A 72,089-nucleotide genomic window follows, 5' to 3' on the forward strand; every position below is an offset into this window, starting at 1 on the left:
GCTTAAAAATACGGGGTAGACCATTTAGGGCAGAGATGAGGAGAAACTTCTTCTCGCAGAGAGTGGTGGCTGTGTGGAATGCTCTGCCCCAGAGGGCAGTGGAGGCCCAGTCTCTGGATTCATTTAAGAAAGAGTTGGATAGAGCTCTCAAGGATAGTGGGATCAAGGGCTATGGAGGTAAGGCAGGAAGAGGATACTGATTAGGAATGATCAGCCATGATCATATTGAATGGTGGTGCAGGCTCGAAGGACTGAATGGCCTACTCCTGCACCTATTGTCTGTTGTCTATTGACTCTAACAAACAGCTCTGCCAAGCATCTAACCCAAACTTTTGGTCCGCTATGTGGATTACACCTTTGTCATCACTAAACAAAACAAATTAGGAGAAATTTCAAGACCATCAATAATATCCTCACTGGCATAAAATTCAATAAAGAAGAGGAAAACAACAACAAACTGTCATTCCTAGGTGTTGCAGTAGAGCAAACAGTCAATGTCAAACTTCAAGCCAGCGTCTAAAGGAAAACAGCACCTATGGACCAAATAGTGAACTACAGAAGCAATCATTCCAACATCCACAAACGAAGCTGCATTAGAACATTATTTCTACGAGCCAACACACACTGCAGACAGAGGAACTACACAGAGCAGAGGAAAATCACCTATATCATGTGTTCAAAAAGAATGGGTACCCAATGAACACTCCGCCAATTTCTCAGCAACAAACCCAAACAGACAAAACACGTCCAGAAACCCTTGCTTACATCTCTCCTAAATCAAAGACATCTCGGAAATGACTGCCAGACTACACAGACACCTTGGCATCATAGTAGACCACAAACCCACCAACACACTAAAATAGCAGCTAATGAACTAGAACGACCCTCTACAGGCAACAAGCAAAACTAATGTCATTTACAAAATGCCTTGCAAAACTGTAACAAACGCTACATTGGACAAACAGGCAGAAAATTAGCCACCAGGATACATGAACATCAACTAGACACAAAACGACATGATCCTCTCTCACTATTATCCTTACACACAGATAAGGAAGTATACCTCTTCGACTGAGGCAATACATCCATCCTAGGACAAGCCAAACAGAGGCATGCACGAGAATTCCTAGAAGCATGACATTCCAACTGGAATGCTATCAACAAACACATTGACTTGGACCCCATTTACCACCACGTGAGAAAAAGAGCAGGAAATGACATTACCATAGAAAATGATGTGACCGAAGGAAATGACATCACCAACCCAAGGAAATCCAAACATATAAATAGAAAATGGGCTGCACCACCAGTTCTTCATCCGAAGGCTCATTGAAGATGTTATCTAGTATGGTGATGAAACGTCTGAAAATGAACCTTCCCGTTCAGCGAGCAAACCTACATTGAGACCCTGCAGCTTTCTGACAATTCGCAATACAGTCCATGCGTTTGACTCTGGATCTTTAAATCTAAGTGTATGCGAGTATGATTATCTGTGTATTTTCTGTTTGTTCATGTGTTGCAAAGCGTTGCTGTTTAAACCAGCATTTAGATTTAGATTTTGTTGTCACGTGTACTGAAGTACAGTTTAAGAAAATGGCTTAGTGAAAAGTATACAAAGTTGCCACGCACGGTGCCCACTTCGGTACAAAATCTTGTTTACAGAATTGGAAGAATAAAGAAATATGTTAAAAAGTTCAGTATTACAATCTGTTGTGTGAGCTGTCTCCTTTCAGAGTCCTGCTCTGGTACCAAACTGGACATTGATGAAGCCATGATGCTGCTAAGCACCAGAATTCTACCCGGACACCAGCAGCCTCATGGCTGACTGTCAATGCTCCCCAGCTGCTAACGTTGCCTTGACCAATTTCCCTCCAGAAGGTAAGTAGAGAAAGAAAAATCTAAAGAACTAAAATGAAGAAAGAAAAGAGAAGAAAATAAAAATGAAAGAGGAAGAAAAGAAAGCATTTACTTCCCAGCTCGAATACTCAGAGGTCAGCCACAGTCTGGAGTGAGCCAGACCGTGTAAATGACGGCAGATTTCCTTTCCCTAAAGTAGGACTGAGTGACCAAGCTGGAATTTCCATTGAACAGAGTTTTTCTGAAGTCACAGATTGTAATGAATTCAGAATTCCCAACCTGCTATGATGTAACGCGATGTCATAAACTTATGTGTAGGTTTGGGTGTGTAGGGGTGTCTGTGTAGGTTGTGTGTAGGTGTGTGTGTAAATGTATGTAGGTTAGTGTTTGCAGTTGTGTGTGTAGTGGTTTGTGCATCTGCGTGTAGTGTGTGTATGTGCATGTGTGTGTATATGATGTGTGTGTGGGCTTTTATGTATAGGTGTGTGTGGAGGGGTATGTGTTTATGTGTAGGTGTGTGTATTTGTGACTGTGTGTATGTGCATGTAGGTATATGTGTAGGATATATGTATGTAGAGTGGGTGTATGTGTGTGTCTGTGTGTGTAGAGGGTCTGTGTACACGGTGTGTGTATGAGAGAGAGTTTGTGTGTGTGTGTGTGTGTGTGTGTGTTTGTGTGTGTAGATGCCTGCGTGTCTGGGTGTATGTCATGGAATCATAGAGAAACACTGAAAAACGATCTTCAGTACATCGTGTCTGCACCATCTAACTATCTTAATCCACCTCCATCCAGCACTTGGCCATAAGCCCTGTATACCTTAGCATCACAAATGTGCACCTAAACAATTATTTAATGTATTGAGCATTTCTCCCTTTTCCATCTTTACAAGCAGTGAAATCCAGACTCTCACTACCATCTGGATCAGATTTGTTTCCTCACATCTCTTGGTTAAGCTCAGTGACTCTTGAATAGGTATAACGACTCTTGGCTGGTCACATTGATGATACTAAAATGAAGGGTACGTAGGTTAGTTCGATCTTAGAGTAGGATAAAAGGTCGATACAACATCGAGGGTCCGTACTCTGCTGTACTGTTCCATGTTCTATGTTCTATCTCCTCTAAAATCCCTGTTCTTTAAATTAAATTGATGTCACCTGCTCATTGAGCCTCCATCAAGGGATGAACTTGCTTCTTGTCTACCCAATCTGTGCCCCTCCTAAGTTTATCTATCACAATCATGTTTCCTCTGATGAAAATAATTCCAGTCTGTCCCATCTTTCATAATAACTGTAAGTCTATAACCCGGGAAGCATGTAGGTAAACCGCCTCTGCATGCTATACAATGTGATCAGATTCCACCTGTAATGCGAATTCCAGACTGAATACAACACACTGGTTGTTGGCTAACCAGCTTTTTATACAGTTTCAGCATAAACCTAACCCCTAATAAACAAGAGTATACCAAATGCCTTCTTATACACTTTATCCACCTTTCCTGGTACCTTCAGGGTCTAGCGTCTTTCCATAAGAATATCTCTCTGCTCGTCAATACCCTCCGAGGATCCTACTGATCATCATGTATTACCTTATTTTTTTCTGCCTAAGAGCGTCAACTCACATTCATTCAGATTGAATTCCATTTGCCACAAATCAGTCTAATTGACCAGTGTGTCTATGTCCTCTCATAATTGAGGCCATTGTAGCCTCTGTCTCGATTCAGACCATTTCAGTTTCCTTGATGTCATTATATTCATAAATATATCAATTTATGTCCCGAAAACATTCATAATCGAACTTACAAAGTAATCTGGATGTTGATAATGAGGCACATGCATTTTGAATGACGGATAAGGGATGCCGGGCCTGATGAAAATAATTTGCTCCTGCGTACTATCCCATGAGATGACAAATCACAGGATACGCTGTCCCAGTCACTATGGATTGAAATAACCTTATCACTGAAGCTAAATGGCATCAGAATAGACTCTTTAAGAAAACCCATGTTGAGCAAACATGGTTCCATCGAATTGTAACAGATCCCATTTTGCCCTATTACCAGATATGTTCTGCACACAGTCCCTCGAAGGAGCAGTCCACTTTTCCTGAAATGAATAAGAACACATGAGCAGAAAAATGACCTTGCACTGTCACCAGAATGAATCGACCATTCCACCAGAAATGTAAGACAAATCCATGTGTTTAAAAATCCTTGAGACATAAAGCACAAAGAACAATTTATAAGGTTTATTAATACAATACATCGAGCCAGTGATTGCAGTCCACATCTTTGTCACGGAGGGGGCTATTAAGTTACAAAATAGTGCGAAAGAATTGTATTTTCTAAAATTTGTGATAGAAGCTGTGATAGGCGAGGGTCATCTTTCAGAGGTGAAGGGTAAAGTGATGTCCATCATTCAAACAGAATGATGAAATACGTGGAAATGCTTGATAATGCAGACAGAGAAGGGTCAGATGTTATGATCCTTCTGCACACAGTAAGGTAAATCTGGCAATAGTGCATGGAACAGTCAAGTCGATGTGACTGGCCTGTATGTTTGGTTTCTGTCCAATGTCAACAAGTTTATATTTGCATTTTCAGCATATTTGCACTGAAGTATGGAGGTAGAACTTGCATCATGTTATGCCAGTTCCAGCATAAGTCCGTTGCTGTTTTAACATATCTCCTGTTCCGATATGCACTGTTGGAGATACATCTCATAAAGACGTTCCTGCAAACATAGAGATTGATAAAAGTAATGATATAAGACCACAAGACCATAAAACATAGCCAATATGGGACGACATTTAGCCACTTGAGTCTGCTCTGCCATTCAACGGGATGACGTTGAGTGATCTGAAATTCCTGGCAATCGTTTTCCTGCCCTATTCCCCACAAAACTTGCTTTCCCCAGCTGATCAAGAATCTCACTTTCTCAACCTTAAAATGCGAAAGGAGTCTGCGTCCAAATCCCCCATCTTCTCCAACACCCACCCCCTCCCCCCACCCCGGCCACCCCTCGACCCCGTCCCTCAACATCTCTGTGTGGCAAAGGAGTTCCAAATACACACAACCCCAACAGAACAAACTCCACCTCATTTCCATCATAAATTTCATCCTTGTTTAACATGATATATGTGGAAAATACGGTGACATGGATTGTTGAGAGACATATAAGTGCACGCCTACTGCTTTGGGATTTGATGGAGGTAAGACACAGGGAAAACATCCATAATTTTAGAATCGCTGAAGTAAAACAATAAAAGGCAAAAGTTACCTTTCTCTCAACCACAACATGTTGAACATAATTGCATTTTGCTCGAAGTTGCTTTCTCTCCTTCCTTGATAGGGTCAGTTTTGTGCTGAAGATACAGAGATAGAAGTTGAAAAATGAGCTGGATAACCTCCATGGATCAGACATTTCCTATTGACCTCGGACATAATCTAACATTATTGAACACCCATAAGCTGGCTACTGCAGAACATTTACAGAGGAAGTGCCTGCCATGTCACTATTTCTAAATAACTTCTAAAACAGGCTTGCATTTGTAGATGCTTGTCTGAGTGAATGAGTGAGTGAAAGTGAGTGCGTGAGTGAGGGAGTGTGTAAAAGTAAGTTTTGTTTTGGGAGAGTGAGCGAGGGTGTGTGTGAGGGGATGATGGAGTGAGTGAATGACTGTGTTAGAGCACGTGAATAAGTGGGTGATTCCTTGAAAGCGTAAGTTTGTGAAAGTGAATGCGTGAGAAAGTGAGTGAGGGGTTCACAGAGTGAGAGAGTGAGTTTGCGTGAAAATATAGGAAACAGAAGAAAAGGAGGTCATTCAGCCCCTTCCACTTGCACTGCCATTCAATAAAATCACGATTGATTGGTGATCTCTCATTTAATTAGCATAAACGTTATTGGAGGAAGAGAGTTCCAAACCTACCCTACTCTTTCTGCTTCGACCTTTTTTTTTAATATCTCTCATGAATGGTCTGGCAGTAATTCTTCGACTACATCCCCGATTCAAGAATCTCCAGGCAAGTGGAATTAGTTTATCTTTACCGACTCTGTCTTTCCCTGTCAATATCCTGAAGAACCCAATTACATTCCACTTCACCTTCTAAATTCTAGAGACTAAAGGAATAATTTTATCTAATCTCGCCTCATAACATGACTACTGAAATCCAGGTGCCATCCTTGTCAACTTGCCTTGAACTCCCTCCAGGGTCAGAACACCCAGACACTTCTCTGTGTTGATATAAGATGTCAGATGAGTGAAAAAACAAATATTATGTTGTCTTATACATTAAATTCGGAAAGGCATGTGGCTGTAAACATAAAGACAGAGGACATCCTTTTCTGTGTAGCATGACAAATATTCATAATATGTTGGAATTTGACAGCAGTAATAGTAGTTGCAGAGTGAGACTACTACCATTCAAAATGGGCAAAAATAGAATGGGTCTCAAAATAGCAGTGAGAAAAGGAATATAACAGATAGATACAGGAGTTTTGAGACTATGCAGCTACCTTTGAATTCAACCAATTAATTTTAAAGGTTGATAATCGATTTCAAAAAAAAACGACAGCCAGGATTGAGGGACTTGTCAATGAGTTCACTTGAAGTCACAAACTGGTATGAATAAAATACCGATGTTACTAGGCGAGTTAAATCTGAGTGGCGTTGGAAGTTGATCTGATGCTCAAATGAAGGGTCATTTCTTTTGTTTGCTTCAAAACTTGAGAATGGAGTGCACAAAGAAAATAAACAGAATGCAACTATTTTTCTTTTAATGATTTAGCAAGTAGTTAACATCTTGTAAGACCATTGTATTTCATAATGTGTAGAATCATATTGCCTGGCTCCTATTTATTTTATGACTATATAAACGAGAAATTCGATGGTTCTTGAAATGGTACTCTTCATTGCTCCCCCCACTGATCCAAAAAACATGAACTATCACAGCCAGCATAATAAATGGAGCACTGTGCATATAATATAATTAAAAAAAAACTTCCATGTTGCAAATCATCACAGCTCCCTAGCAACACTTCCCAAAGTCATCATAATTGCCAGCTCAAAGACGATGAAGGAAGATGGATGGGAGAACCATTACATGCATGTTCCTCTCCAACGAACACTATATCCTGAATATTGGTATCTTTGAACCAAACTCAGTTTCTGTCTGCACTGTGGATGGAGCAACGCGCCACAGTGAGAAGCAGCCTGAGAATTTAGCTCTCTCTAACGTTTTCAATGTAGTTATGGACTTGCAATAAATGTTGGCCAAGGAAAATGTCAGTAAATATCTTATTATCTTAAACATCTTATCTTATATATCTTATCTTATACATCTTAAATCGTCTTATACGTGTACTCATAACAGGATTGGATCATTAGGTTTCTCTCTCTCTCTCTCTCTCTCTTTCTCTCTGTCTCTCTCTCTCTCTCTCTCTCTCTCTCTGTCTCTCTCTCTCTCTGTCTCTCTCTCTCTCGCTCGCTCTCTCTCTCTCTCTCTCCAGATCTCTTCTTCCCCATTTAAATTCTGTTAATGAAGTCTCTCTTGCACACTTTATCAATTTACTTTCATAACCCTCCAGATTCCTGTCACGGATTGATGGAATGTTTCCTAAATATCTTGTCAGAAATGCTCTGGATGTCAAAATAAATCCCAAGAACGTGTCTGTTTATTTTCAATTTGCCACCTCCCCAAATCGAAAATGTAATATTTACCAGTTGCAACACTTTGCAAGCAACATTGAGACAAACATGAAACCGATCATCATGATGGTAGCCAGGAGGTAACTTCCTCCAGTTAGCCAGTTCCAGATCGTAGAAACGCACCACTGCGGATAAGAAAAGAAGGACCAAAATATCACAGTGAGAAAGAGAGCAGCAAAAAGAGGGACACGTCTCGTACATTTCCTTATTTGTGTAACTCACGTGCCGTCTATCATGATATATTGTCGTTCATTCTGGACGTTTCTTAACAAAACAACACGTTGGATCATCATAAGGGAGAAGTGTTGCGGAAGACACTGAACTTGGAAGAATTGTAAACTGTGGAGCAGGGCCGCCTGTAAATCCAAAAGTGCATTGATTGGTTGGTGGAGTGGGCAGATAGACGGCAGATGATGCTTAATGTAGAGGTGTGTGAGGTGAAGCTTTTTGGTCAGAAGAACATTGGAAGAACAATTAAGACATAGGGTACAATTCTAAAGTGGGTGCAGGGACAGAGAGACCGGAGGGTGTATGTGCACAGATCGTCAAAGTTGGCAGGACAGTGGGAGAGAAACGTAAATAAAACAGATATTTTCTTCATTTTAATTTTGTAGGAGCAGATAGAACAAGAGCAAGGAGGTGATGTTGAAGCTAGAGAAGATATTTCTTAGACCTCAGCTGGGGCATTGTGGACAGTTGTCAGTACCACACCTTCAGAAAAATGTGAATGCATTGGGGAGAGAGAAAAAAGAATCTGAGATTCACCGGTGAAATATTTTTTAAAAACACGTCAGAGAGATTCTTCCTTTTCTCTCAACGAAACACAAAACTAAATACAATAACTTGCACGTGTGGCAGGATCGCCCGGAAAAGTGACTCGAGAAAAGAGAAGATAAGGTATTTTAATGATGAACGGGGCATGTCAAATGACGGTTGAGAGAGCCGAGGCACCCCTTGCATTGTCGTGTATACTATTCGGGAACCGTTCCCCGGAAAGAGACAAACCAACATTACCAAAAGCGAAGTGAATAGTCAGAAGCAGGTCATGTGGATGAAAACATTTCTATCGAAGAAGTAAACTCCATGTCTTTACCCAGGAGCATGTTTGACCTAATGAGCACATTGTGAATATTCTGTTTGTTCATTCATTTCAGATTTCCAGCATTTGCAGCTGTCCCCCTTATTTTACAATCTACTTTCGATAAGGATATAGAGCACAAATCTACATTTTAGCCACTTACGCATATTCCACCGTTCAGCACAAACATTGATGACCTTTAAACCTCATTCCACATTCCTACCTATTAACATCTGCCTTGGTTTCATTTAAATAGTTTTTTAAAAATCTATCAGTTTTAAGCAGGACTACATCCACCAACACTGAGCAGGCTGTGCCAGAGATTTTACACAACATCTGAGTGAATAAATTTCGGTTCATTTCAGTCTTACGTGATCATCAATGTATAATGTGGCTTTAGACCAAATTTCTGTTAACCCACAGGGGGTTAACAGCCTCTTGCAGTTTCTCTTATCAATGTTTACCACAATTTCTCTTATCAATGTATATCACAATTTCTATACTGTCTCATTCTTCTAAACTTCATATGTTCAATCCCAATTTACTCAGGCACCCCATGGGATTTATATCCAACACTGCCATGACAATTGCCTTTTCAAACACAAGAGCCATACCGCCCAGATGAGTAAAATTTTTGCCGCGTCATCGCCGATGATATCTGCGAGATTTTCTCTTGATGTTTCTGAGATGATGAAATATGTCAGCAGTGATAATGGAGCCAGGTAAACCAAGGCACTGAAAAACATATATTTGATCCATGCCCTCCTGTTCCTGGAAGCCTGCTCACTGAAATGACAGCGAGAAACATTGTCTCAGTTAACTCAAAATTTCCTTGGCTCAATCCCTGCCCCAGTGTTCTCTTTAAATGACAGTGCCAACTTTCTGTACCCAAAGCCTAAAGCCTGGAATCAGAATGATAATACAGGCCAAAGCCTCACCTGCTCTCCCGCAGTTTACACTCGGCTGTGTTGATGATCAATTCACAGTCTTTCCCGAGTTGGTTCAAAGTATTCTGGACTGTTTTGTTGATGGTTTTTTCGATTGTTGTACAGACTTCTTGGATTCGATTCATGCAAGGAGCCGGCTGCCGGTGCAGACAATATGAACAGAGATGGGAAACGCACAGTCATAAGTTAGTGCTGGTTTTATCCAGGGAACATATTGACCATTCTTTTCTTCACATCAAGGAGTAAATGGACATTTCTATTACACGCTCTCCTCTCCCACGAACCCTCCATGAGCCCGAGACCTCTGAAAATATTTGATATCGGAGAACTTTGCTCAGGAAATATAAACCAAAGATTCTTTGAAACTGTTCGCCGAGCTGGGAGTTTTTCTTGCAAACGTTTCGCCCCCTTTCTAGGTGACATCTTCAGTGCTTGGGAGCCTCCTGTGAAGCGCTTCTGTGCTGATTCCTCCGGCATTTATGCTGATTAGAATCTGCCGCTTCTGGTTGTCAGTAGTTGTCCGCTGCAGTGGCCGGTATATAGGTGGTTTACAAAATCCCATGCAAGGACTGCACAAAACACTACATAGGACAAACAGGAAGACAGCTAACAACCCGCATCCATGAACACCAACTAGCCACGAAACGACACGACCAGCTATCCCTAGTAGCCATACACTCAGATGGCAAACAACATGAATTCGATTGGGACAACACCACTATTATATGGCAGGCCAAACAGAGAACAGCCAGGGAATTTCTAGAAGCATGGCACTCATCCACGACCTAGACCCTATATACCGGCCACTGCAGCGAACAGCTACTGACAACCGGAAGCGGCAGATTCAAACCAGTATAAATGCCGGAGGAATCAGCACAGAAGCGCTTCACAGGAGGCTCCAAAGCACTGCAGATGTCACCTAGAAAGGGGACGAAACGTTTACAAGAAAAACTCCCAGCTCGGCGAACAGAACCACAACAACGAGCACCCGAGCTACAAATCTTCTCACAAACTTTGAATTCTTTGAAACCTAATTTTGCAGATTGCAAGTCGGCTTTAGAATTCTGTGTTCAATATCCACAATCCTGACAGTTCCTTCAAGAAATTTGTCAATTTATTCTTCCAATTTCCTTAACAAGGAAGTATAAGTCCTACCTGTGTCATTTTGGCCATGTTCCTGATTCGGAACACTCGTTGTTTTGGTTCACCATTCTGTGCCTCCCAAAACTGACTGGTTTGAATTCTAGATGCTGGATCGGAGAAAATCGTGGGGCTCTAAGGGCTGCTCCTTTATTAAAGTTTTTATTTCAATGCTGGAGGTCATTTGCTCGCTTCCATGAAAAGGCGATTACTGTTTCCGATGTAGGTTTTTTTTTATCGCTGAGCTGGAAGGTTCATTTTCAGACATTTCGTCACCAGACGAGGTAATGTCATCAGTGAGCCTCCGGATGAGGCGCTGCTGGTGTTTTCTGCTTTCTATTTATATGTTTGGGTTTCCTTGGATTGGTGACGTCATTTCCTGTGGTTGATGAAACCTCTGAAAATGAAGCTTCCAGCTCAGCTAGCAAATCTACATCCAGAACCTCAACCTGAACTAAACATCTTCTCAATACTCGCTAATTACTGTTTTGTCAGCTCATTCTTCAAAAATTAAACCAACAGTTCTTTAAAACCGGAATAAAGAGATAGTGCAGCAGACCACGTGGCAGGTTGTTTCTGAAGGGTCCAGGAAAAGGCAGAGCAGTAAATAATTGACTGACTGTGAAGTTACAAGCATCTTTGGAGATCAGAGTTCTGTCCAAATAAAACAAACAAGTTGTGGCATTCTCAGCTGACATTAGAGAGACTTCATTATTGGATACTGCTTACAGCTGGTGATCAGTTCAGTGTTCTTTTTAAGATTCCTAAATCTTAACCTATTCATTTGAGCAAATCGACAATAGTGAATAAGGTTTTTTTTTATCTTCGATCTGCTGGGATCTTTCTCTTAATGAAACTTTTTTTAAGAATTGCAACATAGGGATTAAGTTGTCTTGTAGCAGCAGGTATTTTGAGCAGGCAGGCTGTGCTTTTTCATGGGTCTGTAGATTGTTAGAGTTCAAAGACGAACTTTACTAGAATGATGTGCTCTTCCAGTCGCATGGGGGATTTTAGGGAGAATGTCAGTGTTCCTGATGAATATGCCTGCAAGGAGTAAGTTGATTTTAAATCCTATCATATTGCATGGATCGATTGGCATAGTGGTTAGAGGCAATGCAGAATTTACAGGAGCTAAGCTCGGTGATGGATGTATCAGGAAGGTACCAAACCCGCAGATGGAGTCAGGTAGATGGGTTGCCTGTAGTAAAGGTGATGTAGGGAGGGTTGGGGGTGAATAAGCAAGTACCTAGGAGTATATTGGGGATATGCTGTACCCGATGTGGCCTCCTCTATATTGTGGAGACAGGCCGCCTACTTGTGGAATGTTTCAGGTAATGTTGGGACACCCGGACCAACCAAACCAACTACCCCGTGGCTCAACACTCCAACTCCCCCTCCCACTCTAACCCCTACATCGCCAGACCATAGCAACACGACGCCTGGAGGAAGAGCGCCTCATCTTCCGCCTAGGAACTCTCCAACCACAAGGAATGAACTCAGATTTCTCCAGTTTCCTCATTTCCCCTAACCCCACCTTGTCTCAGTCAAATCCCTCGAACTCAGCACCGCCTTCCTAACCTGCAATCTTCTTCCTGACCTCTCCGCCCCCACCCCAACTCCGGCCTATCACCCTCCCCTTGGCCTCCTTCAACCTATTGCATTTCCAACGCCCCTCCCCCAAGTCCCTCCTCCCTACTTTCTATCTTAGCCTGCTGGACACACTTTCCTCATTCCTGAAGAAGGACTCACGCCCGAAATGTCGATTCTCCTGCTCTTTGGATGCTGCCTGACCTGCTGCGCTTTTCCAGCAACACATTTTCAGCTCTGATCTCCAGCATTGGCAGTCCTCACTTTCTCCTATCTTGGGGATATCCCAAACTAAGGAAGTGTGTTCTGTCACAAGATGTGAAAGGGGGATTGATTGTTAGGGGAATGCAACACTGACAAGTAGGCTTGAAGTATAGAGACTGGCTCAACTGTAACGAGTGCAGCGTCAGATTCCAAGCAGTCGATTGTTAATAGGGGAATTTCTAGTCAGAGGCATAAACAGATGTTCCTGGTGCAGACAGAGAGACAGCATTTTCGTGTGCTGGGGTCAAGAATGAGTAAGAAACGATGCAGAATATTGTCATAGGGGATAATGACAAGCAAGAGGCCATTGCTCACATTAATACAACAATGTAAGGAGACAAAAGGACGATGATCTGAGGAGAGAATATAAGAAAATAGGCAAGAGGTTAAAAAGTAGGTCCTCGAGGGTAGTTATACCTGGGTTACTCTCGATGCCACGAGTTGAGTAGGAATAGGAGGATAGAACAGATTAATACGTGGCTGAGAAGCTGGTGCAAAGGGGAGCAGGTACATTTTCAGATCATTAGAATCTCTTCTGAGGTAGAAGTGACCTGTATAAGAAGGATGTGTTGCACCTGAGTTGGAACAGCACTAATATGTTGGCAGGGAGATTTGTTGGAGCTACTCGGGAAGGTTTAAACAAGTAATGGGAGGTGGTGGGGTCACAAGAAGGAAATTTGTCACGTCCAGACAACAGTGATCGAGTGAATCCCTAGAACTGTGTAAGGACAGGAGGAATTTGAATGGAAGGTTCGAAGTGATGTGGGCCAAATCTTGGAAAATCGAACTAGATTAATGTAGAATATCGATCAAAGGGTCTGTTTCTGTACATCTATATAACTATGATTCTATGGCAGTTAAAGGTGCTGAATTTTGAACCCAGTCTGACAGAGAGTCTGAGAAAACATTCTGAATGGAACTAATTAATTATCTTCTGGCCTTTTCACTGAAAAACTTTTCATTAAAGTTTGGTTGGCACGAATGAAAAACGAAAAAGTCCCTTCATCATATGCGGAGCATTTTTCGAGAAAAATTCAGGCAAAGAGTGTTGTGTGCAGAAATAAAGCATTAAGGTACCAAGAAATTCGGACCAAGGCATGAACACTCCCCGCTGTCGAGAGGTTGTGTTTACACATTACAACAGCCGCAAAGTTTGAACCAAAGCACGTCTCCATCCTGATGTAGGTTTACATATCAGTGTTGTTTTTGTAATAGATTGGTCATGTATATAACACTATGAAACCTGTTGATTTGGTTTCAATACTTGACTAGCACCTCTCTCTGTCTCGCGTTCACTCATTGCATATATAACATACCTATCTATCTATGTATATATAAATATGTATCCATGTATATAAGTATTAGGAATAAAGTGTTTATATATATATATATATATATATACACACACACACACACATATACATATATTCACATATAAGAAATCATAAATCTTGTATAAATTTACAGTTATCTGTATAATTTTGTGAACGGCTGAGACTGGCAACCCTACCTTGTTTGGATCTGGGATGTAAATTGTTGGCATGTCAAAGCCACATTTGTTGAGTCCGGGTCTTTTGCACAGTTCTTGCACTATTTGCATCATTACGCGCTAGAGATGAAAACAAATACATTATCCGGCAAATATAAGCACATTTCCTACTTTAGTATCGAACATACAATCAGAAAGTAACGGGTTATACCATACTGGAGGTTCGCAAACTCTCAGAATTTCTCAAAGACATTCACCACTAATAAATGGCTGTCAATTCACAACAGCTCATAACTGTCTTGCAGAAAATACAAGTGCAGTGATGAACACTTGTTTGCCATTCAGGCAAAAATGAGATAAATAAGCAACTCGTCTGCTTAATTCCAGGGTCTATTAAAATTTAAATGTGTGATGACTATTTATTTTATAAGCAGCATCAGCCTGTGTAGTTTTCATGTTTTTTTCTCAAATTAAAATAAAAAGTTTGAATTTCTCTTTGTTGTTCCAAACAAATTTGTGACAACTCGCACGTACAATTATTATGAGCAAGAGCTAGGTAACAATGCAAATTTGCCACCTGAAATATTACACTGAGGATGAATAACATTAACAGAAGGTAAATCAGCACGAGTCGCCTGGCGAACAAGTAAGACAAGACTATAGCAGTTCTGACTGTGCTCTTAGCTCCCCTTGCCTCTCTGTGACTCATAATATTCCGTTTACTTCTGCATACAAGCCTCGGTCTAACTCAGTCTTGTATATTTGAATAGTCCAACCTCCTCTGTTCGGTGAGAAAGGGAACATAACGGACTCACAACGTGGTGAGAGAAGGATTCATCCCTCATTTCTGTTTCAACTCTGAAAACATCATTGAGACAAACTATGCTAATGGTCTGTCAAACCGTCAGAACCGAAATCTGTCCGAAATACGATGATCTGTCACAAAAAAATGAAAACGGAAAGAATCCACAACCCAACAAATGGGAAGTAGGAAGTGGGAATAGACAATTGAAATGTGAGTATTTATGAATGTGAACATGTGGATAACACATCGAGTAAACAGTTTTATCATACCAATCATTTCCGCTGGCAGTGCATATTCATGTTCAATTGTGGCAAAGGATTTCATCTGATACTTTGCATGATCTGAGAAAGAAAGTGTCAGAAGGAACCACAATCCAATCTGAACATTGGTTCCTAAAAACTTCATTATTTACTCAAAATCTTTCAGTTAAAGGCGCCATTCTCAATAATGGAACGAGGGTGTTGACAGATGTATTCCTGAGCTGTGGCATTTCTGTTATAGAAACACCTTGCTAAACTAGTGTCACGGTTTTATTAGGTAAAAACAAGGATTGCAGATGCTGGAAACCTGAGTCTAGATTAGAGTGGTGGTGGAAAAGCACAGCAGGTCAGGCAGCATCTGAGGAGCAGGAAAATCGACGTTTCAGGAATAGAGCTTTTATTATTTTTCTTCTTCTGAGCTCCAGAATGTCCCGCTTAACCTCTCTGTCTCATTTTCATCCCAAAAACATTAACCAATCATGCATCGTCTATTCTAATATCGCATTCTCTGACCTGGTTTCTAATGTGGCTTGTCATTTTTCGATATTAAGTGTCACGACACAAGTGTCACAAAGTAAGGCCTACACGACAAAAAACAGTTCTGTGGTCCATCGGGTCTGTGCTGTAAAGAAATCAACCAAATAACTAATTTAACCAACTAATTTGGGCGGCACGGTGGCACAGTGGTTAGCACTGCTACCTCACAGCGCCAGAGACCCGGGTTCAATTCCCGACTCAGACTCTGGAGAACTCATGTTCTCTCCGTGTCTGTGTGGGTTTCCTCCGGGTGCTCCGGCTTCCTCCCACAGTCAGGTGAATTGCCTGTAGTATTAGGTAAGGGGTAAATGTAGGGGTATGGGTGGGTTGCACTTCGGTGGGTCAGTGTGGACTTGTTGGGCCGGAGGGCGTGTTTCCACACTGTAAGTAATCTAATCTAATTAATCCTATTTTCCAGCTCCTGTCAGCCTTGTAATTGCAAATGTGTCCCTAAATACATCTTAAATGCTATCAGGATTTCTGTATCACCCAGCCTTACAAACAGGGAAGTTTAGTGCAACCGTTGATCGATGACGACATCACCTGATGAAGGGCTTTTGCCCGAAACATCGATTGTCCTGCTCCTCGGATACTGCCTAACCTGCTGAGCCTTTCCAGCATCACTCTAATCTAGACTCACAGTTTTATTAGTCGACTTTGCATTTAACCCAACTGAATATATCTTTGATGTCAAAATAACACTGCAAAGAGTAAAGTCTCCAACAACCATCAAGTCTTAGACTGAGGTACGGTTACTAGAGTGGCAACATTGACTCGGTTTTTCTCTCTCCACACATGCTGCCAGAACTGCTGGATTTCTGCATCACTTTCTGCTTTTAGTTTTAGGGATTAGACTGTCGGACCTGAAAATGATTTTCTTATCAAGGCAAACATGACTGTGCGGGTGGTTCAGTCGAGGAGAAAGTGAAGACTGCAGATACTGGAGATCAGGGCTGAAAATGTGTTCCTAAAGAAAGGCTCATGCCCGAAACGCCGATTCTCCTGCTCGTTGGATGCTGCCTGACCTGCAGCGCTTTTCCAGCAACGGTTTCAGCAGGAGGTTCAGCCCACATGATTTAATTTTGCAATAATCCTTTACTATCAATAATTAATCTTATTTAGCCCAAGCACACGAGTATAAAATGGTAATTTTTAGACATTATTCCTGGACAGTAGAAAACCACGTGGTCGTACTTCTGTATCTTTTTATTTGCTTTACATTCTATTGGAATGCAACAGTCATAGGGGTCAGGGATTCAATTCCTCATGAAGGGAAACTTCAGTTACATGCAATGAAATACATACCTGTCTGTCACTTTCGTGCCCAGCCTCATCAGCTTTGCTAAGATAGAATCTCAGTTTCTCACCGTGTGTCTCGTTTATCTTTTCTACAACATCCAGGGTCCGTTTACACAAGGCTTGTCCCATTGGATCAAAGAAAACAAGGATCAGATCGGCCTGTTCACCTGCAGCAAATAAGCGAGTATAACTTTAGATTACCACACCGTGCTCGGAGGTCCTCCAGTGTTTAAGTTGCATTTTCCAAGTGTCACTCAAGATCTTCGATGAAGTAAGATCTCCTGAAAGTTGTCAAGTTGATGGTTTCAATTTTCACATCGAGAGATGGATGAGTTTAAAGACCTGGCTCCTACAACTTTGAACAATGCAATAGAGAATCTGATCAAGGTCCAATACAAATTCTTCATGACTGTCCTTTCAATGTGCTTGCAAGAGTGTTCTCCCAAATGAAATCTTTGGGTGACTCTTGTGCCTGAGCACAGTAATGTACTTCCAGTTGATGAAGTGATCTGCCTGAAACCTGTAGAAAACGGGTTCCTAGTCGAGAGTGTGGAGTTGAAAAAGCACCACCGGTCAGGCAGCATCCGAGGCACAGGAGACTCGATGTTTCCTGCATAAGGAGAAAGTGAGGTCTGCAAATGCTGGAGATCAGAGCTGAAAATCTGAGATTTCTCCAGTTTCCTCATTTCCCCTCCCCCCACCTTGTCTCAGTCGATTCCCTCGAACTCAGCACCGCCCTCCTAACCTGCAATCTTCTTCCTGACCTCTCCGCCCCCACCCCATTCCGGCCTATCACGCTCACCATGACCTCCTTCCACCTATCACATCTCCATCGCCCCTCCCCCAAATCCCTCCTCCCTACCTTTTATCTTAGCCTGCTGGACACACTTTCTTCATTCCTGAAGAAGGGCTTATGCCCAAAACGTCGAATTTCCTGTTCCTTCGATGCTGCCTGACCTGCTGTGCTTTTCCAGCAACATATTTTCGTTTCCTGCATAAGACCTTCATCACTTTCCTGATGAACGGCTTATGCCCGAAACATCGATTCTCCTGTTCCTCAGGTGCTGCCTGACATGTTGTCTTTTCACCCACCACACTCTCGACTCTGATCTCCAGCATCTGCAGGCCTCACTTTCTCCTAGAAAACGTTCCTGGACCGATTAGCTGGAGTCATTTCACTACTACTCACATTTCACATCTACGTCATTATCCAGAATGGAGAAGGCATTGAAAAGAAAGCATTTTTTTACCTTCTCATCAATGATTGCAAATGAAAAAATTTGCATGGGTTCAGGTTTTCCTGTGACAGAACGTCAATTTTAAGGAATATATCAGGATTTTCAAGACAGCCACAGAAATTAGGAGCAGTAGGATTCTAATCAGCCCCCGGGCCTGCTGTGCAATTACATATGATCGTGGTTGGTCTGATCTCATATTCACCACCACCTTCACAGGGACTTATATCCATTCCCGGTTGACCTTGAAAAGATTGTGGTGATGATAAAAACGGAGCGATTTGTCAGCTTGGTTTCAAGTCATGGGCAGTGTGTATAGTTTGAGTGTCGCTTAGACATTGCATATGGGTTCTAGTTGATATGATCGTATAAACTCTTACCAAAACTACAAATTCCTAACATTACAGAATGCATAATTGTTAACTTCGTAATGCAACTTGTTAGTTATATGATTTCATACTTTTTTGCAGTTCATGGTGAATTGCACTCACAACACAAGTTACATTGGCAGGTTATCCTTCTTTCCATGGCCAACTAATTTCTCCAGGGAGATTGGTTTACAAGGTTAGATCTTATGGAATAGAGAGAGAAATAGCCATTTGGATACAGAACTGACTCAAAGTTAGAGGGTGGTGGTGGAGGGTTGTTATTCATGTTGGAGGCCTGTGACCAGTGGAATTCCAAATGGATCTGTGCTGGGTCCAGTACCGTTCGTCATTAATGTCAATGATTTGGATGTGAGCATAGGATTGATCGTTAGTAAGTTTGTAGATAACACCATAATTGGAGGTGTAGTGGACAGCGAAGAGGGTTACCTCAAATTACAATGGGATCTTGATCAGATTAGCCAATGGGCTGAGAAATGGCAGCTGGTGTTTAATTTAGATAAATGCAAGGTACTGCATTTTGGGAAAGCAATTCTTAGCAGGATTTATACACATAATGATAAGGGCCTAAGGAGTGTTGCTGAACAAAGAGACCTTGGAGTGCAGGCTCATAGCTCCTTGAAAGTAGAGTTGGGGGTAGATAGGGTGAGTTCCTTAAAATGGACCAGTGGTGTTCCACAGGGATCAGTGCTGGGGCCACTGTTATTTGTGATATATATAAATGATCTGAAAGAGGGCACTGTTCGTATGATCAGCAAGTTTGCATGTGGCACGAAGATTGGTGGAGTAGCAGAAAGCATAGGGAACTGTCAAAGAATGCAGGAGAAGAGAGATATACTGGAGAATTGGGCGGAGAAGTGGTAGATGGAGTTCAATCCAGGCAAGTGTGAGGAGGTGCATTTTGGAAAGTCTAATTCGAGAACTAAATATACAGTGAATGGAAAAGCCTTGGGACAAGTTCATGAGCAGAGAGATCTGAGAGTCCAGGTCCATTGTACCCTGAAGGTTGCTGCACAGGTGGAAAGAGTGGTCAAGAAGGCATCTGGTATGCTTGCCTTCATCGGACGGGGTATTGAGTATAAGAGCTGGCAGGTCATGTTAAAATTGTACACGACATTGGTTCAGCCGCATTTAGAATACTGTGTACATTGCTGGTCGCCACATTACCAAAAAGATGTGGACGCTTTGGAGAGGGTTCAGATGATGTTGCCTGGTTTGGAAGGTGCTAGCTATGAAGAGAGATTGAGTAGGATTGTTTTCATTAGAAAAAAGGGGGGTTGAGGGAGGATCTGATTGAGGTCTATGAAATCATGAAAGATATACACAAGGTAGATAGAGATAACCTTCTTCCCTTCTTCAATAACAAGAGGTCACGCTTTCAAGGTGAGAGGTGAAAAGTTTAAGATGATACATGTGGCAAGTACTTCATACACAGGGGGTGGTAGGTACCGGTAACGCGTTGACAGCAGAGGTCATAGCGATAGGCACGGTAGATTCATTTAAGATGTGTCTAAACAAATGCATGAGTAGGTGGGGAGCAGAGGGAGACAGATGCTTTAGAATTGGGTAACAGGTTTAGACAGTGGATTTGGATCGGCTCAGGCTTGGAGGGCTGAAGAGCCTGTTCCTGGGTTGTAAACTTTCTTTGTTCTTTGCTTTTTTGTTAATTTCTGCACTGGCTGAGGCTACTATGAAGGACTCGCCTCATCAACCTTTCCCCTCACCTGAGGAGTTGTGAACCTCAGGTTAAACGGCAATTATCTCTCTCTGAGGAGATAGCAGCCCTATGGTTGAGTAGGGCGGCCGTGACTTTACCTTTCCTATGACAAGTTTCAATCATTAACCCAGAAGAAGTTTGATTAGCAGAAAGGCGATAAAGCGCAAATACCAAAAAGGGTTACCCAGCCAGATCAGCGCCTTATCCACATCAAATTCGTACGACATGTCTCCATCCACAAGGCCTGGGGTATCTATGAAAGTCACCAAGAAAAACATTTTCTGCTTTGAGGTGCTGATCTCGGTCGAAAGGTAGTCTGTCACTCCTGCAGAACACAGAAACTAGGAATGTCAAATGTCAAAAGTGACTTTCCATCTCATACCTTTTTGTTTGCTAAGTTATGTTCAGTCTACATCAAAGATCGCCATGTTAAATCAAAATATATGCATTATACTTTCGCCTTCAATATATAAGAGAGACACATCATTCGCAAAGCGTCTTCAATTTTGTCCACAATGGCAATTAGATTGTAAAAGCAGTTGGAAAAACAGGATGTTGCAATGCGGAAGGAACTCCAACTCTTCGCAGTGACTAGGCATTCTCCCTGAAATAGCAATCCACTGAACGTAACTTCCGCATTGTTACCCCCACAGACCTTTCCTTCGTATGTCCACAATAATAAATTCAAATTATTTTACGTATTTTTTTCCGTTTAAAGTCAATTCCAACATAACCTCCATGCTCCTCAACAATGTGCCTTGCCAAATACATAGAAGTCATCCATACGCCGTCTGAATCATCTTATACACCTGCTCCTTCCAATTCCAGTCAAATTCCACTCAAAACTTTCTTAATCAGGCAACCCAGACCAAAACTTTGCAATTTGTTTCGCTAAGTGTACACTGAGAATAACCCGGAGAATGTCAGCTAGCTTGACTACTAGACTTCAAAACAGACAAAGCTTTATTCACACAATTTCACAATGAAACACAAAGAACAGAATAGAGAACCCCTACAGAAATCAGTCTATCCAAACATGTCTTAATTATGCTGGTCCGAATATGCACAACAGTCCCAATGTGCAAACGCCCTTTAAAACCCAATACAAATGGAACACATGCTGACAGGTTGAAGTTGAAGAGCCGAAAGAAAGAGAGACAGAGTTTCCACACAGATCACTGTCGAACTCCTCATCAGTTCAAAACTGAACCAAACCGCTGTGCTCAGCTCGAGAGCTGATCAGTCCCCTTTTATTCTCCAGGTCGTTTCTAAAACATGACCACTTTGGCCTGAAGTCTCATCTGTTTACATAGAAACAAAAAGCCTCGCAATACCCTTTTCACCTTGGCACGAAATCAGACTGATGGGAGCCCAGTCTGGTTCATTATCCCTCTGAAAACAATCAAAACATTGTATCCTTGAGCCAAGGAATAGTTTTTTTTGAAAAAAAAGGAACTGGCTTGATGACACCAGGAATCTGTGAATCTGCACATTAACGTATGTCTGCTCTTCAGTACTTTCCAGGGTCTTACCATTCAGAGAACAATTCCTTGCCTTGTTCGAGCAGGGCAAAATCTCACACATTTCTGGGTTACGTCCATTTGACACTGCTCTACCGATGTGTCCAGGCAATTAATATCCTCCTTTAGTTGACAGCTGTCATCCTATTAACTACCTTAGCAAATATTATGACATCCACAAACTTCTTGACTATATCTATACATTTCAGTCGAAAGCATTAATGTATACCACAAAGAGCAGGTGCCTCAAAATCAAGGTCCACTGAGCACTACTCGAAACAGACTTCTGCTTCCAGAAACATCGGTCCACCATCAAACTGTGCCTCTTGTCCCTCAGCTAATTTAAAGTCCAATGCATTACTTAGTCTCCAATGGACGATCTTACCTTCATCACCAATCTGCCATGAGTGCCCTTCTCAAAAGCCTTGCTAAATCCAGAGCAAAACATCAAATGCATGACCCTCATCGACACTTCTGGTTACTTTATCAAAACGTTTTGGCGCATTTATGCAACACCACATTCCCTTGACAAATTAATGTCGACTGTACCTGATTGGTGTTAGGACATTATTACATTGAAAGATAGAAAGTTAATTTTGTGAAGCTTTATTTATTTGATGTGACGTTCATAACTACTATTAGTCCTCCTATTCTTTCCAAAATTTACATTCCCGTGAAAGTACCTTCGATTTTTTCGAGACCTTGGAATTGCGGGTAGACATGCAATGTAGCATTACCCTGTGGAAACAAGGAAAATGAATACAGGTTACAGACGTATAGTCCTGCAAACAAGTTATGGTGCTGTCGGGGTTCCAGTTACCTCGGTTGCCTCAAGAGACGTTTTACACGGTAGAATAACACCAACATGATGTCTTCAATTCCCATGCAAGTTGAGGTTGCCATGAAAGACTCGCTTCTTATACTCTCCCCTCACCTGAGACATGGTGACTGAGATCTCTCTCTGCAAAGAGAGAGTAGGATGATAGGGTCTTTAGAATTTGATATAGGAGTATTCACGGAGTATTGTTCAAAAGAATCCAAATCCTGAACCAGTCCAGAGGAGATGTTTGTAACCATATGACTAATTGCAGCATTCTGGGGACATGGTTCAAAGGTCACCAGAACAACTAATAGAGTTACTGCGTACAGAATGAAATTGGACTTAACCAACAAAATAATAATGGTCGAAATTCCTCATTTATGAAACAAGAAGTAAACGTTTGACCCAATGGGACTATTTAAGGAAGGAAATAGGTTGACCTTGTCTTATCTTGCCGACATGTGTCTCCCAACCAACAGCAGGACACCTGATTACCTAAAGCCATTTAGGCAAACATTTCTTATGTCCATATGTCGTCTGGTCCTCCATATGTCTCCAGTCCCACAGCAGACCTGCGGAGTAGCCTAGCAAACTAACCAGTTCAGTGACAACACACACAGACATCTCTCCAGAAACTCAGCACGTCTGACAGCCGGGGCAAGACCATTCGCCACAGCTGACGATTAGCCACCGCCCATTGGTCACTGAAGACGATTCGCCACTGCAAATAAGTTTAAAATGTTAGGGAACAAGCATATCCAAACTACATAAAATTGTCGTTATATTGGTTAAGGTAGTGTTTGCATTGTTTCAGTAACAATTTATTTTCGTTACAGGAGAGCTTTTTTTTTAAGCTTGTGGTTTTTTTTTCATTTACCCCCAAGTCTTCAAAATGGAAACGGAAATTATTAGTAAACGTGTATATGAGAAGTTTTACCACGATGGTTTTATATATGTTTTTGATAAACTGTCCAAGAGTGATTCAAGTATTAAGTTTTGGCGATGTGAACATTCTGCTTGTATTCTTATGTGTTCTTATTAATGAATGTGTAGCTGATGTCCCTCAGTCAGTCCTAGCATCTTTACCGATGACATGAAGAAAATAATTCGACAAAAAAGGAATGATAGGAGACGCAGACGATAGAATACAAAAAAATTGTTCTTGAATACGGTGAAAGCGATTGTTTGGAATACCTTAGAGGAATAGCGCATAACTATCAAATGAACTAAAATTTCATTGTTTAATATTAATGTGAGATTTTACTGCCATTATAAAGACTTTTAAAATATATTTTCTTTTGCTGGTTAAAGTTTGTAACTCATTTTTGTGTATAAACTAATAAAACGATGTTTATTTTACCTCTTCTTTAATCAATATGTAGGATGTATGTGTATAAATAAAGGGGACTGAGAAGTATGAAAGAACAGGCGGGAGGGAAAACAATCAGTACATGTATATATACTTCCGGTGGTGAATAGTCTCCAGAGGTCAAACAACCCCAGCGGAGAAATGCTGGTGGAGAACTGGCAGTGGCTAATCATCGGCAGCGAATCTGCCGTGGAAAATTGTCACCAACACCTGACAGCAACTGTGGAGAGAAAAAGTTGGTGGTCGGGGGGGAGGATTGTGACTGATAGGTGAAGAATGAGTCCAGAAGAGCAGGAAGACACCCAGGCAGGCAAAGTGATGGATAATAGTGAGCCAGGAGATAGAGAAGCAAATCTCCTAATGGGGACCATTGCTGGTTCATAGTGGGAAGTCTATGCTGAAAGCAGACCATGTCATTACAGGCCCTGGCGTGTGTGAGAGGGTGAAGTACATGGGAGAAGGTGGTCAGGCTCTAAAATTGCTGAACTGAACCTTGAAAGCTGCAGCGTCCCCAAGAGGAAAATGAAAATGCGGTGAGATTACTTACTCCTTTACCCCACATCCCCTGTCATATGTACCCCCTTTCCTGAGCTACCATCAGTTTTGAAGAAAGATTCGTGCACCCGAAACGTTTACTCTGTTTCGCAATGCACATATGCTGCCAGATCTTCTGCGTTTCTCAAGTAGTTTCTACTTCCGATTCAAATTTCCAGCATTCACAGATGTTAGTTTTATGTTACGGTTTAAGGGGAGTTTGGGTTGGTCAGCAAATTCTGGTATTGTCAGCAACTTATCAAAGAACAAAGTAGACTGTACCAGCGCTATTCATGTTTTTCTTCAATTGTCAGGTGATTGCAACAGCATTATGATTTGTCTTTGGCACTCACAGCTGGAAGCTGGGTCTGGTTTCTATTATTACAGGAATGGTCAATGTTCGAGCACTGCACAACTCAAACAGTTTAAATACAGAATAAATTATTATTAGTCATCTGTGATTTCCGTTCAGTGGCATTGGGAGTGAGAAAGCGGGTCAAAACCGCCAGATGTAAATGAAGAAGAGAATGATATCGAATGTGATGATGACTAAGAATTCCAGTGAAGTGCACTTGAAAGAGGCTATCAGGTTTTTGACATAAGCCATTATCTTTCAGGGATCTCGGATGAGTGAAAGCTCGAAGATCCAAGCCATTACTCACCAGGAGTGACTCCCTTTTCTTTCCACTGGTGACAAACGTAAATCCCTGTGTCTCGGTTGCAACTCCTGTTTTCTGTATATGTTCTTCAATGTACCTACAAGTTTCAATGGTTAGACACGCAAGTATCACTCTCAAAGTCCGTGGATAATACAATATTTGATTATAGCTAAGGAAAGACACATTTTGCTGAAGATGTTTGACCTGATGTCATCAGGATAATTAGCAATACACATCAAAGTAAAGGGAGAACAATACCTCACCAAGAGAGATGGGTCAGGAGTTGACAAGTGGACTGACTAATGAACAGCTGTCGTGGGAAAAGTTGTCTTCTGTTGAGTTGTATTGAAACAGGCACAATTTGTACACACTTCCTTTTGACTGATCATGGCGAAGGTTGTTCTGGAGGATAGGTTGTGTTATTCCTATTTCTACAGTCACAAGATTGGATAAGGTGAGGCTACTGAGAGACTCAGTCAGCATTACTGAGAGGAATAGAGGCAGTATGGACTCTGCAATAAACAGTCAACATCACTAAGCGGAGCAGAGGTAGTGGAGAGCATGTGCCAGGCCGTAAATGTCATTCCTGAATGGACATTGTGAGTGTTCTCACTCAGGCAGTCAGCATCAACTGGACGGCAGAGCATTTCAGGACCACTGTAGAGCAACACTGAGAGGAACAGACAAGAAAAGGAGCCGTTGGGACTCACGAACGTGTGCATTCAATTACAATGCCCTTACCTTTATCCTCTCGTCATCATTCTGCTTGTGACGGGAAACTTACACTCAGCTTTCTCCAGTTTCTCTTGCACTGTGGGCTGGACAGTCATGCCAACATTGTGGATATACTCCCACCCTGCCTGATGTGGTCATGACGTTCTCAACATCTTTGCTTGCCTGAGACTTGGTGACCCTCAAGTAAAACCACCACTAGTCATCTCTCTGTAATAAGCCCAGTGGTCTGGTGAGACTATGGCGACTTTATATTTATAGCCTTAATGCAATTGTTCCGACTTCCTATTCCCAGCTTGACTTTGGTTCTACCTCAATTGGGATTGAGTTGCAAGGAATCCTACCAGCATTTACAAATCTCCCAGCAGAAATAACCAGACCCGGCCTATTGGAAGTGTAACACGGAAATGTGCATCTCGCACAGCAGATCTCCAGCCTCAATCTGAATCCAGCAATCCTGATAATCATTGAAACATGAAACTGGCGACACTCCTGAGATTACTGATCTTGATGGACTGTATTTTTTTTCTAATTTCCTTCAGAACTCCCTGATTCTTTTCTTTCCCAACCTTACCCCCAGTGACATTGACAGAAATACAGAACGTGACTGCTGGATGATCGCCCTCCCATTTCGGCAGATGTCCTGCAGTCCTGATGTCCTTGACCCTGGCACCAGAGAGACAGCACATCACATTACTGTTAAAATGCCTATCTCTTGCTGTGATGATGGAATCGCCAATAACTATTCCTCATCCTGTCTTCCTCCACCTCCTCGCCTGTGCATCTCAATTGACGGTGCTGTCACAGTCTGGACTCTGTCCGCACTTATAAGGAGAGCCATTGGTTCCATCCATTTCCAACTGGATTACGGATTAGCAAGGTAGACCAAGGTGGGGTGGGGTGGGGGGGTGCGGGCTCGTGCACTGCTTGTGTGCTCTTATTAGATAACCTCAGAGTTAAAAAAAATCACACAACACCAGGTTATAGTCCAACAGGTTTAATTGGAAGGACACTAGCTTTTGGAGCGACGCTCCTTCATCAGGTGATTGTGGTCAGAAAATTAAAACAACTAAGACATCAATCAGTGTATCCAGTCAATGTAGTGATTGTGCGTTCAGGAGTGTTGCTGGTTACAGAATGGAAGTTTCATCTTTGAGTTCCAAATCGGTGGTCAATACTTTGCTGGAATGGATCGGCTGTGGGCTCCTTGTTAGCGCCCTCGGCTGTGTGTTCCAGCACCATCATTTGCCTTCACCCGAAAGCTAGTGTGCTTCCAATTAAACCTGTTGGACTATAACCTGGTGTTGTGTGATTTTTAACTTTGTACACGCCAGTCCAACACCGGCATCTCCAAATCATTAGATAACCTCATGCTCATTCGTTCCCCTTCTGCCCTAACACTGGTAATCTGCAGGTAAACAGTTCCCTACACGTGATCTCCAGGTAGGTACTGTTTACTGAGCGTACATCAGAGACTCGAAACTTCGCTTTGAATCCAGAATCTGGACATTAAACTTTTGCAAATGGTGAGATTGCTGCAGGTGTGTTTATCTGGGAGACTCGAAATGACCAAGAATTCATTCATATTGCAGGGTACAAACTCCACTCGGCCCTTCTGCCCTTTCATTGACTGTCTCTATAAACTAGTTATTACTATTGGAATCAGCAGGAACCTGCAATGAAATTTGAACATAATTTTGCCAAATTTGCAAATAACATAAAAATAGGTGGGAAGGCAAATGATTGTGCTGGAACATACAGCCGAAGGCGCTGCCAAGAGGACCCACAGCCGATCCATTCCAGCAAAGTATGGACCACCGGTTTGGAACTGAAAGATGAATTTCCATTCTGTAACCAGCAACACTCCTGAATCCAGAATTACTACATTGACTGGATACACTGACTGACTTCTTCGTTGTTTTAATTTTCTGACCACAATCGCCTGACCTTGCATAATTTATCAAATCGATTGTTGTTCGTGTTTTAACTTTTTGCTGTGTTTTATTTACTGCTTTGTATAAACAAAATTGACATTCTGTTCCATTTTTTAAATTTTTTTTTGCTGTGTGCCCACTCCTGTTTATTTTTTTTTCCTTCACATCAGAGGGGGGCTTTGCATTTTATTTTTTTTAATGCTGTGTGATCAAAGACTCCTGTTTATTTTTTTTTCTTTTTCCTGTTCCATTTTATACAGACCGTCCCTATTTAAGAGTATCGTTCAGAGCAACTTAGTCAAGTCATGCCAACATTTTATGAATCCGCACTTTCTGCTGGAGAATGACCCTCCTGGCTAAGGTGGATGTTCAGATCCAGTCAATATTCTTCAAGCATTTCTCATGAATGTACCCGGCCCAACCCTCCCAAATACAACAGTGAAACTGGCCTGCTTACCAATTGATGAAGGAGCTCTTCCCAGCTGAATGATTGCCCATCAGCATCACTGTGATCTTCTTCCTTGGAGCCAAGAGTCTGAGGCCCAGCTGCTTGGCGATCCCCACCAGTCCTATCGAGAGCAGATTTTTTAAAAATCAGAAATTTGATGTTATGCCCATAAAAGTTTTACTTGTGACTGAATGGCGTGAATATGATCACCTCCGTTAGAAACTAGTTGATTGGTTTCCCTTTGACATCAGAGGTAATTCACTCACATTGCACTGATTTCACGTTGCTGCTACAACATAGGGTGTAGCTTGATGAATAAAATAGCTCAAATAAACAGAGAATATATATCTGTTCCTTTTTCATCTGTTTTAATACAAAAATTAAGGAAATATATAAGCGTAATAGAGTGATGATCATATCTAGTGCTTAACACCCTGGCCAAGTTTTCAATGCATTGGACATGACATGACAAAAGAATAGAGATTCTGCAATTGTGAGACTTAATCACAGAATTACAATTGCTTCCTTAATAAAAGGAGACATTCATTTCTGCTACATCTCATTCTCTTAACGCCTGAATGCGACTTGTAGTAAATCTTTACATTTTACAGCTCGGGCAATGAGACACTACGTGACGTCCCATTGATTTAATGGTTTTCTCCAGCACTCTGTCTGTCTCTCTCTCTCTCTCTCTCTCTCTCTGTCTATCTCTCTCTCTCTCTCTCTCTCTCTCTCTCTCTCTGTCGCTCGCTCTGTCTCTTTCTCTTGAATTAGAAGTATATGAGGCTCTAAGTTATGTTCCTACATCTGTAACTTTATCTCCAATTTTTCCAATTTGTAATTGCATTATCATCACATTCACATTTCTCCACTTTATCGTGTCATTTGCATAATGAATTATTCTGAAAGCATGAACAAATTTCTTCCATGTAAGTTCATTTATAGTGATAAATATGCAATAGAGCAGCAATAGATTAAAATGTTGTCAGTTTCCTTTATTAAAATTGATCATAAGAGTAGAACTAAATAGCTGCTTGCAAACATAAGCTTTTAAGATATTGCTGCACATGAATACTTGGGCATATCGATGCAAAAGACACAAGTGAAATAAAGCAGCACACTTTTTAATAACTTAAGAGCCCATGATCAACCACGATTCCCTTGATTGGCATAACAAACTCGAGGGATTAAATGGCTTAATCTTGCACAGAAGGATGTGGAGACACTGGAACGGGTGAAGAGGAGGTTTGCCAGGATGTTGCCTGGTATGGTAGGAAGATCGTATGAGGAAAGGCTGAGGCACTTGGGGCTGTTTTCATTGGAGAAAAGAGGTTTAGGGGTGACTTGATAGAGGTGTACAAGATGATTAGGGGTTTAGATAGGGTTGACAATGAGAACGTTTTCCACGTATGGAGTCAGCTATTACCAGGGTGCATAGCTTTAAATTAAGGGGTGGTAGGTATAGGACAGATATTAGGGTTAGATTCTTTACGCAGCGAGTCGTGAGTTCATGGAATGCCCTGCCAGTAGCAGTGGTGGACTCTCCCTCTTTATGGGCATTTAAACGGGCATTGGATAGACATATGGAGGATAGTGGGCTAGTGTAGGTTAGGTGGGCTTGGATCGGCGCAACATCGAGGGCCAAAGGGCCTGTACTGTGCTGTATTTTTCTATGTTCTATGTTCTATGTTCTATGTAAGGCACATCGTTTGTTATTGCAATTTATAGGTAAGGTGAAGGTTTCATATATGACATAAGACTTTACTAAAATCTATCTTAAAACAGAATTAATGATACAACTTTGGGGTGGCGTAAAGAAGCAGAGAGACCTCCAATTTCATGCACATGATTCTCTGGTGATGGCCAGATAGCTTGACACACTCGTTAAAAAGTCTTATAGGAATTTTGGGTTCATGCAGGTAGAGAATTTAAAAGCAAGGAAGTGGTGCTATGCTTCTACAAATCATTGGTCCAATCACATTTGGAGTATTGCATTCTGTTCTGGGCACATTATATAATGAAGAATGTTGGAGTTCCGGACAGAGTGCAAAGTAGATGTACGAGAATGATCCTGGGAATAAGGGATTTTAGATAAAAGGAAATATTAGAGAGATTGGGTTTAATTTCCTTGAAGAAGAAAGATTGAGACTTGCCTTATCGAATTGTTCAAAATTATGAACAATTTTGACTGGGTAAAAACAGAGGTTCCATTTCCAACAGTTCATGTGTGAGTATTAAGTGTCAGAATTTCATGATTGTCAACAAGAGAGCGAGGAGTGAGATAATGACAAAAACCGAAATAACTGCAGATGCTGGAAATCAGAAACAAAAACTGAAATTGCTGGAACAACGCAGCAGATCTACCAGGATCTGTGGAGAGGAAGCATGTTCCTGGTCCATTGACACTCCTTCAGATGAGAAGAAATGTCTTCATTTTGGAATTCGGAATGTGCTACCTGGGAAAGTGCTGGAGGCAGTTTAGGTACAAGGTTTCAAATGTGAATGATATATATTTGAAAATGATGAATGCAAGGGCTACGTAGATAGGACTGGAGAATGGGACGAGCTGGGTAGCTTTTTCAGGAGCCTGTACAGACATAATGGGTTAAATTGTTTCATCTATGATTCTATGTGTTCAGCCCTAGCTTGCATTCAAAGGAATGATGACATTGTGCAGCAGTACGCTGCATGACAAAAGAGAGTTGAGTTCGATTCTGGAATAATAGAAAGTTCCGCCAATTGCCCAACAACTCCCTGGCATGTAGAAGGCTGGAACTTGATCAAAACGAAACGCATTAGTTCCACAGAGATTCAAAGGGTAGACACTGAGAAGTTGAATCTTAAGCTGGGGAGTTTATTATCTGGGATCATGGTCAGAGGATATGTGTTCAATCATTCACGCTTGACATTAGAAACTAAAGCCTCACATGAGTCATTGGCTGGATTGTGAATTACTGTAAATCTGAAGAAATGTGGACTATGGGGTAAAAGAATGTTTAAGGCTGAGCCAGGCAATTATTTCCATCCTTAAGGAATCAGAGAATTTGGAGTGAACGCAGATACTTAGCGATTAATCTGAACACCATCATTGGTTACATTGAAGAAGTTTGAGAAAAATCGCGATCCTCTTACTCTCACATTTCCAATGCATTCACTCTGAATCGAACCATTCTGAAAATCTCTCCATTAAAACATTTTTTAACTTTGATTTCGAAATGAATCTCCCTCTCCCGACAGGTTGTACAATCAGAAAAGTACGTGTCAGTTCACTGAGAATGCAAATTTCTCTCCTGATCCTTCATGAAAGAACCCACTGCTACCCTCTGCAGGACTCTCAATCGTTTTCCCACCCAGTGAACAGCTTTTCCATCCTCACTCTGATCAAACCAATCGATGTTGCACCATCTATAAATTTCACCCTTTTGCTCTCACTTTGTACATATCACGTCGATTATATCATTCGTTAAATCTCATTGCCATTCCTGTACTTGGTATCGACGCCCATCTTTGCTGGCAGTATGAAGATCCAGTGACTTTTAAGCAGAAATATGAAGTAAAAAGCATAGCTCAGGTTCAATATGTAACGTGTCACATAGGGAGACCTATGGATGGAATTGTATAAATTCTCCAAAAAGCCTCCACATAAGCCATGGTGCACACAGATAGATAGCCAGAGACTTTTCGCCAGGCGAGAATTGGCTGTCATGAGAGGTCATAATGTTAAGGTGATTGGAGGAAGGTATAGGAGAGATCTCAGAGACAGGGTCTTTACACAGAGAGTGGCGGGTGCGTGGCATGCACTGCCAGCAATGGTAGTAAATTCGGAGACATTAGGGACATTTAAGCGACATTTAGGGACAATTACATGGACGGCAGTAAATTGGGCGGCGTGTAGGTTAGGTTGATCTTAGATTCAGATAAATTTTCGGAACAACGTAGTGGGACATAGGGCCTGTACTTTACTGTACCGTTCTATATTCTATATTCTAAAACAGGAGGCTGTGAGTTGTTGGAGTAATTCCTGTATGTGCATGGGGTGTGGGTGTGTGTCTGTGAGACAGAGCCCATGTGTGTTTGACTGTTTGATCCTCGAGTATGTGTGAAATTATTTGTATGTGAGTGTGAGTATCTTTATGTGAGTGTGTGTGCGGATGCCTGAGTGAGTGAGTGCGTGTGAATCAGTCAATGAGTGTGGTGCTGGAAAAGCACAGCAGGTCATGCAGAATCCGGGGAGCAGGAGAATCGACGTTCGGGCAGGAGCCCTTCATCAGGAATTAGTGAATAGGTTAGTTCGTGAGTCAGTGTGTACGACTGTGAAAATATATGTGTGAGAATGCATGTGTGTGTATTGTACGTGAGAGTGAGTTAGTGAGTGCGCAAATGTGAGTGTCCGTGTGCGTGTTTGTGAGAGAGAGAGAGAGAGAGTATGAGAGAAAATCTAAGGTTGTGTATGTGTGTGACATTACTCCACAGATCTAAGTGATAGTTCTGCAAAAGTCCTGTTGAATGCTGCATTACAGAGTTCAGCTGCAGCTAATTCAAGATTCATGATACATGAGAAGCGAGTGACTCACAAACTCTGAAATAAACGCACCAGCTGCTGCCTCTCAAACACGGCAGCGAGGAACTCAGCTGTACACTGGAAGCTCGTTAAAAATATCTTTCACTCTAGGGGGTGATGGGGGTGGGGGTCCTCCTGTGATGAAGTGGTAAGTGGCCCTAAATGGGAGTCCTGCTTCAGAGAGTGCAATACCGTTTCCAAACAGATTGATTCGAAAATACTTATAACTTCACTTTTTTCCCAAAACATTCACCCCACCCCCGCCACATTATCTTACCCTGACTTGAGTCCGTGTAAAGCAAGTGGCATTCTCTGAGAATGTTCTCATTGACGGAGAGACGTAAATTCTCTGAAGAGTTTGAACTGGGCCGATGCTTCAGCAATCCTGACATGATTTTTGTGCTGAAAATGTGGCAGATTCCCTCAGACTGAGCGGGAACAGTCCTGTCTTGAGCTCACCGTCCGACTTATTGGCACAGTCCTTGGACCAACAAGGTCATGGTGAATGACAGGTCATGTCTCCAAGCCCACTCGGTACTCACTGTGTGCCCCCATCCGTCAGGATGACTACATTATAACAACAGTTCGACACTCGGGTTTCTGAGCTAAACATGCTAATTTATGCCGCTTACAATACAACGTACTCGTGAAGTTAAATCTGACATTTGTTAACTTTTCAAGACTTGGTTCATGTCTCCACATTATGGTCATCGGGACAAGAGGAGGACATTCAGCCCCTCGAACATCTTCTGGCACTCAATGCTTATCTGTGACATAGCATTATAGATTTTATAAAATGTATTTGCAGGATGTTTGCATCACCGGTTCGGTCAGCATTTATTGATCCCAGGACAGTTCAGAGTCAATCACATTGCTATGTGTCTGGTGTCACATGTCGACCAGGTGAGGATGGCAGATTTCCTTCGCTAAAGGACGTTAGAGAGTCAAATATTTGTTTGTTTTTTTTCCCCAGATGGTGATTTCGTGACAATCATTAGACTCTTAATTCCAGAATTTTTTATAGAATTCTAATCTTACCATGGTTTGATTTGAACCTGGGCTGCCAGAATATCACTGGGCTCTCTAGATAATACTGTTAATATCACTGGGCAAATGCGGTTGGCCTCTATCCCTTAATATCTTCGGTTAACAAAATATCATCTCCTTCAGATTTAAAACAAACAACTCATCTAGCACCCACTGCTGTTTGTTGAAGTGTGTTCAAAATCATAAGAAATTTAATCGAAATTAGTTGCATAAAATCGCATTTTATTCTCCCATACTTAGCGAGTTTTAACAAGCATCAAGTCTAACAGTCAACATAAGTCAATACGTAATAAAGATGTGGCTAATTTCATCATTTCCTGCCTTCTTTGATAACAGGTTGTACTTAAGTATACTGTTAACGTCTTAAAAGTATCTTCAATACAATGTTTAAAGTTTTCCTTCTATCTTCAGTTTCTCGATGTTTGATAAACCACATTTTAATATCCATAAGAACAGGTGAGAATGTGCATCTATCTAAACCGTCTGACTGATTCCTTCAGAATTATTAGTCCTGCCCCGCCGCCCAGGGCATATCTCACACTTGGTACATGATCATCTCTCCCCCTGCTGCATGCGAAATACAGTGAGATGTTAAGTGATGATTTTTGGGCGTCAGGGGGAGAAGGCATAGCATAAATTAAATAGTACAATGAAAAAGAGAGGCTTCAGCTTCAATGTAAAACACTGTCAGCACGAGTGGTGGAAACGGGCGCCTGTCACTGTCCACTATGCCACCACATTTGCTGTCATCCAAAAGCATTAACAATGCCGCCTATATTGTCATTAAAATTGCTTATATAAATGACAAACAATTGTGGTCCCAACACCAATCCTTCAGTATGTACAACAATCCCCTGTCTGAGTGAATCCAATCCAATCTTCAGTGAAGAAGACTTTATTTAAGAGTCCATCAGAATTCCTGATGAAGGGCTTATGCCCGAAACATCGAATCTCCTGCTCGTCTGATGCTGCCTGAGTGGTTGTGTTTTCCAACAGCATACTCTGGACTCTAATCTCCAGCATCTGCAGTGCTCAGTCTGAAATCTGCTGTGCTCTTATCTTGAGTCTCTCCAGCCTCGTTCCAGTGGAAACCTCCCTGCTTCGATCTCATCTATTCCCTTCATCATTTTAGATGCTTCTGTAAGATTCCTCTCTCATTCTTCTCAACTCCAATGAGTATACTCCCAGTCTACCCCATTTTTTCTTCAGAAGGCAACACTCCCAAATCCGGAATCAGCCCAGTGAAAGCCTTTGCACCTCCTCAGCTGGAACTGGGTCTATTGGAGAGTTTAACCATAGGGCGAGGCAGGCACAGAGAAACAGAGAGAGGGAGAGGTAGAGAGAGAGGGATAGAGGGGGGGAGGGAGACAAGGAGAGGGGGAGAGGGAGACAAGGAGAGAGAGAGGGACGAGGAGAAGGGGAGAGAGGGAGAGGAAGAGGGAAAAAGAGAGGGAAATAGGGAGGAAGGGAGATAAGGAGAGAGACAGAGAGAGGGAGGGAGAGATGAAGGGTGAGGGAGCAAGAGACACACAGAGAGCGAGGGAGGCAGAGAGAGAGAGAGAAAGTGAGGGGGAGCGAGAGAGGGAGAGAGGGAGGGAGGGAGAGAGAGGGAGAGAAGGAGACAGAGGGGGAGAGAGAGAGTGAGAGAGGGAGAGGGAGATAGGGACAGAATCGGGGGGAGGAGGGAGAGAGTTTAAGGGGTTAGAGAGAGGGAGTTAGAGAGGGAGAGAGAGGAAAAGAGGGAGAGGGGAGAGGGTGAGACCGAGAGAGACAGAGAGTGCGAGAGAGTGGGAGAGAGGGAATGGGAAAGAGACAGAGAGAGTAGGAGAGAAGGAAAGAGAGGGAGGGAGAGGGAGAGAGAAAGAGGGAGGGAGCAAAACAGAGTGTGAACGTGAAAGAGAGAGAGGGGATAAGAGGGAAAGAGAGAGTGAAAGTGAGAAAGGGAGACAGGGAGAGATAGAGGGAGACAGAGAGGGAGGGAGAGAATGAGAGAGGGAGAGAGAGCAAGGGAGAGAGAGGAAGAGAGAAAGAGGGATGGAGAAAGAGGGAAGAGCGAGACAGAGTGAGAGAGAGAGAGGGAATGAGAACAAGAGAGTGGGGGAGAGAGGGGGAGAGCATGAGAGAGAAGGAGACAGGGAGAGAGAGGGAAGAGAGTGAGAGCGAGGGGAAGACCGAGAGAGGGAGGGGAGACCATGAGAGGGAGAGAGAGGAAGAGATAGAGAGGGAGAAAGAGGGAATGAACGAGAGAGAGGGAGAGAAAATGAGGGAAAGAGAGTGGGAGAGAGAGAGAGAGGGGGGAGAGAGAGGGATAGAGAGAGTGAGCGAGAGATGAAGAGAAAGGACAAGAGACAGTGTGAAAGAGAGAGAGGGAGGAGAGAGAGATTGAGAGAGAGAGTGGGGGTGTGTGAGAGAGAGAGAGACAGACGAGGCGAGGGAGACTGAGAGAGGGAGGGAGAGCAATAGATAGCGGGAGAGAGAGGGGGAGAAAGAGGGAAGGAGTGAGAGAGTGGGGAGAGAGAGAGTGAGGAAGAGAGAGAGAGAGGGTGAGAGAGTGAGAGGAAGAGAGAGTGACAGAGAGTGAAAGGGAGGGAGGGAGAGAGAGAGAGACTGGGATAGAGAGAGTGAGCAAGAGACGAAGAGAAAGGAGGAGAGAGAGTGAGAGAGAAGGAGGGGGAGAGAGAATGAGAGAGAGAATGAGAGAGAGAGTGAGAGAGAGGGAGGGGAGAGAGAATGAGAGAGAGAGGGAGGGGGACAGAGAGTGAGAGAGGGAGGGAGAGCATAAGATAGTGAGGAAGAGAGAGAGGGAGGAAAAGAGGGAAGGAGAGAGAGAGAGAGAGAGAGTGAGACAGAGAGGGAGAGAGAGAGAAAGTTGGAAAGAGCCCGGGAAGGCACTGCCCCAGGCTGGGAGCTCACTGCCCCAGACTGGGAGGTCACTGTGTCAGACCAGGAGATCACTGCCACCAGGTCGGGAGGTCACTGTCATAGATCAGTAGGTCGCTGCCTCAGACTGGGAGGTCACTGTGCCAGGCTGGGAGGTCACTGTGCCAGGCTGGGAGGTCACTGCCCCGGACCAGGAGGTCACTGTCACCAGGTCAGGGCGTCACTGTTACAGACCGTGAGGTTGCTGTGCCAGGCCGGGAGATCACTGCCCCAGAACACGAGGTAACTGCCACAGACCAAGGGGTCACTGCCCCAGGCCAGGAGTTCATCACCCCAGACCGGGACGTCACTGTCCCAGACCGGGAGGTCACTGTCCCAGACCGGGAGGTCACTGTCCCAGACGGGAGGTCACTGTCCCAGACCGGGAGGTCACTGTCCCAGTCCGGGAGGTCACTGTCCCAGTCCGGGTAGTCACTGTCCCAGACCGGGAGGTCACTGTCCCAGACTGGGTGGTCACTGCCCCAGGCCGGGAGTTCATCACCCCAGACCGGGACGTCACTGTGCCAGACGGGAGGTCACTGTCCCAGACGGGAGGTCTCTGTCCCAGACCGGGCAATCACTGCCCCAGACCAGGAGGCCACTGTGTTGGACCGGGCGATCACTGCCCCAGACCGGGAGGTCACTGCCTCAGACCGGGGACGTCACTGTCCCAGACCGGGAGGTAACTGTCCCAGACCGGGAGATCACTCTACCAGACCAGGAGGTCAATGTGTGAGACCGGGGGTCGCTGCTCCAGACTGGGTGGTCACTGTACCAGACCGGGAGGCCACTGTACCAGACCGGGCGGTCACTGTCCCAGACCGGGAGGTCACTGTACCAGACCGGAAGGTAATTGTCCCAGACCGGGAGGTCGTTGTACCAGACCGGGAGATCACTCTGCCAGACCAGGAGGTCAATGTGTGAGACCGGGGTTCGATGCTCCAGACCGGGAGGTAACTGTCCCAGACCGGGAGGTCACTGTCCCAGACCGGGAGGTCACTCTCCCAGACCGGGAGGTCACTGTACCAGACCGGGAGGTAACTGTCCCAGACCGGGAGGTAATTGTCCCAGACCGGGAGGTCACTCTACCAGACCGGGAGGTAATTGTCCCAGACCGGGAGGTCACTGTCCCAAACCGGGAGGTAACTGTCCCAGACCGGGAGGTCACTGTCCCAGACCGAGAGGTCACTGTCCCAGACCGGGAGGTCACTGTCCCAGACCGGGAGGTCACTGTACCAGGCCGGGAGGTAATTGTCCCAGACCGGGAGGTCACTGTACCAGACCGGGAGGTCACTGTCCTAGACCGGGAGGTCACTGTACCAGACCGGGAGGTAACTGTCCCAGACCGGGAGGTCACTGTCCCAGACCGGGAGGTCACTGTCCCAGACCGGGAGATCACTGTCCCAGACCGGGAGGTCACTGTACCAGACCGGGAGGTAACTGTCCCAGACCGGGAGGTCACTGTCCCAGACCGGGAGGTCACTGTACCAGACTGGGAGGTCACTGTCCCAGACCGGGAGGTCACTGTGCCAGACTGCTGTACACCGGTCTGGTAAGCAGCATTGACTGTGGGGCTCTCCGTGTAACCCTGGGGAAGTCTGGTCCAAGTGTACTGGCATCCGCCAAACATAAAAATGAAAAGGGGACGACAACTTGTTGGAGGAAAAGGCTGAGCAGAGGTTGATTTCAGAAAAGCACGTGGCGGAGGCAGGGATGCTGTTGAGTATGGTGTTTGTATTCCGGGGTTGTGGGGGTGGTTGGGGACTCCGCTCTCGGGGGTTTTCTAGCAGTGGTCTTTTACCTTGGGAGCTGATGGTGTTTGGCAATGTCCCAAAACTTCGTGAGGCACTGCAACATGTCGACAGTGACACCCGAGGGATCCCTGTGCCCCCCTGTGATGGCCGTGGGCGAGTAATTTTTTTTATCAATTTTAAAGGCCCCCGCCCACTTTCCTTGGGACCCGGTGTAAAGGTCCCCTGTGAAGTGGATAATGTAACGTCTCTACCCTGTCTTTTGGACGGTGTCTGCTGGTGAACCAAGTGTAACAATAGCATCTCCTACCTTATTCTTGAAGTTCACATATTAACCAGGCCTTTTCTGTGTATTCTTGTTCATTTTCGGCCCTGAGCCATTCACACGACGTGCGTGGGCTCGCCAAGCTCCCACAGCCGGCGTCTCTCGGCAAAGGGTGGATGTCTGTACCCTCATGGCGTCCTGCACGTTCCTGGGTTGGTTTCTAAGTGCTGTGCCATGGCTTTTGAGGGAAAAACAAAGGGAGTGCTCACAGAACACACAGGCAGGGAGTGATTGACAGGTCAGGCAATACAGGTAAAAGGTCAAGATAAAAGGTAGGGAGGAGGGACTAGGGGGAGGGGCGATGGAGGTCCACCTATCCCACCTCCATCGCCCCTCCCCCTAGTCCCTCCTCCCTACCTTTTATCTTAGCCTGCTTGGCTCTCTCTCTTATTCCTGATGAAGGGCTTATGCTCGAAACGTCGAATTCTCTATTCCTGAGATGCTGCCTGGCCTGCTGTGCTTTGACCAGCAACACATTTGCAGCTGTGATCTCCAGCATCTGCAGAACTCATTTTTTACTTACAGGTAAAAGGTCATCAAGCATGGAAACGCAGACTGAAAAGTAAACAAACTATTGAGCCCTGAACAAACGCAGTCAGATGGGACACCCGATATTGATAAGTCAAGTCCTCAGTGACTGCACAACAAGCAGAGAAGGATGAGGACGTTATTATCTTAATAAAACTTATGCAGAACTTTTATTTCATAAGCACCGGTGGTTCCTTCAAAGAAAAACCGTCATAGATCAGCAAATGGAAAATAAATCAGGTCATCTCTGCATCTTGAGCTGCAGGGACTTAAACAAGCAAATGTGCGTGCAAGGCCAAACACAAAGAGACAAAGTTTCTCCAAAGTTCAGTTATGCTGGGCACTAGGACCTGTTGAGAACTAAGATGAAATCTGACAGGATGCTGGCCAGTCTCTCTCTATTAATCGATCTATCACTCTCTCTCTGTCTGCTGCCCAGTACAGTTGGGAAGCCAGTAACTGAACCAGTTCCTCCCACACCCCGGATCAAGTTCCTCAGCAACGAAGGTAAGTGTGGGGGACTGAGGGAAAGAGGCTGGGAGGGGTCCTTTTTATCAGAGTTTTTAGGACTCTGTGACTTCAGTTTAAGGGTTGGGGGTTGCTGACCACTTCCCTAAACTTATCGAAACTCAGGCCACGAAGGGTCGCCAAACCTACCTACACTATTCTGCTCCCAAACCATATTGGCTGGTGATCTGTATAAACAGGGTATTCTCGACCTTACTCTCCGAGCGTAAGTGGTTACCGTGGTGCTCGTCACTTGCTTGAGACAGTCGGCGTCCGCGCACCACTGCATCAGCAGGACAAGTTAGACTTGTCCCCGGGGCGGTCTTTCTCCCAGGGTTTGGGGACCCACACCCTGACTGACCTCTGGTTCAGGCTGGGTATAGAGAACAGACTGCAGCGCTGACAACCACAGAAACAAACAGGACAAAACAGATAAGACAAATACAGAACAAACACAAGACAGAGAAACAAGACAGCAGGGCCCCTGTCAATTTCCCATCATCTGAGGATTTCTTAAAGTGAAAATGTAATCGGCGAATCTCTCCTCCTATCTTGCCATCCTTTCTCTGCCCGACCAGCTTTCCCTTGGCTGGATCAGCATCGTGACACAAGTCCTGGCTCAAGTTGGATCACGCGTAGGCCAAATTGTTCTGTCTTTTCAAATGATAGTTCATTAATTTAGGATCCCACCTGACTACCTCGCCAGGCCAAGTCTAAGTTGCTCAATTCCGAATTGCTGCAGCAGCCAGCTGCCAATTAGTTAAAAACCTGGTGATGAATTTATTAGTTTCCTCGACTACCTCCACAGGCCAGGTCTGTGGTAGCTGAACCCAACTCGCCACAGTTGCTAGATCAGAATTGTGGCCATCCTCCACAGTCGGGAGGAGAAAGTGAGGACTGCAGATGCTGCAGATCAGAGCTGAAAAATGTGTTCCTGGAAAAGCGCAGCAGCTCAGGCAGCGTCCAAGGAGCAGGAGAATCGACGTTTCGGGCATAAGCCCTTCTTCAGTCGTCCAGCCTTTCTCTAGTCTGTCCCTGCTAGGACAGGGCTGGCAGCCAGATCCGAAATGGCCGAAATTTGAAATATCACGTTCACTTACCCTGTTGAGAGAGACAAAAGGGGCTTGCCGACTAACCCCAAACTGTCCGAGAAATTAGCCCAATAAAGCAGAGACCAGGCAAACATAGTTTATTACAAACATATCACTGGGAGAGAAGTTGACTCGGCTGGCGCAGAACTGACAGCCTGTACAGATAGATCAAGGGTTCTCTTCGTGGTAAAAACAATGACTGCAGATGCTGGAAACCAGATTCTGGATCAGTGGTGCTGGAAGAGCACAGCAGGTCAGGCAGCATCCAAAGTGCAGCGAAATCGACGTTTCGGGCAAAAGCCCTTCATCAGGAATAAAAGGGTTCTCTTCCCCGAGCTGAGGGTGAAGCCAGGTTTTCTAGGAATCTTGTAAAATGAGGTTAATTAAAATGGGGAAAGTTACAATGTATTTGGAAATTAAGTGATCCAGTTACAATGATGATAATTGAAAAAACAGTTATCAGACGAAGGTCCTGATGATCGATCCAATGTAACATCCTGACTGTATCAATGAGTTATTGATGGCTCAGGAGATTTTATTTATCTTCTCCCGGTAGGTGAGGATGTCTCCTTTGAAAAAGAAAGGTGTTTCCATTGTTCCTGTCCTGGGAGCAGGGTCCGTTGGTGCCTCTCTGTCTGACCTTTCTTTTGTATGGCTTTGATATTGCTATGTCATGAGACTGACCACAGGGCTTTGGGACAGCTGTGTTGATCTGGTATTGTTAGTGGGTTTTGGGAAGTGCATTCCCTTGTCTGCGAGTGCTGTCTGGTTTCAATTGTCAGCCCGCTTGGTCCCTGCTGGGGCATTCTGGGTATTTTTGTATAGTTTGGCCAACTCTGCTTTCCTCTGTTCTGTGTGGGTTTATTATGGGTAGGCAAGGTGCCAGATCTTTTCTCCCAACTGGACACAAAACCGAAAGAAATGCGGATGCAGGGAGTCAGAAACAAAAAAGTGTAAATTGCTGTAAAAACTTAGCAGGTCTGGCAGCATTTGTGGAGAGAAATCAGATTTGATGTTTCTGGTCCAGTGACCCTTCCTCAGAAAATCTTCGCAATTCCTTATCTACTAAGCATTTAAGGCCTTCCTCAGAAGGTTCGCTGGGCTACTGTGAGGTCTGAGGTCTGGAGGAAAACTTGAGTATATTGGGCCTGGGCTCGTTGGAGTTTCAAAGAATGAGAGGTGCCGTTATTGACAGGGGAGATATGGAAAGGGGTTTTCCCTTGTGAGTGAGTCTCGGGCCACAGGACACCATCTCAGAGTAACAGCTCACCCATTTCAAAACGAACATAGAACTTAGAACATTACAGCGCAGTACAGGCCCTTCGGCCCTCGATGTTGCGCCACCCTGTCATACCAATCTGAAGCCCACCTAACCTATACCATTCCATGTACATCCATATACTTGTCCAACGACGACTTAAATGTACTTAAAGTTGGCGAATCTACTACCGTGGCAGGCAAAGCATTCCATACCCTTATTACTCTCTGAGTAAAGAAACTACCTCTGACATCTGTCCTATATCTGTCACTCCACAATTTAAAGCAATGTCCCCCCGTGCTCGCTGTCACCATTCTTGGAAAAAGGCTCTCCCTGCCCACCCTATCTAACCCTCTGATTATCTTGTATGTCTCTGTTAAGTCACTTCTCAACCTTCTTCTCTCCAATGAAAACAGCCTCAAGTCCCTCAGCCTTTCCTCGTAAGACCTTCCCTCCAGACCAGGCAACATCCTGGTAAATCTCCTCTGCACCTTTTCCAAAGCTTCCACATTTATCTTATAATGCTCCAAGTTCGGCTGCACTAGAGTTTAGTACAGCTGTAACAAAACCTCATGGTTCCGGAACTTGATCCCTCTATTAATAAAAGCTAAAACACTATATGCCTTCTGAACAACCCTGTCAACCTGGGTGGCAACTTTCAAAGATCTGTGTACCTGGACACCGAGATCTCTCTGCTCATCTACACTACCAAGAATCTTACCATTAGCCCAGTACTTTGCATTCCGGTTACTCTCTCCACAGTGAATCACCTCACACTTGTCCACATTAAACTCCATTTGCCACCTCTCAGTCCAGCTCTGCAGCTTATCTATGTCTCTCTGTAACCTACAACATCCTTCGCCACTATCCACAACTCCACCGACCTCAGTGTCATCCGCAGATTTACTAACCCACCCTTCTACGCCCTCATCCAGGTCGTTTATAAAAATAACGAACAGCAGTGGACCCAACACCGACCCTTGCGGTACACCACCGGTAATTGGATTCCAGGATGAACATTTCCCATCAACCACCACCCTCTGTCTTCTTTCAGCAAGCTAAATACTGATCCAAACTGCTATGTCTCCCACAATCCCATTCCTCCGCATTTTGTACAATAGCCTACTGTGGGGAACATTATCGAACGCCTTGCTGAAATCCATATACAACACATCAACCTGTTTACTCTCATCTACCTGTTTGGTCACCTTCTCAAAGAACTCAATAAGGCTCAATAAGACACGACCTATCCTTCACAAAACCGTGCTGACTATCCCTAATCAAATTATTCTTTTCTAGATGATTATAAATCCTATCTCTTATAACCTTTTCCAACACTTTACAGACAACTGAAGTAAGGCTCACTGGTCTACAATTACCAGGATTGACTCTACTCCCCTTCTTGAACAGGGAATCCACATTTGCTATCCTCCAGTCTTCTGGCACTGTTCCTGTAGACAATGACGATTTAAAGATAATGCCAAAGGCTTGGCAATCTCCACCCTGGCTTCCCAGAGGATCCGAAGATTAATCCCATCTGGCCCAGGGGGCTTATCTATTTTCACGCTCTGCAGGATTTTTGATACCTCCTCCTTGTGAACCTCAATCCCACCTTGTCTAGTAGCCTGTGTCTCAGTATTCTCCTCGACAATATTGTCGCTTTCTAAAGTGAATACTGTTGAAAAATATTCATTTAGTGCTTCCCCTATCTCCTCTGACTCCACACACAACTTCCCACTACTATCCTTGATTGGCCCTAATCTTACTCTCGTCATTCTTTTATTCCTTAAATACCTGTAGAAAGCCTTCGGGTTTACCCTGATCCTATCTGCCAACAACTTCTCATGTCTCCTCCTGGCTCTTCTGAGGGTGCATTTTTTGAGCAGTGCGAATCTGTGGAGTTCATGACCACAGAGGATTGTTGAGGCTGGGTCATTGGGTGTATTCAAGGTAGAGGTCGACAGATTTTTAGTCAGGAAGTGAGTGGAGGGAAACAGTACGAAAGTAGCGCTGAGGATGATCAATTCGGCAACAGTCTCATTAATGGTGTAGCAACTTATTGGACTGAATGGTCTACATACCATCTCATGGTCTAAGCTAATGGTGCGCAAATTTCTATAGGAGGACTCACAAAGGACTGAAAGGGCAACTTTTCACGCAGAGAAAGAGACAGAGAAACAGGGAGAGGACAGAGAAGGGGGGGTGAGGGAGAGGACAGAGTGAGAGAGAGAAAGAGGGACAGGGAAAGAGAGAAAAGACAAAGAGAGAGAGCTGGGAGAAATAGATTCAGTGAGTGGTGAGTTGGATATTACAGAATGATGCATTCTTCAAAAAATCACATGCGTGTGGAGTTTTTACAGACTGCAGCTGGAGAGAGACAGAGACGGAAAGAGAGAGAGACAGACAGACAGACAGCGGGAAAAGTAACCATGAGGAACTCGAACATTCTGGCCCTAACCTTCTGCCATTGCTGTAAGTAAATAGAAACAATTTATCTCTCTCACTCTCTCTCTCTCTCTCTCTCTCTCTCTCTCTCTCTCTCTCTCTCAACAAGTCCCCCAGGCTCACTCTCTCTGTCACTCTCTCTGTCTATTGGGCCCTCTCATTTCCCATCTCATCTCCCTCTCTACCTCTCTCGTTCCCTCTTTCATTTGCCCACACACCCTCTCTACCCTCCTCTGTCTCTCTCTCTCTCTCTCTCTGTCCCCCACTCCAACCCCACCCCGCTCTCTCTCTCACTCTCTCTCTCTCTGTAGTTCTGGCACATTCGTGCTCTCTCTCTGTCTCTATCTTCCCCCGCCTCTCACTCTCTGTCACCCCCTCCACTATCTTTCACTGTCCGTCTCCCCTTTTGCCCTCGCTCCCTCTCCCCATCTCTCTCTCTCCTCTCTCTCCCCCCTCTCTGTGGCTCCTGCTCTCTCTATCTCCCCCACGCTCAGTCTCTCCCCTCTCTGCCCCACATTCTGTTTCTCTTCCCCCCTTGTGTCTCCCTCTCTATCTGTCTCTCTCTCCCCCCGTCACTTTGTCTCTGTCCCTCTCTCTCCCCTCCCTGTCTCCCCTCTCCTTGTCTGTCCCCGCCTATGTTCCCCATTCTCTGTCTTCCATCCTCTCTCTTCCCTCTCTCCCTGCCTCTCTCTCCCTCACCCCCTCTCTCTGTCTTTCCCTCTCCCTCTTTCCTATTCTCTCTGTCCTTGTGTCTCTATTCCCCACTCTCTGTCTCTCACCCTCACTGTTCCCCCTTTCTCTCTCTCTCTCTCTCTCTCTCTCCCTTTCTCTCCCAGCTCTCTGTCTCCCCCTCTCCTCCAGCCCCTACACATCCTTCCTATCTCTGTAAACGCCTCCAGCCCGTACACACCTCCCTACCTCTGTAAACTCCTCCAGCCCACTCTCCCCCTCCCCATCTCTGGAAACTCCTCCAGCCCCTACACCCCCTCGCTGTCTCTGTAACTCCCTCCAGCCCCTACACCCCCTCCTCATCTCTGTAATCTCCTCCAGTCCTTGCATCCCTCACTGCCTCTGTCACAACTTCCATTCCCTACACACCTCCATATCTCTGTAATCCACTCCAGCCCTACAGTCCCTATCTCCGTCACTTCCCCCACCACTTGAACCCCTAAAGAAACAGGGATGGGATGCAGGTGCTGGAGGAAGAGATTGAGTCATGAAACCTCCAGTCCAATTTGTCCATTCAAACCCAGATATCCCAACCTAATCTAGTCCCGTTTGCCAGCACTGGTCCCATATCCCTCTAATTTTTTCCTATTCATACACTCACCCAGATGCCCTTTAAATGTTGTCATTATACCAGCCTCTACCACTTCCTCTGGCAGCTCGTTTTATACATGCACCACCCCCTGCCTGAAAGAGTTGCTCCTTAGGTCTCATTTGCATCTTACCCCTCTCTTCCTAAACCTATCACATCTGGTTCTGGATTCCCCTAGCATTGTGAAAAAGACCTTGCTGTTGATTGCGAATCATATCAGATTGAATGGATCGGTTGGAGTGACATTTAGATACAACGAGGAATTTACAAGAGCAAGGGGATGTGATGAATGGCTGCTATAGAAAGGCAAAATAGTTGCAGATACAGTCAGGTAGATGAGTTCACTCCAGCAAAGGCAGGAGAAGTAGGCAGGTAGGGCAGTAGTCTTCTTTGGCTCTCCCCATTTCAAACAAGTATCATGTTTTTGCAAAATGTAGGGTGCAATGGATTCTCAGGGGAGTTAGACCCCACCTACCACCCCGAGTAAAAGAAAAGGAAATGACATCACAGCAGGAAGTTATGTCACCAGAGGGTATGACATCGCCAACCCAAAGAAGCCCAAACATATAATTACAAAGCAGGAATTATCAACAGTACTTCGTCTGGAGGCCCACTGAAGATGTTACCTAGTAGGACATGAACCTTCCATTCAGCGAACAAACCTACATCCAGAACCTCAATCTGAGCTACAAATCTTCTAAAAACTCGCTGGGGACTAATATACTGGCAGAGAGATTTGCTGGACGTGCTCGGGAGGAGTTAAGCTATGAGGGTGTGGGTGGTGGAATCCAGGCAGATAGTGAGGAAAGAGATCAATATGAGACTGGTACAGTAGAGAATAGAAAGGCGGGCAGGGACAAAGGACAAAACAAAGTAGGACTGATAAACGAAATTACATTTATTTCAATGCAGGAGGCCTTTAACAAGGCAGGCAGATTGACTCAGGGCATGGTTAGGAACATGGGACTGGGATATCGTAGCAATTGGAGAAACGTGGCTCAGGGATGTACAGGACTGACAGCTTAATGTTCCAGGATACAAATACGACAGGAAGGATAGAAAGAGAGGCAAGAGAGGAGGGGGAGTGGAGACTTTGATACTGGATCGCATTGCAGCTGTAATCAGGGAGAATATTCCTGGGAATACATCGAATGAATTTCATTGTGTTGAACTGAGAAATAAGAAAGGGATTGTATTACACACACCCTAATAGCCAGAGGTAAATTGATGTATTTGTATTTGGTATTTGGAAAGGCAAGGACTAATTAGTGATAGTCAACTTGGCTTTGTGTGTGGGAAATCATGTCTCACAAACTTGATTGAGTTTTTTTGAGGAAGTAACAAAGAGGATTGATGAGGGCAGAGCAATAGAAGTGATCTATATGGACTTAAGTGAGGCGTTCAAAAAGGTTCCCCATGGGAGACTGATTAGCAAGGTTAGATCTCATGGAATAGAGGAAGAACTAGCCATTTGGATACAGAACTGGCTCAAAGGTAGAAGACAGAGGGTGGTAGTGAAGGTTTGTTTCTCAGACAAGAGGCCTGTGACCAGTGGACAAGGATCAGTGCTGGATCCATTCCTTTTTAACATTTGGACAGTGAAGAAGATTACCTCAGATTTCAACAGGATCTGTACCAGATGGGCCAATTGGCTGAGAAGTGGCAGATGGAGTATAATTTAGATAAATGCGAGGTGCTGCATTTTGGGAAGCAAACCTTAGCAGAACTTATACACTTAATGGTAAGGTCCTAGGGAGTGTTGCTGAAAAACAGACCTTGGAGTGCAGGTTCATAACTCCGTGAAAGTGGAGTCATGGAAGATATGGAAGTGCAGAAGGCATTTGGTATGATTTCCTTTATTTGTCAGAGAACTGAGTGCAGGAGTTGAGAGGTCATGTTCATAGAATCCCTGCAGTGCAGGTTTCAATTTGCAGGTTGAGTCAGTAGTTAGGAAGCAAATGCAATGATGGCATTTATTTTGAGAGGACTTGAGTATAAACGCAAGGATATGCTTATGAGGCTCTATAAATCTCTGGTCAGACCACATTTAGAGTAATGCGTTCAGTTTTGGACCCCACATTTGAGGAAGGATGTACTGACCCTGGAGTATGTTCAGAAAAGGCTAACGTTTGAGGACTCTGGATCTATACTCGATGTAGTTTAGAAATATGGGGGGATCTAATTGAAACTTACAGAATATTGAATTACCTGGACAGAGTAAATGTTGGGGAGACTTTTTTTCTATTCGTAAGAGAGACTAGGACCTAAGGGCATAAGCTTAGAGTAAAGAGGACACTCTTTAGAATCGAGATAAGAAGAAACTTCTTCAGCCAGAAAGTGAGGAATCTCTGGAATTCATTGACACAGAAAGCTGTGGAGGCCAGGTCATTGAGTATATTTAAGACTGAAACAGATAGGAGTATCAAGGGTATCAAGGTTGTAGAAAGTGGGAGAATGGGATTGAGAAACATTCTAGGCATGATTGAATGGTGGAGCAGACTTGATGGGCAGAATGGCCTAATTTCTATTCCTATGTCTTATGGTAGGGATTGGAGGGAGTTGCAGAGATAGGGAGATTTCCTTTATGCTTGCTCGCATCTCTCTGTCTCTGATTCTCTCCCTCTCTCGCTCTCTCACACACACATGCAATCCACAGTGGGCACCATGCTCTCGGTCCCCCAGGGGGCTGGGGTGAAGAGGCCAAACCGTTTCTCCAGTGAGCTGATCAACCTGGGGATGATGCGCGGCTGCGAGGTGGAGGAGAGCCTGGTGGATGTGGAAGAGGCAGACGACGAGGAGATGGAGACGAAATTGAGCTCGTGGCTGACTCTGCTGGACAAGGAGAGGGAGCTGAACCCAGCCTTGAACAACGCCTGGTCTGAGGCCCGGCTGGAGTGGGCCCGGATGAAGGCGAAGGGCAGCCGAGCTCCGGGGGGTCTGAAGGACGAGCTGGTGGTGGCTGTGGTGTGCTACGCCATGGAATATCCACCCCCTCCCTCAGGACCTCTCTACCTGGTCTTTAACCAGGCTTTAAGACACTGCCTAGGGCCTGAGGAATCCCAGGAGGCATGCGAGCGATTCCAGGGCCTATGCCAGCTCCTAGGCCTGGCACTGAGGGGCCTAAGGAGGGCAGAGTGGGCCCACGATGGGAAGAGGGAAGTGGGCACCGTTTACAGGGGCTCCCCCAGGCCATTCTGGGCAAATGTTGGCGACACGGTGCAGTTTGGGAGTTTCACATCGACGTCCGCAAGCAGGGACGTGGGCGAGATCTTCGCTGGGGAGGGGGTAGGGAGCGGGGGGACGCTCTTCCACATCCGCACGGCCAGGGGGGCCTCAGTGGCGAAGCTGTCCCCCTTCCCTCAGGAAAAGGAGGTCCTCATCCCTCCATGCGAGGTCTTCCGTGTTGACAAGGTCGAGAGGTCGAAGGTCAACGGCCAACCCCGTGTAGACCTCCACCTGACCTCCCTCCAGTTGTCAGGGGTGAGCGGAACCACAGAGACCGGGCGATTCCATTTCCTCACCTTCACGCTCGCTCTCACCCTCGCTCGGGAACACTGTTAAACTGACCAGGAGGCAGGCAATAACTGACTGACCACCACATCAATGAGAGATTAACCTGCCGGTCAGTGACAAGGGAGCACCGCACTGTGGGAGGGTCAGTGCAGAAGAGTGCTGCACTGTCAGATGTTCAGTGCTGACAGAACACGATGCTGTCGGAGGGTCAGTGCTGAGGGAGTGGAAACTGTCATAGAGTCAGTAATGAGGGAGCACCACACAGTCGGAGGGTCAGTGCTGAGGGAGCTCCACACTGTCAGAGGGTCAGTGCTGAGGGGTTACTGCACTGTCGGAGGGTCAGTGCTGAGGGAGAGCTGCACTGTCAGACATTCAGCACTGAGGGAGTGCCACACTGCTGGAGAGTCAGTGCTGAGGGAGTACCGCACTGTTGGAAGGCCAGTGCTGAAGGAATGCCACACTCTTGGAGGGTCAGCGCTGAGTGTGTAGGAAGCGTGTATGAGGAACCTTGGTATTGACCCATTCTGTGATGTGGTTTCAATAATGTCTCTGGTCCTGCACCGTTCCTAATCTTGTGACACTGTTGTGCTCCCCGTTAATGTTTCTCTCTGAAATGATACACTCCCTTCACCTGGTAGTTATGTTCCTGACACCTAAAATACAGCTAATCTCCATCAGTCGTCTTTGTTGATAGATTTGTAAAAAGGATTTGGAAAAAGTGCAATAAAATGGAAATCTGAAATCAATGAGAAGTTAATTATTGTTTATATTCATAAAACCTGAACTCTGACCAAGACTTCAAACCCTCTCTGAACAGGGTCCCTATCAGAGAGAGAGAGAGAGAGAGAGAGAGAGAGAGAGAGACGGGAGGGGGGGGTAGAAATCAGCCAGGGTTCCTGCTCCTGATCACTGTCCAGTGATCCCTGGGTTAGAGAGAGAGGGGGGGGGAAATCAGCCAGGGTTCCTGCTCCTGATCACTGTCCAGTGATCCCTGGGTTAGAGAGAGAGAGAGGGGGGGGTGAAATCAGCCAGGGTTCCCGCTCCTGATCACTGCCCAGTGATCCCTGGGTTAGAGAGAGACAGAGGGGGGAAATCAGCCAGGGTTCCTACTCCTGATCACTGCCCAGTGATCTCTGGGTTAGAGAGAGGGGGGGAAATCAGCCAGGGTTCCTGCTCCTGATCACTGCCCAGTGATCTCTGGGTTAGAGAGAGAGAGAGAGGGAAATCAGCCAGGGTTCCTGCTCCTGATCACTGCCCAGTGATCCCTGGGTTAGAAAGAGAGGGGGGAAATCAGCCAGGGTCCCTGCTCCTGATCACTGTCCAGTGATCCCTGGGTTAAAGAGAGAGAGAAAGAAAGAGAGAGAGAGAAGGGGTCACAAAATCAGCCAGGATTTCTGCTCATAATCCTTCCGGGTGATCCTTGGGTTAGAGATCGGGGGGTGTGTGGTTAATAAGTGATCCCTGGGTTAGAGAGAGAGAAAAAAACAGAGGGAGAAATCAGTCAGGGTTCCTGCTACCTAGTGAATCCTGGGTTAGAGACACAGTGAGTGAGTGGTGCATGTTGTCACATGAAGTGTGTATTGGTTCCCTCACAGTTCGCCGCGAGATTGTGTGGGATTTCTTGACACCTGAAGTCACAACGTTTCCAAGTGCTGTTCCCACGCTGACAACATACAAATTGATGAAGGGCTCTGGCCCGAAACGTCGAATTTCCTGTTCCTTGGATGCTGCCTGACCTGCTGTGCTTTAACCAGCAACACATTTTCAGCTCTGATCTCCAGCATCTGCAGACCTCACTTTTTACTTTTCTGTAGAAAACCCCTAGTGAGGTGGCTGCTCCCTTGCTGTTCCTAAATTCCACCCATACTGACTCAGCAGACATACCTTCCTCAACAACCTTCTTTTCCGTAGCTGTGATGCACTCTCTGATTAGCCATGCTACGCCCTCTCCCCTTTATTCACCCTCCCTGTTTCTATTAAATGTTCTAAACCCTGGAACATTTAGAAACCATTCCTGTGAAACCCACGTCTCTGTTATGGCCACAACATCATAGCTCCAAATACTGATCCATGCTCTGAGTTAATCACTCTTATTTCTGATACTCCTTGCATTAAAGCAGACATACTTCAACTTTTGTTTCATCACGTGAGAAACCATCCCGATAGATTCACTACATCCTGTCACTGCACCATCTACAACTGCATCCCTCTCAGATATGTAGCTCTGATTCCCACCCGCTTGCCAAACCATTCCGAACGACATGAGCAAATCTCCCATCCAGGACATTTGTGCCCCTCCAGTCCAAGAACGACTCGCCCTTCATGTATGGGTGGCGGCACGGTGGCTCAGTGGTTAGCACTGCTGCCTCACAGCGCCAGAGACCCGGGTCCAATTCCCGCTTCAGGCAACTGTCTGTGTGGAGTTTGCACACTCTCCCCGTGTCTGCGTGGGTTTCCTCCGGGTGCTCCGGTTTCCTCCCACAGTCCAAAAATGTGCAGGTTAGGTGAAGTAGCCAAGCTAAATTGCCCGTAGTGTTAGGTGAAGGGGTAAACGTAGGAGAATGGGTCTGGGTGGGCTGCTCTTTGGAGGGTCGGTGTGGACTTGTTGGGCTGAAGACCCTGTTTCCACACTGTAAGTAATCTAATCTACAAAAAAGATCCAGGGCGATTGTGGTTTGCAAGTAACTGCTGACCACGGCAGCAATGCACACATTCAGTCTGTAAGAAGAATCACGTTGAATCAGTGAGTTAAATATTCTTGTTTAAAGAGGGAAGCTCCTTACCTCAAGTCCGGGAGAACAGCTCTGAACTATATTTTCACTCTTAGATTAATTTGATTCAATGCAACATCGGCTGAAATAATGTGTGATCTTGGAAATGGGCTCATGGTGTTTGAATGGACAGGATTATTGCTGGCAGATCACATCTGCTCTTGTTATTTCACGACTATGTACTGGGTAGCAACAATTGAAATTTAGTTGTTGATTCAGAGAAATTTGAAAAACACAGCAGCAACAAAGCTGAGCAATGCTGTAACCTCTATCTCCCCAAGGAGCTTCCATGGAGTATAAGGCAGCGTCTCTGCAAATGTATCAGATCAAACAAGGAGCTTGTCAGCTGTCTGAAGGCACAGATCACCTCGCACAGATAAATGCATCGGCCGATTCAACACGTGGAGAAAGCATTCTACACCACCCTTGCATTTATAGGCGTTCCTGGTATGGCGTTAAGATAACTGAACTTGTTTCAATGTGTTGCTGATCTGCTGCCTGTTTTTACTCTTTGAACAATAACGTCACAAGCTGAACAGTGATTGAAATTCACTGAGCAGCATTCTCAGTACAACTCTGCACTGACAGACTCCTAACTTCACTGCCGCTGCTCTATTTTCTGTGTTCACTTCTACGCTGTCTTTTCCAGTTTGATAACGTTTTGAAGGTGTGAGCAAATTATACCTGTTGAAATATTAACTCTGATTCCTGTTGCACAGATGCTAGGCAATTTCTGTTTTTACTATATAGATGAAGCCTTTTCTTCTCTGCAGTTTAGAGGGTTAATGGGTGCTTTCAGTGAAGTCCCACATGGAAATGACAGGGTACATAACTGCACAGTCTAAGAATTAGGTCCAGACCATTCAGGAGAGATGTTCAGAAGCACTGCAACACGCAAAACTAGGATAGCTTTGGAACTGTTTTCCAAAAACAACATTGGATATAGCACCCAGTTGTTCGTTTCAAATCTGTGATAACTTTCTCCTTTTGTTCAGCAAAATCATAAAGGTATATGCACCGCTGTTTGATTCATAAAAATTCATTTAACTTTCTTTTATTCATTTGAGGGATGTCGGCATCACTGGCTGTCCACAGTTCATTGCCTGTCCCAAGTTCCCCTTGAGAAGGTGGTGGTGAGCTGCCATCTTGAACAGATGCAGTCCACCTGTTGTGGGTTGACCCACAATGCCATTAGGGAGGGAATTCATGAGAGGAAATTCCAGAGGGTTGAGGTAATTTAACAACCATCCCTCTGGGAGTCTGTCCTCTGAACCAGCTCTGGTCAAGGGATCCAAATCTTGACAGATTATCCTCCTGATTCCAATGCGTCGAGTCTTCTATCTTCGACAACTTGAAATACATTTAAGTCGTCATTGGACAGGCATACGGACGTACATGGAATAGTATAGGTTAGATGGGTTTCAGATTGGTGTGACAGGTCGGCACAACATCAGGGGCCGAAGGACCTGTGCTGCACTGTAATGTTCTATGTTTTATGGACATATGTGTACATTGAAAACATAAATGTCACAACATTTACGCATTGACACTAAAGCAGCCCTGCATTATATTTTATGCTTCACTTGTGTAAGTCACTTGGAGTAGTCTTGTCTGAAATCTTACACAGTTTGTGATGATCTCTTTCCTTGCTTGTTGTGACTCCAATCAGGGATTAAGAGCAGTGGATGACCTGATCCAAGGGGACGGGGAGAGTGTTTGTCAACACTCCAAATGCCCGTCCTCTGAATGAGTTGTGAGCAAGGTTTCTAATGGGATGCTGACCTGCCAGATTTGGAGCTGAGATCTGGAAGAATCTATTCGCCTCATTCAAATAGATCCCTGGTAGATGAACAAAATCACAGACTTTCTTTCATTTTCTTTACTCCTTGTCTAAAATCCATAATCTCTGCAGTGATGAGGCTGGAGGACAATTTAACATTGGTGCTCAAATGTTAAAATTCCAACTCAGTGAACCACTATTCTTTCCAGTCTCATCGTGCACCAGTTGTTAGTGTAAAAATCTTATTCTTGTTTTTTTGGAACAGGCAGGGTCAGTTTCTGATCAGTTATTCACTCTTTCTACTTCCATTTGTTTCCCACAGTAAATTTGTTGGCGATTCTCATCCTTTGCAGGGGAATGTGTGGTATTGCTCCTCGCACTACTCGCTACCTGGTGTTTATGTCAGTTGCCGATCTGATGGTCCTTATCACTGATATTATACTGAGGAGATTTCGCTATTATTATTACTCACGCTGCTTCCTGGACATCACTCCTGTGTGTTGTATTAATGGGGTGTTATATCGTGCAGCCAGGGACTGTTCTGTTTGGTTCACCGTCACTTTCTCTTTTGACCGTTTCATGACCATTTGTTGTCAGAAGCTGAAAACAAAATATTGCACGGAGAAAACTGTGAATGTGGTTCTAGCAACAACCTGCACCCTGTTCTGTTTGAAAAACATCCCCTTCTACTTTCAGTACCAGCCTGTTCGGATTATCGACAATGTGCCTTTCTACTGTGATTCAAAATCAAGCTACTATACTGAGACTTGGTGGGTGGGATTAAATTGGCTTGATACAGTTTTAACCCCTTTACTGCCATTTGCATTAATCCTCTTGCTCAATGCTGTGACAGTCAGACACGTTTTAGTGACCAGCCGAGTCCGGAAGAGGCTGAAGGGTGACAGCAAAGGAGACAATCACAGAGACCCAGAGATGGAGAGCAGAAGGAGGTCTGTGGTTTTGCTCTTCACCATCTCTGGGAGCTTCATCCTCTTGTGGTTAATCTATGTTGTAAATTTATTCTATTTCATCATTCAAGAAATTAATCCTGACAATTACCCGCCTTTTCTATTTCACTTCAGTAGAGTTGGTTACATGCTGCAAACATTAAGTTGTTGCACAAACACATTTATTTATGCAGCAACATTGTCCCGTTTCAGAGCGAAGATCAGTAATGCAGTAAAATATCTTGTTGCATGAATTCCTCAGGTTACCAATAAATAAAACCCCACAGGTGGGTCGTATTGTTCCAGGCCATGAAATGATTGATTTTTATTTCAGCGTTGGGATTTTCATATCACTGTCCCCATTCCCTGTAACTACGTCTGAAGGTGGTGGTGAGCTGCTTTCTTGAACCACTGCAATTCATGTTTGGTGGAAGGTGCACAATATCCCTTCAGGTGGAAATAATGCAGCGACAATGAAGGAACTGTGATATATTTCCAAGTCAAAATGATGAGTGGCTTGGAGGAAAACTTACAGAGGGCGTTGTTTCTATGTATCTGCTGCCCTTTCCCTTATCGATGGAAGTGGTCATCGGCTTGGAAGGTGCTGTCTAAGCAGTTTTGGTGAATTTCTGAAGAGCATCTTGTAGATGGTACACAATGCTGCTCATAACCCTCAGTGGTGGAGGGATTGGATGTTTGTGAATGCGCTGCCAATCAAGTGGGTTGTTTCATCCTGAATGACGTCTATCTTCTTGAGTTTTATTAAAATGCAACCATCCAGGCAAGTGGGGAATCTCCCATTATACTCCTGACAGGCAGTCCTGATTGCAGTGCAGTAGGAGAGTTTATTTGGTAAACTGTAAATCCCTCGTTATAGTATAATCTAAAACAAAATTGCCAGTAAAATGGTATTTCCCACTGGGTAATTCCTAGCAGTTTGCAACCTACTGTAAGTCCATCAAAATCAAAGACTTTAGATGGTTATGATGAATGTCGATGGAATAGTTAAACAGAAAACAGTTGACTATTTAAACATATTGTCTCACTTCACAGGAACAATTCAACACAGCCCAGATTAATGTCACATAAAGACAAACTCTGAGCCGATATAGAAATTATGATAGGTGATTATCGAACCCCTCGAACCAAACAAATGATAATGAAGGTCCGACCTTTCTATTTTTTCAGCATGCTATTTCCGGATTCCGATGGGCTGCTTCTCCAATGCAGTCCAAACAGAAATGTTTTTCATGTGGTCAAAAGTCAAAATAATACAAACTAGCTGCCTTGTGTTGAAAGCAATTGAACGTCTTCCTCCGCTGGCCTCTCCACGCCAAGGCAGAGGGGGTGGTGGAGTCTGAACCCCTCTGGTATTCAGTCAGAGAGCGAGAGAGGAAGAGAGGGAGGGCAGCAGCTCACACAACATCATCCAAACTGATGCCACAAAGCGCACACACACACACAGGTGTGGAGTGGATTGCAATTGTACTGAACTCCATGCTCCTGCAAAGAAATGTTGCTGCACTCTCCACAATATGGAAATGGTATGTTTTTCAGCAACATCACACACATTATACGTATTAAATAATGTTTCTGCTGTAATTGTACCCAAGCACCTCTGTGTGAACCATTTTGTAAGGAAACAGGACGAATTTAATTGCACTTTCTGCACAAATTGTCAGTGAGAAATTATTCAAAGGTGACGGTAGTGAGACGAACACCAGTTGTGTTCAGTTCTTTCTCCTGATATATCAAAGCCAACATCGCAAGGTACAGGGCAAAGCTGCTCTGTGGCTCCAAAGACATTCTTTGAAGAGTGCACCAAACATTTAATTTGACAGATTTTCTTCAGGATCAGGCCAGAATCCTCTGAAAATATTTCATGAAGGTGGCTTTTCTTATTTTTAAGGCAGATGTGAAGTGAATGTTCTAGGGGTGCTTCAACTCGACTTTAAGCAAAACATAATTTATTTGAACACTTGTTAATAAAGCATGTGCTGTTTTGACTTCCACTAACAGGGGTATCCAAGTTAAGAGCTGTGGTAGAGTCTGAAACCTTCTGGTATACAGTCAGAGAGAGAGAGAGAGGGAGGGAGGGAGGGAGGGCAGCAGCTCACACAACATCATCCAAACTGATACCACAGCGCATATACACACAAGCACACACGCACACACACTCAGATACATGCATCTTGTATCCAAGGTTTTGCTACAGCTCTACATGTCCCGGGTGAGACCACACTTGGAATATTGTGTCCAATTCTGGCTTTGGAAAGGGTGCAAAGAAGATTTACCAGGATGCTTCCTGGACTGGAGGGCTTGTCTAACGAAGAGAGGTTGACTAAGCTCGAACGTTTCTCTCTGGACAGAAGGAGGAAGAGAAGTGACCTGATCAAGGTATACAAGGTAATGAGAGGCATGGATAGAGTCAATAGCCGGAGACTTTACCCCAGGGCAGGATTGACTGGCAAGAGGGGTCATAGTTTGAAGATATAAGGAGGAGGGTATAGAGTAGACCTCAGAGGTAAGTTCTTTACACAGAGCGTTGTGAATGTATGGAATGTGTTGCCAGCGGTGGTGGTGGAAGCAGAGTCATTGGGGACATTTAAGCAACTGCTGGACATGCTCATGGAGAGCAGTGAATTGAGGGGTGTGTAGGTTAGGTTATATTATTTTACATTAGGATTAATCCTCGGCACAACACCGTGGGCTGAAGGGCCTGTTCTATGCTGTACTTTTCTTTGTCCTATGTTCTACTACAGTTGAAACACGAGCAAAAGAAAGTGAAATTTGGAATAATTTAACTTTTGGAAAACTTAACCAACTTGATATAACAACTATTACTACTCAACTTTTCCAGTATAGTAACTTCCCAAAAACACATCCCCTGGCATTTTCCCATGATAACTTCAAACACAGATTCTTACAAACAGGAGGAAAAAAACATCCAGAGAGAGAATTCAGAGAAAGTCAGAGGAATCCTTTACTTCACAAAGAAGCTTGCAACACTTGATGGGTTTATGGGTTGAAGTGTGTCTATTTTCATGCGTGGAGTTTTAGGAATTTGGCTGATGAATTTAGAGCATGGATGAGTACTTGATATCAGTGGGGTGATATTGTTGGATGTTCCAGGGTTAGATGTTTCAAAACGAGTAGGCAGGAAGGTAAATGAGATTAGGGAGTGACATTGCTGAACAGGGGCAGAACATAGAACATAGTACTGTACAGCACAGCACAGGCCCTTCAGCCCTCCATGCTGTGCAGACCTTTTATCCTACCCTAAGATCAAACTAACTTACGTACCAATCATTTTACAATCATACATGAGCTCATCTATGACTTGCTTAAATGTCTCTAATGTATCTGAGTCTACTACCACCACTGGTGGCGCATTCTACGCACACACTGCTCTCTGTGTAAAGAACTGACCTCTGTCCTAAACCTTCCTCCAATAACCTTAAAATTATACCCCCCTAGTGATAGCTATTTCCGCCCTGGGGAAAAATCTCCGACTATTTACTCTATCTATGCCTCTCATCAGCTGTACACCTGTACTGAGATGTTTCTCATCCTTCTTCATTCCAATGAGAAACGCTTGAGCTCCCTCAGCCTTTCTACATAAGACATACCCTCCAGTCCAGGCAGCATCCTGGTCAATCTCCTCTTCACCTTCTCTAAAACTTCCACACCCTTTCTATAATGAGGCAACAAGAACGGAACACAATATTCCAAGTGTGGTCTAACCAGATCTCAATAGAACTGGAGACAACCTCGTGACTCTTAAACTTAATCCTCCTATTAATGAAAGCCAACACACCATACAGCTTCTTAACAACCCTATCAACTTGGGTGGCAACTTTGAGAGACCTATGGATGTAGGCTCCAAGATCCCTCTGTTCATCCACACAGCTAAGAATTCTGCCTTTAACCCTATAATCTGCACACAAATTCGACCTTACAGAATGAATCACTTCATACTTTTCCAAGTTGAACTCCATTTCTCAGCCCAGCTCTGCATCCTGTCAATGTCCCATTGCAACCTAAAACAGCCCTCTACACTATCTACCACTCTACCAACCTTCGTGTCATCGCCAATCTTAGTAATCCATCCTTCCACCTTCCTTATCCGAGTCATTTATAAACATCACGAAGAACAAAGGTCCTAGAACAGATCCCTGCGGAACACCACTGGTCACCAAGCTGTGGATTGAATACTTTCCATCAACTACCACATTATCTCTTCTATGGGACCCCAATTCTTTACCGAGGCAGCCAAATTTCCTATATCTCATGCTTCCTTATCTTCTGAATGAGCCTATCAAATGCCTTGCTAAAGTCCACTTACACCACATCCACCGCTCTACTTTCAACAACGTGTTTCGTCATATCCTCAAAGAATTAAATAAGAATTGTGAGGTATTTCTTGCTCCTCGCAACGCTATGCTGACTATCTCTAATAAAGCTATCGTTTTCCAAGTAATCATAAATCCTGTCTCTCAGAACGTACTGTGATGGATTGTTCCATGTTCTACATTCTTCTGAACTCCAACATCTTGTGATTGCTACAACTAAAAAAAAGACTAGAAAAATACCTAAACTGGTAGTACTGACCACTCACCTTTTGTTGTTAAACTGTTAAACTTCCTAGATTTTTCGGCACCACTGCCTTTACAACCTCTCTTCTAAAAACTCAAGGTTAAAATTAACTTTTTACAGTGACAGCAAAATCACAATTCGCAAACACAGGCTTGTGCAGTCCAGCAGAGGGTGGCGTTACATCACTCCGAACACAAAAGAAGGCGCTAGGCAAAGGGAGGCAGAGACTCTGAACCTTTGAGTTTCCTTATTGTAATCCATTCATTCAAACCTCCATCAGGACAAAGTGATTCCTGTTTTCGGCAGAAGTAGATACACAGGCGTACACACTCGCACACACACACAAACATCGTGACACACATATAGGTGCATATATTAATATGAGCTTCAACATAATCATTTTATGGATAAGGTAGACACAGACAGGGGAGGTTGACCCCATCTCAATTCGTTCAACCCCAAAAGAGCAGAGACCCCATTACACAGAGATACACTCATACATGAAGAAATGAAAGACACAAGCATGCATAATTGGACACATGGACATACACACAGATGCATACACGCATAGATACATTTTGTAATACATGCACTAATAAAGAATAACGCACAGACATATACCTACAAATGCATGTACAAAGTTACTGACGCAGAAGAAACACACAAACACACAGAAACGAAGACAGAAACACACATGTGCACCTTAACAGATACACACGCTTACAAACAGATGCGCAATAACACATACATACACAAAGAAACACAAATAGGTAGACACGCAGATGCATAAAGACACGCGTACATGCAGATCCTCTCAGATGCATGTCCACACAAACAGACATGTACATGCAGACGCACAGGGACACATAGATATCCAAACACATACAAACATCCACCTACAGGCGCAAAGACATTGTCAAGGACAGCAAAAGAGAAGGCTCGAGCACAATTCCTGGTCCTAAAACTAAATGAAAACTTACTGTATTTGCAGAAATGTGTGAGCTTACTGGACGTTTTAGATGGATAGCTGCGATTTATATGAATTTATGACGGTTAAGACTAAAAATGGTCTTTCTTTAGCAGAACGCTAGATAGTCTTTGAAAGGATGAAGGCAATTTTAATAAATAAACCAACGGTGACCATCCCTGATTTTTCCAGACTTTACAAACTGGCAGTGAAATCTAGTGACCTGGAACTGTGTGTGGTCTTGCTACAGGATGGTGAATCAGGAATATGAATCAGGAAAAATGTTTGGATATTTCTCCCAGAAACATTGTCACATTCCCCTTCCACACTTCCCTCATCACACGCAAATCCCCCTCCCACATGTCACCTTCACACACAGATGGCCCTCCTCACACACGCATGACCTTCACCCACTTCCCTCTTCACAGACACATGACCCTCGCTCAGTTCATTCCTTACTCATATATCCCTCTCTCACACTTCCGTCCTCACACACACGATAGCTCCTCACTCCTCCCTTCTCACACACACGTCCCCCTCCCATATGTCCCTCCTCAAATGTACACGCTTGCACGCTTCCTTCCGCAGGAACAGGATACTGATTAGGAATGATCAGCCATGATCATATTGAATGGCGGTGCAGGCTCGAAGAGCTGAATGGCCTACTCCTGCACCTATTGTCTATTGTCACATACACATGGCCCACTCACACCTTATTCTGTGCCCCACACATGCTCACACACATGCCAAACGATTGTCTCAAATTCCCCATTCCTTTTTCTCATTGTATCAATGACCCTTTGGTAACAAAAAGTCTCTGCTGCGAGGTTTCTGAAGATCTGAAGAGTTTAAGCCGGGGGTGGGAGAGCGAGAAAAGTCTCTCTGACACTGAGAAGTTTTACAGGCCGCCTCTGTGCCCTGGGATCTGAGGGACTCACCACGGGGGAAATTACTTGGAGCTGCCGATAATGGAAAAACTGTGCTGGAGGATGGGAGTAGCCTCAGAGCCTGTGCAGAGGAAGGACTGGGTTGGTCAGAGAATGGATTTGCCCCACTGAGCGTTTTGGTGATCAGTGTTATATTAACAGCTTCCCTCAATCCCATCTCCCGGTGGGTCTGATCCTCAGGAGGGTGGGATCTTATCTCAGTTATGAGTCCCCCTGGCAGACTGTAACTAAAATCAATGAAAATACCAATGTTAGTGGATTAAAAGAAAAAAGTCACTGAAAAATCTTCCTTCCTCTTCATTTACGCCCTGCTTCAATCAAATGCCCCCTGACCCATTCACAGGTTGGAAGCATTTCTGGTTGGAACAGTATTTGTTGCCCGTCCCTAATGATAGGATCGTTAAGAATCATCACATTGCTGGTTTCACACTTAGACCAGGCCTAAGGTCAGAATGCCTGATTTCATTCCCTGAAGTTTGTTCCCTCCAACACTCAAAAATGATTCATGGTCATCATTAAGCTCTTAACTCCAGATATTTAACTTAGTTCGAAGTTCACTATTGGAGGATTGGAACTCAGCTTTGCAGATCATTTCCAGAGTCTCTAGATTAACAATCGAGCAACAATCCCATGAAGTCATTGCCCTCACAGCATTCAGCTCCTCGCCAGTCTCCGAGTCTGGAGGTGGGATTTCTCCGAGTCTGGGGGGGGGGGAACTGGACCACTATATTCACCTGCCTATAGATGTCGGAGAAGGCTCTATCTATTCCACACCACCAGACACCCACATCGCTCTCTGAGTTTTGGATATTATTATCCGTGCCCTGGCACCTCCTCTGTTGATGATAGAATACCTATTTCCCATGTCAACCGTCCCTGTCGCTGTGGTGGCTACTACTAACCACCAGTCGCTGGGACCACAAGGATCCCTGCACAAATATTTACCGTCCCATTTATAGTCGTCCTGGTTTCTACAGGCCATGGGTCGCATGTAAAGGTTCCCTTAGCACCCTCAGTTAACGTTAACGTCTGCGGCTGTATCCCAGATGCCCCTGCCCTTCCGAATAGACCTATCAGGGCGCTTGCTAACTGTGAACTGGGGCAGCCCCATATTGATATGAGGCATCTAGCAACCTTACAATCCCAATGTATGTAAGTCCAATCTGTTTTTCAGCGTTTCGCCACTTGCACGTATTTGGTTCCAGTGTCATCCAATGTCTCCTCAAGGCCAGCTACACGGTTGCAATGGCTGGCGTATATCCACGTGGTTCTTCCTGCGATCTTAACAGCTCTCTGCGTTGTAAGGGGCACTTGAAATGGCCCCAACCACCTTTTCACCTTACAGTTTTTCCTCCGGAAGTCTTTCACCACTAACCAGTCTTCAGGTTCTAGATCGTGCAGCTTCCCTCCTGTTGGTTGGGGTAGTGCTGAGTTCACTTGATTCTGCATTTTGAGACAAAAGTGTAGAGAGTTTCATATAGTAACACAGCATCTTATCCTCACAGTGGTCTGTTATCTGTCTTAGCTTAGGTCTTGGGTCAATTCCTGTGTTGGGCGGTCTATCAAACAAAATCTCCAAAAGCTAAGATTAGCTCTTCCTCTCCTCCTAGATTCTCATATACATCAGCACAGTCGGAAGTGCTTTTGTCCATGTCACCCCTAGTTCCTCACAACATTTTGTCCATTTATTTTTTTAGGGTAGCACTTTCTCTTTCCACTGCCCCACCGCTCGCTGAGTGGTAGGCACTGTGTTGTCTCATGTTCATTCCGAAATAATCACTGATCTGCTGTAGGGCATTATTGACGAATGGTGTCCCATTGTCACAACTAAGCCTTTCAGGGATGCCCCATCTCGGGACTATTTCAGTCAGCAGAGCCTTGGCTACTGCACTGGCATCCTGTTTAGACGTGGGGAACACTTGTACCCATTTGGAAATCATCTCAACTATTACCAGACAATACCTTTTCCCTTCCCTGGGTGTTAGTTCAATAAAATCCATCCGTATATGCTCAAAGGGTCTTTGAGGGTGGGGTGTGCTGCCTGACTCACCTGTATTCTCCTCTCCACATTGTTAGCAGCACAGATAACACATCGTTAACAATATTTCTGGGAATAATGCGTAAATCCCTTAGTGTGCCAGTGTGCAGAAACACTGTCATACTTCCCCCGCTTTTGACACATGGTCCTTACCATATAATAATGATGGTGGTAGACAGGGTTTATCATTGGGACCACACCATACTCCTTCCCTCACGCTGCATCCTGCTTTTGCCCACTCACACTTTTCTTCTGGTGTGGCCTGTGACTGTAACTCCCGTACGTCTGCTGTTGGGGTACACATTTTTGTCATATGCATGTCAAACCGATCGCTTGGCGGCTGCTGGGCAGCTGCCCTTGCCGCCCTCCGCCTTTGCATTGCCTTGAGAAATAAAAATCGTTATTTCTTTTGTGTGGGCTTCACACTTACACACAGCGATTGATTCAGGTAACAGGACCCTTCCAGGAGGTCGGAAATCAGGTCGCAGTGTGTGATGGGCTTTCCGGTGGAGGTCAAGAAGCCCCTGGGTTTCCACAGGGTTCCAAAATCATGTACAACCCCAAATGTGTATCTGCTATTGGTGTAAATATTCACTGTCCTTCCCTCAGCCAATTTACAGGCCTCAGTCAAGGCAAGGAGCTCTGCTGCTTGCGCTGACAGATGAGAAGGGAGTGATCCCCCTTTGACTATCTCGTAGGTAGTCACTACAGCATACCCAACATAGTTCTGTCCTGTCTCCTTGCTCCTGAGTACTGACCCATCCACAAAAAAACTCGATATCCGCATTCTGAAGTGGTGAATCCTGCAAATCTAGTCTCAGGCTGCAAATTTCATTCGTTACAGAGATACAGTTATGTAGGTCTCCATCTCCTTCAGTGGGGAGAAGGCTAGCAGGGTTAAGGGCGTTACATCGCTTTATTGTAATATTAGGCATCTCCAATAACACAGTATTGTATCTGAGCCAACATTCTGCTGACATGTGTGCTGTCTTTTGCTCGGAAAGCAGTAAGGATACTGCATGTGGGACCAGTACGGTTAATTCACCATAGCGGACTATGTCCCTGGATGCTACAACAGCCTTTTCAGCTGCAGCCACGGCTCGCTGGCATTTAGGCAATCCTGCTGCTATGGGGTCTAGTTTAGCTGAAAACTAAGCTACTGGCCTAAATTTGCCCCCGTGATCCTGCAACAGCACAGATGTCATGCAGCCACTCTTCCCATCCACTGTTTGTACAAAAGGCTTGTTTGGGTTCGGAATCCCCAGTGTAGGTGTAGTGTGGAGCACCTTTTTTTAATCAACAAAGACACTCTCAGCCCTGGGGTCACTACAACGGGCTCTGGTTCTGCAACACTTTACCATGAGCTATGTCACTTAGGGGCACGTCAAGGGTTGTGTAATGTGGGATAAACATCCTACAGTAGGAGCACACGCCCAAAAAGGACAGCAGTTGTTTCTTCGTGTGAGGCTTTGGAATTTGCTGGATTGCTTTAACTCTGTCTTGACCAATGGCCTTCCCTTGTTCAGATATTAGGTGACCTAAGAACTTCACCTGTTGTACAAATTGTAGCTTTGCGAGACTGGCTTTGTGCCCTTCCTTTGCTGGATGGCAGAGTAACGCAAGGGTATCCTTCTCACACTGCTCCTCTGTTAGTGCTGCTATTAACCAATCGTCTACACGCTGCAGAAGCGCTGACCCCGGGGATAACCAAGAGCCTCCAGACTCCTGCGTAGAGCCTCGTTACATATGATGGGGGACTCGCAGTAACCTTGACAAAGTCCCGTGAAGGTATATGATTTCCCTTTGAATGAAAAAGTGAGCCAGAATTGACTATCTGGGTGACCAGTACACTAAAGAAGGCATTTGCTAAATCCACAACATTTCCTGTCCGGTGAAATTTGATGTGTCGGGCCAGAGCCCTTCATCATCATTCCTTGGATGCTGCCTAACCTGCTGTGCTTTAACTAGCAACACATTTTCAGCTCTGATCTCCAGCATCTTCAGACCTCACTTTTTACTCGGTGAAATTTGAGCCAATATAGTGTAGGGGTTTGGGAACATTTGGGGCACGTGGAACAACAGCGTTATTGACTGCCTGCAGGTCTTGAACAACTCTCCATTCCTCTCGTTCACCCGGAATGTTTGCCTTTTTGACCGGAAAAATGGGGGTTCTCACTGGTGAGTTTTCACAGGGGATTATCACTCCAGCCTTTAGGAGGGATTCAAAGACTGGAGTCATTCCTTCTATAGCCCCGGGTTTTAACGGGTGTTTTGCTCAGCAAGGACGATACTCAGACTTCGGGGTTATCCTTATGGGCTCACAGCCCAATATGAGCCCCACATCATGTCTCCCTTTTACTCACAACTCAGTAAGGATCGTTTTTAATCTTGGGGTCCGAGACTCTATCTTACGGAAACACAAGGCTATCCCCCTCGGCTTTTCAGGGCTAGCGGGGATTACCTGGAGAGTCCTATCTGCCTGAGTTAGCCACTTCAGTTTTGTCCTATGTGTCCACACATCTGCATTGAACCAGATACTCACATCGTCCCCGAAGACCCAACCTTCCGTTCTTTGTGTCTTTAACACCCGTGGTCCCAAACCCTGCCACCTGTCGCTGGTCACGTTTGCCAATGGCACGTAAGGAAAAGGATCTTCCACATCAAAGAGATAGGGTCTACTTGCCGCACAGAGACGAGATAAGTTCACACTGACAGCACATCTGTGATCATTCCAATAAAATTCGCACAATAACAACTGATCTGGTTTAACCAATCTCCTGAACCAATCCTTCTCATATGGTTCGTCAGGGCCGTCACGGTGTATGTGTGCTGTGCAGTGCAGCATATCCCCAGCAAGAAAATCGGTGTTGATAGGATTAACATTGTTACTTGCTTCCAGGGCGAATGAATCGCTCACTGAGCTTATTGCTCTCTGGCCTAATCGCCACTCACCGACATATATCAGGGGTCGTGGGTCATATTTTACAGCTTGCACTGGTAAATCTTCCTTTACAATTATCTGCAACTCCCTCGGGGTACTTAGTAAATCCAACCCCAGTCTCTCTAGGAGATCCCGAACCATCAGATTTAAAGGACAGAATTCTGATAACAGAAATGAGAATTGGAATGTTTCCCCATTACTGGTTTTGCACAATAGAGGTGCGGTAAATCTCTCTCGTATCACAACTCATGATGCACCCACTGAGTTCAGAAACCTTCCACTCATCTTTATTGGCGGCGATTCTTTGAATTGACTTGATTTAAGGACTGAATATGGTGCCCCTGTACCTACCACAAAGGTAACTGGTGTACCTACCGCATATGTAGCGGGATCGATACCCGCATTCTCCAATGTCTGCTTTTCACAATCGTCACCTCCCTTCTATTGAACTCAGATTTCTCCAGTTTCCTCATTTCCCCTCCCCCCACCTTGTCTCAGTCGGTTCCCTCAACTCAGCACCGCCCTCCTAACCTGCAATCTTCTTCCAAACCTCTCCGCCCCCACCCCACTCCGGCCTATCACCCTCACCTTGACCTCCTTCCACCTATCACATCTCCATCGCCCCTCCCCCAAGTCCCTCCTCCCTACCATTTATCTTAGCCTGCCTGGCACACTCTCCTCATTCCTGATGAAGGGCTTATGCCCGAAATGTCGAATTTCCTATTCCTTGGATGCTGCCTGACCTGCTGTGCTTTAACCAGCAACACATTTTCAACTGTGATCTCCAGCATCTGCAGACCTCATTTTTTACCTACCACATAATCAGCTTTCAAAAGCTGATTGGGGCAGATGTTCGCAGGTAAGGGGTCGACTGGAAATTGGGAAGCTTTCAGAAATGAGATAACGAGAATTAAGAGAACATATATTCCTGTTAGGATGAAAGAAAAGGCTGGTAGGTATAGGGAATGCTGGATGACTAAAGACATTGAAGGTTTGGTTAAGAAAAAATGGAAGCATATGTAAGGTATAGACAAAATAGACCGAGTGAATCCGTAGAAGAGTGTAAAGGAAGTAAGACCATAAGACCATAAGACCATAAGACATAGGAGTGGAAGTAAGGCTATTCAGCCCATCGAGGGCACTCCGCCATTCAATCATGGCTGATGGGCATTTCAACTCCACTTACCCGCATTCTCTCCGTAGCCCTTAATTCCTTGAGACAACAAGAATTTATCAATCTCTGCCTTGAAGACATTTAGCCTCCCGGCCTCCACTGCACTCTGTGGCAATGAATTCCACAGGCCCACCACTCTCTCGCTTAAGAAATGTCTCCGCATTTCTGTTCTGAATTTACCCCCTCTAATTCTAAGGCTGTGTCCATGGGTCCTAGTCTCCTCGCCTAACGGAAGCAATTTCTTAGTGTCCACCCTTCCCAAGCCATGTATTGTTTTGTAAGTTTCTATTAGATCTCCCCTTAATCTTCTAAACTGCAATGAATACAATCCCAGGATCCTCCACCGTTCCTCATATGTTAAACCTACCAATCGCACACAATATTCCAAAAGTGGCCTAACCAATGTCCTGTACAGCTGCAACATGACCTCCCAACTCCTGTACTCAATACTCCCTGACCAATAAAGGAAAGAAGACCAGCGTCACCCATTTCCCACAAACAAAAAGCAAAACACACACAGCACTGGCAGAGGCAGTTCCTCATTTACAATTTATTATCTGAACAGTCACAGAAACAAAGCAAGGTCTGGAAATGTAATGGATTCCATCTGAGTGCGCGGCATCTTCGACAGCAGCATGCAATTCCTGTCTCTGAGTTAGTCAGGTGTTCAGTATGCAATGAAACCATACTGTGAAAAATTATTACAACCGGGACTTGCCTTGCGGTCGTAACCTGTTTGTTCATTTCAAAGATTAATTTGGAAAACGTCGCAAAATCAGTCCCTCCAGGACCAGATGCAAGCTAAAGTTGTCACAACTGCCCCAGTTTGCAATTCAATAAGAGGTAGATCACCTGAGCCGAAAGGGAGATGACAAAACTCTGAAGATGTATTCTCAAATTGACCAGATTCAGAAAATATATTATATGGTTCTTGTTGTTGTTAGTGTTCCTGGTGAGTGTCTGGATATCAGCATTTTGTAAATGTCGGTGTGAGCTACATGAGAGTTTTAGTCTGTGCGTGATAACACTGCATTCTGATATAAGTGCTCACTCTTTGTACAGGAAATCACACAGTGATGAAAATTGACTGAGTGAAATGGCTTGAATGAATGTTGTTCTGCTAACTGGTGTTCTTGGTTGTAAATCATAGTTTAACATTCTGGCGTTCTGAATTGTCACTAAGTTGTATTCAGGTTAAGATTAATAGATTATTGATCAGTCAGGGTATGAGGTTTACTGGAAAAGGGCAGCAGATTGAATGCTGAGAATGTTGAATCAGCCATGATCATGTTGAATGGTGAAGCAGGCTAGAGGGGCTGAAAGGCCCACTCCTATTTCCATTTCTTACATTGTTATGGTCCTAGTCCAATATTGTCTAAAGTTCCTTCGAATCACCGTGGTGATAACGTTCTCTGTGTGAAGTTGTCAGCGGAATTGAGTAGAAAATAATAGCAAAATGTGGACAGTCTGCCAGAGAGGTCTTTAATCACAATATACAACGTTGTTGGGGGGATCTGTCAGTGTAGATTACACTCGGTTTAGTTCACTGATCATCAGTGAATGTCTCATCCTGATGATCATGAAACACCAGGGTCGAGAGTGTGGTGCTGGAAAAGCACAGCCGGTCAGGCAGCATCTGAGGGGCAGAAGAATGGCCGTTTCAGGCACAATCCCGTCACCAGGAATGAGGCATGTGGGCCGGGGGGCTGAGCGATAAATGGGAGAAGCTAGGTGGGGGCTGGGGGGAAAGTAACTGAGAATAAGTAGATGAAGGTGGGGTGAAATGTTAGGTAAGTGAGGGAATAGATGGGAAAGAAGATGGACTGGTCAAGAGGATGGTGCTGATTTGAAGGCTTTGGACTGGGATAAGGTGAGGGAAATAAGGAAACTGGAAGATGAGGCGTTTATTCTCCGGGGGAGTGTGGTTAGGGTTTGGCGATGGAGGAGGCCCAGCACCTCCTTGATGGAATGGGAGGGAGATTGAAGTGTTGAGCCACGGGGTAGTGGGGTTGGTTGGTGCAGGTGTTCCACAGGTGTTCTCCAAAATGATCCGGAAGTTGGTATCATGTTTCCAACCCCGTAGTCCGAGAACCAACACTGCCAAATTCTACCTCCAACCCAAGATTCACAAACCTGACTTCCCCTGTAGACCCATTGTCTCAGCCTACTCCTGTCCCACTGAACACATCTCTGCATATCTTGACACCATCCTATTCCCCTTAGCCTCAGAACGCCTCAACTACGTTCGGGACAGTTCCCACGACCTGTCCATCCTCTTTCCCATCTATCCGCTCCACCCTCCTCTCATACCTATCACCTTCTCCTCCACCTGTATCTACCTAATGCATTCTCAGTTATCTTACCCCCAGCCTGACCCCTCTCTCATTTATCCCTCAACCCCACCCAGGCCAAAGGCCTCATTCCTGGTGAAGGGCTTATGCCCAAAACGTCGATTCTCCTGCTCCTCGGATGCTGCCTGACCTGCTGTGCTTTTCCAGCACCACACTCTCGACTCTGATATGCAGCATCTGCAGTGCTCACTTCCTCCTCCCCAATCATGAAACACAGCAATCACTATTCGGGTAGAATTGTGAAAAGCTATAATGTTCCAACCATAGCAGCATTCCTGATCCAGAAACAGAAATTACTGGAGAAGCATAGCAGGTCTGGTAACATCAGTGACGACAGATAAAAGAGAGTTAGGGTGTAGGTTTGCTCACTGAGCTGTAGGTTTGATATCCAGACGTTTCATTACCTGGCCAGGTAACATCATCAGTGGCGACCTCCAAGTGAAGCGAAGCTGTTGTCTCCTGCTTTGTATTTATATCTTTCACCTTGATGGGGTTCCTGGGGTTAGTGGTGATGTCATTTCCTGTTCGTTTTCTGAGGGGTTGATAGATGGCATCTAGATCTGTGCGTTTGTTTATGGCGTTGTGGTTGGAGTGCGCGGCCTCTAGGAATTCTCTGGCATGTCTTTGCTTAGCCTGTCCCAGGATAGATGTGTTGTCCCAGTCGAAATGGTGCTTTTTTCATCCGTGTGTAGGGCCAAGAGGGAGACACAGAAAAAGCAGTACTAGTAAAGGATTAAATTTCAATTACCGAGACGCTGACAAGAAGGGTTTCCTAGCGGCCTTAGAAACCACATTGAAGGACAACAAATTCACGGAAGGAACACAACAAACTATCAGACAGACAGTTGCACCTACTCTGAGCTGAAAGAGGGAAGGAAACAAACTGAACACACAAGAAAAGAAAACCCTAGAAAACCTCAAAAAAGACAAATCGTTATATTACCTGCAGACAAAGGTCGGCTCACTGTCATCCTGAACAGAAGGGACTACATAGAGAAAGCCAATGCACTACTCACAGACATCAACACCCACCAACAGGTGGCGCTAGACCCGACCCCACAACTTAGGAAACAAAATTACATATCTCCCAAAAAAATTACACAATTCCAGACAATTAAACAAGACGGAATTCCAGAAAATGAAACCCAACGGGACCAACGCCCCACGATTCTATGGGCTACCAAAAATCCATAAACCAGGAGTCCCCCTCAGACCCACTATCCAGAACACCACCTTAAAGACTGGCCAAAGAACTCCACGCAAGACTGAAATACCTAGTAGAAGAGTCACAGCACTCCATCCACTTCACTCAGGAATTCCTAAAAGTCATCAAAAGCACCAAAATGGAGGAAGATGAAGCAATGATCTCATTCGACGGAACAGCACTGTTCACCTCCATCAACATCGACCTGGAAAAGGAAACGCTTACCACACTTTTTAGAAGAGTCCATCACACACACCCCAACCACCATCAATTACATTACCAATGGAAACATCATGAAGCTAGTGGATCTGTGCCTCACCACCCACTTCACTTTCAACAACATAGTCTACAAACAAATCAACGGCACACCCATGGGATCTCCGCTGTCAGGATTCATAGCAGAAGCGGTAATGCAAAAGCTAGAACAAATAGCCCTACCAACCACCAAACCAAAAATCTGGGTCCGGTACATAGATGACACCTTTGTCATCACAAAACGAAACAAGATAGAACAGACATCTAACATCATCAACAACACCCTAACAGGCATAAAGTTCACCAAGGAGGAAGAAAGCAACAACAAACTCACATTTCTGGACGTCACAGTTGAAAGAAAAGACAAGGGAGAATTACAAACCTGCGTATACAGAAAACCGACAAACACTGACCAAATACTAAACTACACCAGCAACCATCCCAACACACACAAACAAACACTATTCCAATGAGCCACCACACACTGCGGCACAGATAAACTTCGGAAAACAGAGGAGAATCACCTATACAACAT

The 72,089-nt window shown here is 44.6% G+C and overlaps 2 protein-coding genes across 3 annotated transcripts; one reads left to right on the forward strand and one right to left on the reverse strand.

Annotated features, from left to right (window-relative positions):
- Nucleotides 1-4,125: 4,125 nt before the first annotated feature.
- On the reverse strand, nt 4,126-33,396 carry LOC132834534 (uncharacterized). 2 transcript variants are annotated; one of them, XM_060853458.1, is made up of 12 exons: nt 33,159-33,396; nt 28,330-28,441; nt 25,210-25,303; nt 22,508-22,562; nt 20,489-20,557; nt 16,973-17,133; nt 14,087-14,185; nt 9,577-9,722; nt 9,253-9,424; nt 7,573-7,685; nt 5,133-5,217; nt 4,126-4,586 (listed from the first exon to the last, which is right to left on the reverse strand). In XM_060853458.1, exons 1-12 carry the CDS (start codon nt 33,271-33,273, stop codon nt 4,530-4,532), a joined length of 1,278 nt encoding a protein of 425 aa, XP_060709441.1. In that variant the 5' UTR covers nt 33,274-33,396; the 3' UTR covers nt 4,126-4,529. The 2 variants fall into 2 exon arrangements, with proteins under 2 accessions (XP_060709441.1, XP_060709440.1); XM_060853457.1 differs by having other exon boundaries at nt 20,489-20,629.
- A 15,338-nt stretch (nt 33,397-48,734) lies between these two features.
- LOC132834499 (ecto-ADP-ribosyltransferase 5-like) lies at nt 48,735-49,631 on the forward strand. The gene has a single exon (XM_060853423.1). It carries the CDS (start codon nt 48,735-48,737, stop codon nt 49,629-49,631), a length of 897 nt encoding a protein of 298 aa, XP_060709406.1.
- The last annotated feature ends 22,458 nt before the right edge of the window (nt 49,632-72,089 follow it).

This window comes from Hemiscyllium ocellatum, chromosome 40 (assembly GCF_020745735.1).
Source record: "Hemiscyllium ocellatum isolate sHemOce1 chromosome 40, sHemOce1.pat.X.cur, whole genome shotgun sequence".
NCBI classification, from domain to species: domain Eukaryota; kingdom Metazoa; phylum Chordata; class Chondrichthyes; order Orectolobiformes; family Hemiscylliidae; genus Hemiscyllium; species Hemiscyllium ocellatum.

What these genes read in the sequence shown, in the direction of transcription:
- LOC132834499 (XM_060853423.1), top strand. Translation starts at nt 48,735, where the DNA reads ATGCTCTCGGTCCCCCAGGGGGCTGGGGTGAAGAGGCCAAACCGTTTC.
- LOC132834534 (XM_060853457.1), bottom strand. Translation starts at nt 33,273, where the DNA reads ATGTCAGGATTGCTGAAGCATCGGCCCAGTTCAAACTCTTCAGAGAAT. An exon ending in GGCACGAAAGTGACAGACAG is followed by an intron (nt 14,186 to 16,972) that starts GTATGTATTTCA and finishes TTTCATCTCTAG; the next exon opens with CGCGTAATGATGCAAATAGT. An exon ending in ACATCCCAGATCCAAACAAG is followed by an intron (nt 9,723 to 14,086) that starts GTAGGGTTGCCA and finishes CTGCACCGGCAG; the next exon opens with CCGGCTCCTTGCATGAATCG.